Genomic DNA, 72089 nt, shown 5'->3' with positions numbered 1-72089 from the left:
AATACAGCACTCTACATCATATCCTGTGGGGTGGGCTGGAAAAACAAAAGTATCCAGACTCTATCTCATAGTTTTTGACATTTTTATTTCAATGGAAAAATACTCCCAGTGAAAAATACAGTCCCAAGCACTACTCCAGAGAGGATGAGCGCAGGTGTTCCATTTCTCACTCCGGTGAGAGAACAGGACACAAATAATATTCTCCCTTTTACAAGAGGATTGTTTGTTCCTACTTTTTTGCCATTGCAAACCTGGAAGACTGACCTGTTTTCTTCGAGAATTTTTCATTTAAGAATTTTAATTATTGTTTAGAACATACTGTATTTTGCCAGGTAAGATTATAATAAGAAATTTATACCCTATTTCCAGGAGCATCTTGGAAACTAAAGCAATTATTTCTCTAAATAGACTTCAGCTCTCAGCTGCGAATCGGCAGCAGCTGCTCACTGTTCAATACAATAGATGCTCTAGCCAAAGATCCATGCTTATACAGTTCAAAAGGGGCAAGAGGCGTTCTTTTATTCAGGTCTCCTCTGTTCCTATCATTGCACCAGGCTGGTGTACTTTTATGGGGGAAAGCGTAGTAGCTAGAGACCTTCTCCTCTGCCTCCTTATTGCCATAGTATTTCCCACCCACTGAAGCACTAGATGTTCCAGATGAGACAGAAAACTCCAAAGGACAGAAATTTCTTGTTCTTCAGTCTCTGCTCTTAGACCAGGTCATCCCAAACTCACACTCGCTGCTTTAGGAACCAACAGTGGATTCACACATGAAAGCTGCCCTGGTTGCAAGGGCTGGATGTACTTAGACATTTCTATCACCCATGCCCTCTTGACATTACTCTCCCTCAGTTAAGGCCCATGCCTTGAACCACTGCGAATGTCACACGCAGTAAGATTATGAGCGGAATCCTACAAACTTTACAACCATAAGGCAGGAAAACTGTTTATTTATGTTGAAGATGGTGCTTAATTAAAAAAAAAAACATAGCTAAGGAAGGCACTTTAAAGAGTGGTTTGGTAGTTAAACTGACATGTGATGTGATATTTTTATATGATGTCATCTATGGAATATAACTTTTTTTTTCGCCAGGATTCTGTTCAGAAGAACTGTCAAGATTCTAAGTCATTCTTCACATTCCCACACAAGTGTTTCTCAGATCTATTCACTCCCTTTGATAAGAAACATAAGGGACAAGGTATGTCTTAATATATACATAAGCAAAACAAAAATACGGACTTATCCTAGCAAGTCCTCAGCTTCTTCCTGAAAGTAACTTAAAAGAGGGAGAATTTGGGGGATGTAGTAGAATACTGTATATGAAATTATATTTAACTTCCACATACTAGCAATTCAGGAACTGCTGCTGATTAATATATACTCTATACATTACAGATGAAATATAGTTTTTCTCTGGCTATGGGTACATCAGCTTCTTGCTCAGCATAGTAATATCTAATATCTACATATTAATTCTTTAAGACATTTTTACACAAAGTGTGGTCTTTGGCAGCTCAGGCCCTACTGGAAGTTAAATAACTAATGTAGCAGTTCTGCAGTGAATGTTGCTAGGATTGGTGCCTGAAAACCAGGATATCCTGTAACTGTGTTTGACCACTGCAGTGACCACTTGTAGAATAAGACATCTGAGAAATTCAGGATTTTTGGTTCATTATTTTAAGCTGAAACCCAAAGTTAAAAAAGCAGACTAGATTCTTCTGTTAGATACCTGAGCATTCACATGGATCCCTACTCAGCATTGTTGGAGGCACCAAAAAGACTTCTCTAAAAATAAAGTCATAGAAGAAACAAGCCTTACTCTGCAGAAAATCCAGGTAATAATTTCATCTTTACAGGTCAAGAAATTGTAAAACAAGCCCTAAAAGCCACTAGTTCAGTCCAGACAAAAAAACAAGCATTGGTAATAAGGCAAATGGATGCCATCAAAGAACACATGCGCAACAATCCCAATTCAATGTATTCGTTGTGGAACAAATAATGAAAAATGGGGGGAAAATGCTTGAACATAAGGCAGGAGTGGAAGTGGCAAAGCAAACCTAACCACTTCACAGTCTGCACTGGAGTCCCAGATGAATGAACTGTCAAACCTGACAAGAAATGCATCACTGAACTCAGAAAAGTTTCATCAGTCAGAAAATGTTGACATTGACTGTGGACCTGCATTGACCAGAACCCATTAATTATTGAAAAGAAGTCATTGATTGTTCCCATTGTAAGGTACTTACTGGTCTCTTCTCTCTTACCTCAAAGAAGATGACAAGTTGAGATGGGAGGATGAGATACTGAGTGTCTGCTGGGTGACTGAACAAAAAATGGGGAAGGGATAGATTCAGGTAATAGTTCTGGAGGTCCTGCCCTTGACCTCATAAGTGATGATGCCATCAGGTTGGTGGAAATAAAAACCAGAAAGCTGTAAAGTCTCTGTGGTGTGGATCTCAACATCTACTACCCACACATTTGAAACAAAAAGGTTAAGATGCAGAGTAAGGCTGGGTCAAGCCAAGCCAGCAGTGTTGACACGCACTCTGAGGAGGGTAGGTTTTCCCAGCAGAGGAACAGAGGGCTGTGGAAAAGGAGAGTGGGTGTGCTGTCTTGCGAAAATGTATCTTTGTCACTCGCTGAGGGCCTAGGATAGACACTATGACCAAGCACCAGGTGGGCGAGTCAGAGCAGTTCAGAGCTGGTGACGTTTCCAAGATCCATGACTGCCGTGTGCTGTATGGCAGGGGAGGAGCCATACTTGGAAGGTAGTAATTGAGTCTCCAGGGTGAAGAGGAACCTTTCTCAGCAAGTTTAAGAGCCGATGTCAGCTTGGCTTTATATTTACATATGGAAATACACCTGACACAAGCAAGGGAACCTGTCTCTTGGTCTCACATAAAGAACGGGTTTAGACTGCTCACAAAGCAGCGAGACACCCACCATGATTACAGAAGATCTTACAGCTCCTCTAAATCTGCGGTTCAAAACCCACCCTGGGAAGAAATTGAAACAGTTTTTTCCTCGTAACATCTAGTAAGGCATAGGCTGCCCCATGCCCCCAAGACCACCAGGAGCACCCCTGACTTCCAAAAGGTAATATTCAAGAATGGTAGCTCAGTCCAAATGCACACAAATGGATCTGTAGCCTTAAAACCTATTGCAGGAAACATTTGCTGCTCTTCAGTGGGTAACACAGCAACGGGAAGGGGGAGATGTATTCTACTGATGAGGGAGGGAGTATTTTGAAAAAGAATTGATGTCAAGTCATGTAAAAAGAAGCTGTGAATGTCAAATTGTCCATGATTGCCAACAGGCATGCAACACATGTTCTGCAAAGTGCTTGGGTAACAGGAAAAGAGAGGACATTATTTTATCATCAGGAAATAGGAGATAATGAAATAGATGCCAAATAAAGAATGCAAGTTGCAGCCTAATAAAACAGTTCCTCTTTTCTACCCCACTTTTTCCTTTCTAATTCTGAAACATAGTGTTTTGTCCAATATAAAAGTCCTTTCTCATTTCATTGGGTTTGAAAGAAAAAACTACCCAATGAGTATACCAGTCACATGTATTCTATTGAAATATGAATGATATGTAAACTTTGCTTATTTGACATCATAAAGCTGCATAAGATTCCTTGAGCTGGAAATGGGTACTGCCCAGCCCAGTGGAGCTTGATTCATATACAGACTCACAAATTTTCCTTGAATTCTAAAGCCACCAAAGGAAGGTTTTTCACCTAAGAAAATTTGTGTCCAATTCCTCACTTAGCTCTACTTCTGTGAACAAAAGCATTTTCCCTTTGCAAAATTAGATGATGAACATTCCTTCCTCACAGAAGGAATCTCTGCCTGAGGAAAAAACTTTTGAAAAGTGCATGCCAAGTTACATAGAAGCTGCTCTAGTCCTTGTTCAGTGGTCATGGTTAGCCATCAGACTTAACATATCATCTAAGGGGAAAATAAATTGTAGGTCCCATTCAAAGCTGTGTGAGATTTCCCCTGCAATTTCTCTGTTTAATGTCTTTAATTTAAACTCCCTATCTAAAAAAAATATTAACACACCACTCATTTTCCCCCAAAATAGATAATTTTTCCCTGAGCTTCCAAGGCTGAGAGATGCTTGGAGCAGGCTCTCCTTCTTTGCACCTCTTTATGGAACACTCAGCCCTACAAGCTAGATCTCAGCGCAAGTAAGAGTCAATCATTAGTGCAGATAGACACTTCCAATTAAAAAAACCCCAACTTTGTTAAAAAAACCCCAAACCCCCAAAAACCAATCCACCAAACTGTTAAAAAAAAAAAAAGGTCACTTGAAATTTGTGTCTTTCTCCATTACCAGATTTCAATTTGAGGGGAGGAAAGTTCTGAGTGTTGAGGAATATTGTCTGGTTCACTATATAGATTATAACAACAATACCTACTACGAGAGACAGACAAATCCAGTAATGACAAAGTTTTCAGCCATGGGAAATTTCCTATCATAAATCACTGGAATATATGACTCTTCCTGCATCATTTCTGCGCAGCCTATTTGGAGATTGTCCCAGTACACACTCTGCCAGCTCACAAACGGGATCTGCAAACATATTCACAATTTCCTCTATCTGGCATCTTTCAGTCCCACCTTTCCCCTCAGCTTCATTTAGACAGCTCAAGCTTCTCATTTAAAGCAAAAGCCCCACTCCACCTCCACACGAGTATTAACAACACTTATTTTTGCACCAACTCTTTCCCTTGCGCCACCACTGAGACGTTTGCTGGATGTGACGGCCGAAGCCGACCCATCTCTTCCCAGTGCCTCCCAGGTTCAGGATGCACCAGCTCACTCCCACACAGCTCATTTCCTCCCCCATCACAGTTTCAGCACCTCCCACTGACCTCGGCAGGAGAGTAAGAAGCCTTGACTATATATAGTAAGGTGCTGAAACGTTTCTCACATAATCTGTGTGGGCAGGAGGTGGGAGAAGAGAACATTGAGAATTGCACCCTGCTTGGAAGGAAGCACATTCAGACTTGCCTCAAAAGAGTTGCTCTTCCTAAACATCAACAGTTTTAATGTAAATACTTTGGAATATACCCTCATTTACTGGGTGACTTGTAAACTTGAGCCATTATGCATCTCTGAATGGTCTTTTCGCTATGGACACAATGTTTTAGTATCTCCACAGGGAAAAGGCAGTAAAAACAAAAACTACATATTACTCTAAATTTGAAGTTGACCTTAAACATCAATTACTGTAAGTGTCATAAAACTAATGCCAATTCTCATTGTACCACTCATCTTCAAACCTTACTGAGAAACTGTTTTCCTTCTGAGGAACTAACAAAAAAAATCCAAAACAACCAGCCAATAAATGCCCACCACAAAGTAAAAGGTTTTTAATAACATTTCAAAACTTGAAATTTTTCATCTGTCTTGTGTTTCCTTTTTCAGCCATTCTCTCTCACCTACTCCATGCTCCAAATATTCACCAGACATGAACAATTTGCATATAATTATAATTCTTAATAATTCAGCAACAGAAATCCATGGGGTTTTTTCTTTTTTTAAACTACTTTCTCCAAAATGACTTTTATCATTTTTGTAAATCCTCCAGCTGCACTGGAAACAGCCTTGGCTGACAGAGACCACTCCTAAACTGCCTTTCTCATACACCGCATACATTACCAAAAAATGGACTTCAGTGGTTGTTTGCAGCACCCTGGCACATATATGTGGCAGTGCTGGAGTTAGTTTCTCACCCTTAGCTAATGCAGCAATAGTGGTAATTTTGGAAGTGACGGCTTCCTCAGCTCAAAAATGCTCCCATTGAAGCAGACTTCTGCACTAACTTGGCTGAGTCTTTTCCCATTTTAGAGTCTTGCTCTCTGCATTACACATGGATCTTTAAGCCCCCTACTTCATCCATACAGACTTAAGTGAGGTGACACTAAGGAATAAGCAGCCTTAGGCTTGGATTCTGAGAGTACCCAACCACTGGTCCTATGTAGCTTGAGACTACACCTTTGCCTCTGAATTCCACCCTCTTTCCTGAAAGCAAAAGCCTATAAAGTGTCCTGCAGACCGGAGGCATTCAGGCACAGACTTTGTCTGGGGCACAGCTACAGTCTGAGTATGAGAACAAGCACCTTGGCAGCATCACCTCAGTGAGCTGTGTGACAAAGGTGAGCTAATACATAGGTTATGAAGACTCATCCTTTAAAATCCAACCCTTCCACTGTGACTGCAATAGCATTCTGGCTTCTCTAGGGAAATAATGGAAGCTATAAAATAGCACTCTGGGTCAAAAATAAACTTTTAAAGAAATAAAAGAAAAAAAATCTAATCAGAAATCATGATCAGCTATCCTCTCATAAGCTGATCTTATTAGGGTTGAGTCACACCAACTATAAACTAATCTCCAGGAAACAAGCACCCCCTTTACTCTTGCTCTGGAAAGTCTTTGCAAACAACACCTATTTTTCGCTTGTGTAAGTGCCACACAGAGACCATGTGAAACAGTAAGAAAAGCAAAAAACAACAGTGAGGCATCAGCCAAAGTGATGTTCTGAATTACTACCACATTATTCTTCAAACAGATATTCCTCCAACAAGATAAAATTTGCTTGAGTTCCCCATCAATCCTTTAATTCTGCTAGTGCAGCACAGGTGGAGCCACGAGAGCTCCATCTCCCATTTTTTCCCTCAGAGAATTCCCCTCCTCGTGAGGATCCTCCACAGCTGGGGAACTGGCATCAGCTTTTCCTGTTTCCTGTTTCTACAGCAGCTTTAGTACCTCCTGCACTGGATTGAATGCTACAAGGCATAGTGGGAAATCATGGATGAGAGAGGTGGGGAGGAAGCACCTTTAGGAGGAAGCAGAAGCAGAAGCTTTTCAAAGGATGAGAGAATGAAAAGGCCAGGTAGCAGACCACTAGAGGAGAAAATACACTCTATCTTTAGGCCTTTAGATGATAAAAACAATGTGCAGAAGCCACACAGCTGTAACTAACAGTTTTCAAGGCACAGACACACAAGAAAAAAAAGAAATTAAAAAACTTCAGGCTTTAGCTGATGTTCAGAGCGGTTCCTGGCAGCTAGCAGAATTAGAAGCACTGCAAGAACCTCAACAGACTCACATATTTAAAGAGATAATACTGAAATGCTACATGATGGGCAAAGAACTAAATAAAAAAGTAAATGTGCCATAAGACGAGAAGACCAAGGGCGTGATGCAATAAACTCCATTATAGACATACACCTGAGGAATTAGCTACAGGTCAGATTTGAAAATCAGTGCTTATTAAGTTTTCTCAAAATAAATTATGGTAAGAGAACATGGATGTACCTACAAATCAATCTTACTCCCCTCCTGACAGAAAACCCCAAATATTAAATCACTATGATACAGATTTAATACTAGATTAATATTTCTGTGTTTCTCCTGAGTATGGAGAGGAGGGCTATGATTCCCTATTGTCTTGTTGTAGACCCCATGAAAACCAAATGCAGAGGAGACTGGGTGCACTGCTGTATCTGTATTACCAAATATCCAAGTGTGAAATATTTCCAGTGGAGACTGTCCTCTGTGTATTTCCTGATGGGGATTATGTATAGTATCCTGCAGTTCTCTAGTGTCATAAGGATATACTACAATTATATATTGTACACACACTCATGGGAAAGTATGCATTTTTTATTTTGGATTAAAACCCTGCTCCAATGAATTTTCTGTCCAAGTTTCTTCCAGTTTCAATGGAGATATTTTTTAATGCAATATATTGTGGCCCTTGTCATTTCTAGCGAGTACAAGTCTTCAGGAATGTGCAGTATAGGCTAATTTTAATTCTTGAGTTCCAAAGTCAGACTTTGGGCGCATGTGCAAAGAAAAGTCAATACACAAAACTAAGCTGCTTAGATGTGTGAATTTGGGCAAATATCTTCTTTTTTGCCTTAGTTTCCCTAATGTAAAACTAATGCTGGGCTCTACTGATGAAAAGTCCTGTAAAAAGAACAAGGAGTTATTATCGCTATATACTAATTAACCCTGCAGGGAACTGTAAGAAAAAGCATAAAAAGTGGCCTAGCTTCTGATCTCCCAGCTGGACTGACCTGAGGCACTTTGGCAGGGCAACATAGGAAAGCTTTGGATAGATTCACAGGAAGCACTGGGGTACACAAATCCAGCATGTATGTGCTACTGGTATCCATTCCATTCAACACCAAACTAACCCTACTGATACTTTTGTTTCTTCCAGGCAAACCCCTGATCTCCAGGCACATCTTACAACTGCTAGAGTCCAAATCCCTCTGAGCATCTATGCACTTCATTCCTGCCAGTCCATGGTGGGATTCATATTACTTTATGTCAGCAGTGTTTAGTACAGCCAGTCCTATACAAAAGGACAAATGGCAGTAGTAGGCTCAATTTACACACTGAATTTTTTAAATAAATTAAATAAATTACTCAGCTAGAATACAGAAAATACAAGTTTAGATCCTACCCTGAGAGTTGCAGAGCAAGCACTTTGAATCCATTGCCCCGGTCTGCTGAGGAGACAGTTTCCCTGGGTGTGATCTAGAGGAAGATTGAGAGTGACATTTGCAAATTGATCGTTGCTCATGGTTTCCATACCTGCCCTGCCATGGTTTAACTTACAAGAAGAGAAGTGATTTTGAGGTAAATATTATTTAACTCTTGAAGAAGGAGCAGGGGGTAGTTTCACCATCTGTTTCCATCTGACAGATTTGAGAAGTTTAACCTGTGTTTTCTTTGCTACAGTGCTGCTCTGGCATCCATTTCAGTAAATTCCCTAGTAAAAGACATGGAGACTACAGGAGAGCTTCAAAATGACTGAAAAGCTATTTAATGTATGAGGAGGTGTGAGGAGGTGTGAAATCAGGAAGCAAGGCACAGGTGATGGAGGACTCCATAGCACTGCCTTTCAACTTGGACACAGCTCAAAACTTCTAGGCACATTGTGTGTTCATTCAATGCAGTATTTTTCCATATGACATCTCACATTACTGAAGCTGGAGTCAATTTGGACATGTGTGGAAGCAACTGGAAGTTTGCAGTATGGGTGGTCATATGCTGTTATCACTTCTGTTGGATAAAGTCTGAGAGCAGTGTTGAATGCCACATCAACCAGGATTGACTATCCAGGTATTAATGACTTTAATGGCATTTCTTAGATTTTTAGTGCATTCACTGTTAGGAAATCTGAAAGAAATTAACTTTCAGTTAGCATGTTATTTCTTATAAAAAAAGCTTCACAATAAAAACCTTACCAAATAAATTGTTATAGACATTTACCAAATTCTTTGCAGGGATAGTCTTTATCTCTTTGCTGCTGTGAAGAATTAAAGAAGAAAAAAAAAAGACCTGGTCATTGACCTAACCTGCCAGTTTGCCTTAAAAAGCATGAAACTGCCTCTATTGGTTCCTTTGACAATATTCAATGTTTGATCAATCCCTTTCCTTCCTCATGCCACCACGAGAGAATAAGTTTCTAGAAACAGAGATGAACAAGTACCCCTCTTGTGACCAGTGATCAGATTTGGTCCTGAAATTTGTCAATAATAACAACAAATAGACATGGGCTGATCAGCTTTGGCAAGTATAGAATCATTTGCCTCCCCAAAAGGCCGTCCTTTGCTCATGATTGTAATTGATGGCAGTCCTCTGCCACGTGTTCTGGGATGACCCTGCTAGGGCAGGGAGGCTGGACCAGATGATCCACTGTGGTCCATTCCAACCTGACCCACTCTGTGATTCTGTGATTGCTGCTGATAGTAATGTCTAAATTTTTCTGGAGAAAAAGAGTGGCACTTCTAGATTGTTTTGCATACAGTTAGTAAATGAGTCAGCACCTTCTTGTAAAACAGTAGTAACTTCAAGTGTGCTGAATCACAGTTTCAAAGATACTCTAAGGTTCTCTTATCTGCACAGGCAATACATTTTCTGTTTGCTTCAGCAGGGAGGCTATTATTCTGAGACTGAAATAAAAGGGGTTGTGGTCTCATGTCTTATTCTGAGATCAGCATTTAACTCTTTCAGTGCATTGCATCTGCATCTTCTCTTGAGAGTTTTAATATATTCTTCTAAGTGATGACTAAAATCTTCCAGAGGCAAATGTACAGCCCACCCAAACTGCAAACTACATGTTGTCTCAGGCTTTGTTAATGAGTGTGGGCAGGGAAAAAAAGAAATTGTGAAAAAGAAACTGAATATTTAGTATAGATTAAAAAAAAAAAAAAAATCTTTTAACACGAAGCATTATTTCTTCTGGAATGAAATTTCCCATTCTTCAAATGTTCTAGTCCTACAAAAGCCAGCCCCTCCTATGCCACCTTGACCTTCCCGTGTGTCTCTCTGACATTGTCCCCTCCTCTTGCTCTCTTTCCACATTCCTTGCACACTTAGCTGAGACAGAGGCAGTGTGCTCAGTGGCTGCTGCTGGGTGACGCAGCCTGGCAATAAGCACATGTTGCCTGGTCAGCTCTGCCACTGGTTTGGACTCTTTTCTATGTACAGGCAAGTATTCCCTAAAATGGCTGGTAGGAACTTAATATATCTTGTGATCCCTACATCACATCAACTTTAGCTGAAAGTCACCAACCAGTTTGCCTGCTGCCTAAGGTGGTGTAGGAGCACAGCCCCATAACCATCATGCTTTTAAGAAAGAGGCCAAGAATAAAGGAAGATAACTATAAACTCACTGCAGATGAGGAACATGGTAAACTTAGGTACTATAAAAATGAGATTAAAATTCAGCAAATGTGTTAATCCTACGTTGGCTAAACCTTCACTTCACAATCTTTCTTCATTTCCCTGATTTTCCTGACAAGATAGGGGCAGCATAGTTCTAGAGGAACCAAGAGCAGTAAGTGCTTTGGCTGTTTTTTTCTCCCTCTCTACAAACTATCCTGTTCCAGATGAAAACAAATCCAGGGTTTTTTTCACCCCATGGTGGGACTTCATTATATCACAATTTGTCCTTTATGAACCAAACCCTCTTTGTGTTGTAACCACTGGCAGGAGTGACTTCACTGGGAGAAAGAGGTTCCTACATCCATGCTGCCAAGTGAGTTCACAGCTGGGGCTGTGAAGTTGTTCTCAACACCAGGGCTCTTTTCCAAACTTGGGAAATCAATCCCATGCAATTTTCCCACACGTGTGGAAAGCACAAACGTATTTCCCTAGAGAGGTAAAAGTATGCAATCACCCTATCTACTTCAAAGATGTGATAAAGTCTGCACTTTAGCATTCATTCTATAGTCCAGTGCTTTGGTATTAATCATTTTGTTGCTTGCTTTTTACTCAGGGATTACTTTGGTAAAATCTTTCCTTCATATCCTCAAAGGAAATCAGAATAAACGATTGCCAAATGCCACATTTCCCATTGGGAAACAGCATTCTCAGCCATCTGAACACTCGGTGTACCACTGAACAGCAAGGCTGTCCTGCAGATAGTATTTATAGTACATTTTATGAGACCAAAAGTTGTCAGTTAAACCACTAGAAACTAATAAATGGGCCTAGTGTCATTTGAGTTGTCAACAGGATATAAGCTGATGTAAGAGGAACACCTACATTTTGTAGGCTTCTTTTCATGAATAAATGTACCGTTGATAGTCATGCTTGACTTTGTAGGAATGTTTTGAGTAAGGAATATAGTAATTTCCTCCATTGCAAAAATAATGATCATCAGACCACTAAAAGACACTCACTCTATAGGCATGCCTAATTCTAGAATATGATCTTGCTCAGAAAGCTCTGTTTTACCGTAAGAGTTCTCACATACTCTAGGGTTTTTTTCAGTGAGAGAGCTAGCAATAGAGGAATCAAAACATCAAAAACTGTGTCCGTGGTGGAAAGGGTGAATGCTAAAACACACAGAAGAGGGAAATATTATTTCATTTAAATAAACAGAAAACACCTTTGAATTAACTCACATTTTTTCAATGCATTAAAGCCAATGAACACATTGTCTAAAGTGTTGTGAAATTGCATTTTTGTATACATATATATATATACATATTTGTATATAATGTATATATATGTATGACAATAGCAAATCCTTCTTTCAATAAAATAAATCAAATTCTCAATTTATGTGATTCCATTCTTTGTCCCTTCACCCCTCCCTAAATCATGTGCTGTGACTTTATGCAGCTGCTTTGAAGAGGCAGGTAAGTGTCCAGAGGCAGAGGTTCTCATCTCCCTTCTATCATAAATACAGAGCACCAAGAAACAATGGATGAAATAAAAGTCCACAAGGTTTGAATCTGCCAGTTTCAAATCAAGTACTCTGAGAATAGATATGAATCTATTTCTTTGTTGGTTCTACTTCTGGTTATCATTAATACTTATCTGCATGATCAAAGAAAATCAAACTGATTACAGATCCCTAGGATAAAATGCAGTTGAGTCAGTTTCTGTAAGTTGAAAAATTTCAAAATTTCACTGGCAGAACAGCCTGATGCTCTTATAAGTTAGTTTTGAAAGTTTAACACAAACATTTAAGTGTACTTCATCCCATCCTAGAATTACAAGATAAAGTGCAGATGGCATCCTGAAAATGTAAATTACTATCTGCTCAGAGAACATGTGCTTTTAAACAAAGGCAGAGATTTCCCTGAAAGGGGAGGGTAAGGAACTTGCCTGTGCACACACTTATCAAAAAGAAATCTGTGCCGTGTTCTTTTCTGTTTGGAATAGGAAGTATATGTGAAAAATATGGTGGGAAAGATTTTTCTAGAAATATATCAGCCTGTTTGAAAAAAGGAAGTAGTGAGACTTTCAATAAGTAGCAGAATTTTTAATGATTTCTGCTATTAAAATTTAGATAGGTTTCCGATAAAAGTTCCAGTGAGCCTTTTAGCTATGCTTTTCCTCATTAATTCTCTCTTCTTCAACAGAGAGAAAACATTGCACTGTTCAGTATGCACTCTGAACTTATGTTAAGTTGATCTTAAAAAAGACAGGCATTTTGAAGAAACTTATGTTTAGAGCTAGGAAGGACGAGTTCATCGTCAAGAGCCTCTATTCCTATGATTTGCCAAAATAAAACACACTGACAAAGAAGAAAGACAAATCTCAGACATAAAACAGAAATTTTAGATTTCTTCCACACTGGACTTGAGATATTAAAGAAAATAATAAAAAAAGAAAACGTGAAGAGTACACTTCTTTCTGATATGGCAGTGTTTCCAGCATACCTGAGATTTCTCAATGGTATTTATCAAATCATGAGAGAGTATGGCTGGGAGCAACAGCTGACATTAAGTCAGAATTCCTGGTAGGATAGAGCTCCTCTAAAAATTCACAGGTCGTGTTTGCATTTGCATAGGGAGATAGAGCCCTCCAGCATGGACTGACTTAGCCAAGACAGCTTCAGCCCAGCAGTGCTGCAACAACAGCAGAGACTCCAGCACAGGCTTGCCCTGGCTGCCCTTGGGGCTCCAGGCAGATTGGTACAGCCCACGGCGATGGATGTTTTGCTGACTTAGTTACAGTGGGCAGAGCTGGAGCTGTGATCATGCACAGCACGCTCCAGCTGCTGTGCACAGAGTCCATACAGCTTGTTCTGGGCTCGATGGATTCTGCTGGTAGGGAGAATCTTCTTTATAAAGAACATCTCTGGCCAAGGCGCCTCTTTGACCAGACAGACAGCACAACACAGCTACTATGCTGGCTTCAATCCAATCTAGGACTCCTCTGATGTGACGGGAACTGCTGAGTTTCAGGCTTTCTTTGGTAGTCTGGTTTGCAGGGATGCAAACTCGATTCCATGTGATGTCTTCCTCCATCCCATGTTAAGGCAAGGTGCTTATTAAACACCTTTATGGAAAGCCCTGCCAGTTTAGGTCTGTGAAGCTGGGTGGCCCATCTGTGCTTTGCATAAATATGTAATTTTTTCACAGGCAAATGTACACAATGAGTCATCACTAAATATATTTTTTCTTGTCCTTTTATATTTCTGGGATTCTCTTTGCAATAAAATGAAACACAGATGCCTTTATGATAGTAATCTTGAAACTGGAAATGCTCATTTCTAGACACAAATGACTGATATTTAAAACTGCGTGCTATTCCTCATTGTGTACCAAACTGGAATGAGTCACTATCTGGGACATTTATCCTACATCGACAGTCTAGTTCCCACTTGAAAGCACGTAGCAGGAATCAGGATCTGCAAAAAGTACCTGATACCAGAAGGTACTTCTGTCCCTAGATGAGGAATTAGGATATACAGGCAGAAAGCTACATTTGCAGAACAAAGGGACTGACACGTTTCCCTTGTTACCTAGCAGAGCTCACCGCTCTGACTGGGGCACTCACATCCTTACGCCATGCATGCAGAGAAGCCCGTGCATAGCACAGCACCCCACAGGAATCGCTGGCTCTCCAGAGCGCACAAAAACTGCCAAGGAGGGGAGTGCAGCTGCATGCCCAGCTAGGAGAGCAGGAGGCGTTTTTCCTACAAGGAGAAACCTCTCCCCCTGCCCCAAGAACACACTGCGGAGATGTGGGCTGGGGATTTGAGACAAGCACCTCGTCATTAGGTGTGCAACCTCACTTGTAACTAAATGCTTACAGGGCTCTTTCAGAATGCAAGTTTTCTTCATCTGTGAGGACTCAGAATGGGTAAGGGAAAAGGACTACAGTGAGTAATCCTGTCCAACCTCCCTCCTTAAGCAGGGTCATCCTACGGCACATTTCACAGGATCCCATCCAGACAGTTCTTGAAATATCTCCAGATATTCAACTCAAACCTGCTTCTCTGGAGAAAGTCCCTTGCTGGTCAGACATATGTCAATTTGTATCTAAAGCTGTCTTAATTCCATGTTCTATTTTCAATGGGCTAGGGAAATATTTGTGGGTCAGAAGATGTCTCCCTAACTTGGAGCCTCTGTCTCCCAGCTGGAGAGAAATCTCAGTGGCTATTCAATATTAAATGTGTAAACATACATCTACTAGATCTTCGCTTATCAAGCTTTAAACTATCCACTTGACTTCACAACAGAAACATTTTCATGTGCTTTTAGATATCTTCAAACTGAAGACTACGATGATTCATTTTTATTTCTTCACTTGTGGGAAATTTCTTTGAAATTTAGGCATAGAAGAACAGGTCACTGGTACATCAAATTGCTGCCGTAAGAGGAAGAAAGTGAATCTAATTGTGAGTGAATTGCCATATAAAAGGGAAGTAGTAGGAAAAATAGAAAGCAAAGACGATTTCAGCAATTTTTAAAGTATTTTCCTTTATTTGGTTACAAGGTTGGATTTACTTTAAAAATAAGTAAGTTTTCAATGAAATAACTATCCTAAGCAGTTATCTATCTACTCTCTAGCATCTAGCTACCAATCCATTAGTTTGATTCTTTTTCACTTACTTGCACAGCTTGCAGCAGACTGACTGCTCCAGGGATTTCACTGCCTAAATTCTGTGACTTTAGTGAGAAACTAGCTCGGCAGTCTTCTTTATCAATTGATATCACAGTGTGATACTACACCCTTGGCTCTGCTTTCAGTGCAGACATGGTTCAAGTACATGATCTATCTGCCAGCAAAAGGGCATGTTCCAAGCCCACAGAAGTCAGGAACAGCTTTTCTGCTGGTTGGCCGCATCACAATTAAATAAAATTCTAATGCAAATAAATCAGAATATTTAACAGGATGTAAGAACGCTAAATTAAGACAGAACTCTCTTGAGGAGGCTTTTTTTGTCATCATTTTAAAGTCATGTCTTTGGAAGAAGAGGTCAGGCTTTTAGGCCATGGCATTGTAAGTCTACCTTGCATCCAAGTAAGTTATACATTAGTCACACGGTTTATCTGAACAATTATTTTTCCAGCTCCTAACTACAGTACACATCTGAAAGAAAAGACTACTCAGTTCATTATAGAATTTCATGAAAAAGAATACTTAGAAATACCAAGGTGGTACTCAACCCACTGCTCATTCCAGCTGTCAGAGTTCAGAACACAGTAAGCATGCAAGTTACTCCAGATGTTCACACTAAACAGTATGGTTGTTACTGGGCCAGATGTATTCTCTTCCAGTTTTAGTTCTTATATGTATGATACCCTTTTCCTCCACCTCTTGAAGCTAATGTCCAAAGTACAAACAAAAACCAAAACTCCAAACCAGTTCCTGTGTTTTGCCTCATAGCATTTCAGACAGCTTAGCGAGGTTGAGTTTTCCTTTTCTTCCTTCTCTGTTTCAGTTTGTGGAACGGGGGTGATGGGCAACACATCTTAAATTTTTCAGTAGAGCTGTCTCTAGATAATGTGTGGGGGATTTTCAGGTGGTCAGTACTTGCTTGACTCTGCAATCAAAGGTTGTCAATGAATTCAGCAGTAGCAAAATTTCTCCAGAGATTTTCTTGGTTTTCTGACAACCCAAGACCATCTCTTTATAAAGGCATGGGAATTTTGCCTTTGCCCTTAGCAGAAAGAAACTTTTACATAATATGCCTATACACCTATCCTTTTCTAGCTGTTTACACACCCAGGCACTTGCCTCTTCTCTTTGACAAAGTGATATTTGTGGTCTGCCCTTTAACTCACATTCACCTCTACACCCCTTCCCTTTACCTTCCTCTGCTGTCACCAGTCATTTTACCCTCATCTTCACTTCTTCCCCCAGTCATTGTATTTTCCAACCACATCTCCCTCTTTCTCAAAGTTGTCAAGGTTCACCACTTTGGTTGCAGTCTTTCCCACACTGTCACCATGCTCATTTCCTGTCCTTCAAACCTTGATCATCCCTTACTGCTTCTTCCTTGAGTAAGGAATTTACAGATAAGTAGTTATGATTCATGGCTGTGTCAAATGTGGGCCCTGATGAATATTCCGCTTTGACAGGTTTTGTTGGAGTGACTGTGTGGCATGGAAAGGCTTGTCAGCCTGGCTGTGGTGATAATGTCATGAAGGAAAGCAACAATACGTGCCAGTCTTGAGCTTCCCCAGCACTTGGGAAAGCTCCCTTTCCTCAGGCAACCCTGCAGCCTCACTGAGGCAACCCCTCTCTCTTACTTCTTCCTCTCCAGCAAAGTCAAAATATCTGGAAAAGAGATAGCCATTTGGTAGGCCTGCTTATGTGCATATTTAGTGGGATAAGCAATTAACAGAAACTTCTAGTGTGATGAAGTTAAGTGCATGTGTAATTATTCACAGAATGAGGCCCAGCGACTGCTGCCACGCTGGAAAATGGCGGCGCTGCCTGACACTTCCTGGTCAAGACTACCATGGGAGGCTCCAGGGAACACACGGGGTTCACAGCCAAAGAGAAAAACTCAACCCATCCTCTACTATATTAGATATCCTCAGTTGTAACAAAACATAATTATTAAATCAAACTTGTTTACTTAATGACAAGAAAACCAGAATTGAAATGAATTTAACTTGGAGAAAGCCTTAAGGAAGAATCCGTTATGTGGTAATTTTTTTAAGACTAACTTAATATAAATTTTCAAGCAAGCTTTCCACAAGCCCATACTTTAAAAAAAACCCACTGAACCAAATCAATATAAAGGACATACCTTCGGGCACCTGGGAGAGCTGTGTTGCTTGGGACAAAGCCTCTGGCCCGCTGCTTTCCAGAGGCACCGCGCCTCAGCACAGACCAGCCGGGGCTCACCTGCTGCCCCTCAGGGCCTGCTGGCAGCTGGGGCTGCCTGGGTGCCTGCAGCGGAGCCCTGGCCTGTGGGTGCAGGGGTGAACAAATCCCATAAAGACCCGTCAGTGGTCTGACATCATTTTATGGGAGCTCCCTGAGGGAGGAAAAGAATTACCAGCGCAGGGTTTGTCAGCGCTGCAAAATGGCTGCCCCCAGGACAACGGGAGAGCCCAGGCAGGGCTGCAGTGCCCGGTCGGGTACTGCCCCCGAGGTGGAGAAATGTCACTGTCAGGGCTGTGTGCTTGTCCCAACACCTTACCAGGAGCCATAGCCCTGTGGGGTTGGATGTGTGCCTACGGCATGGCAGACAGGCAGGGAGGCCCGCCATTTCCAGGCGCTTTTCCTAGAGTCAGTGTATTTGCTGTCTCCTCATAAAGAAGCAAGATGAGACGCTGTCTGCCCTTCTCTCCTGAGTGAGAGGCAACTTTGTCGTAGTTTCCAAATCTGCTTTAAAATCCATTTTCCATGCAAAATGGTGCTTCCTTCAGACATGTTCATGGCTGCCCGCAGTGTGCAGTGACAGTCATGTGGAGCTCTAGCCAAAGAGCATCCTGAACCACATGTTTTTATTTTGTGGGGTTGTTTTGTGAACTATATCCTGATGTCTTCTAAACACTTCAGATCTTCAAAGACCTCAGGCAGAGAGGTGAGGCTCAGGTCTTCCAGGGAAATCTCTGCTGGTCTGGTCCCAGCCCTGCAGAGGTGTAGGGGATGTCATCTTTCCTTCTCTGACTAAAAAGAGTGACATCAAACTGCTCGCTCTTTAAGAAAAACAAAAACAAAAACAAATACAAAGGAAGAAAAGAGACAAGAGCATCTACCACTTTAAAAAATTGTCTCTGATGGTGTTTCAATGGAAGTTAGGTTTTTTGCTAGATGACAAAAGGATACAGCATAGCCTGCTACATGCTCTCATTAATAAACTAGTCTATGACAGAAGTGGTATCCCCCTACGTGTCTCTGTCAATGTTGTGCAATAATTTCCACTCTAACCCACTTTTCTCGGTCACCCACCTAAACTGATCATGAAAATTTTACCCTTCAGGGTAAAAATTTCCATGCCTGACCTCTGCATGAAGCTACAATTTTTTGGAATTTTGAGGTAAAACTGTCTTCTGAGAATAAGAGAAAAGGAAAACACACTCCTCTGCATGAAGAAACCGAACGAACCCCACTTCAAAACAGAATAAAAAAAATTTCACTGCTTTTTCACAGCTCTGGGGATGGTGTAAAACAATCATTATGAAAAGAATCTTGTAAAAGAGAATAATATTGCCTATGCTTGATGGCTGCTGTGTTGGATTTCACAGCAACATGAATGTATCTGCATGCTTTGGTAAACAGCTGAAGTGTGGGTTTATATGCTCGTGTATATATGTAGTGTACAAAGTACATACTTTAGACACTAAGTATCCTTTTAAATATCTGTTTATACATGCATACATACAGTAAAAATGTGCATGATTATGCACAAGAGTGTGTTCTCCGTACAGATACTGTATATGTAAGTTTGCAAGGTACCTACTGAGAATCAGGTTTTTTGAGGGAAGGCAATGCAGTGCCTGGCAAAGGCACAGCTGGCATGTCTGTCACACACCAGCCAAATTCCTGTCTAGACTGCCTAAAGTAGGCAATGGTTCAGAAAGTACAGTCAGGGTCACTGACTGAAGGCCCATTGAATTTTATAATTTTTCCTCTACTTATTTTGAAAGTTTTAGGACTGTGATTTTTTAAAGACTGCAAACACCTATGGGAGGAAGGCCTTGTTATTTTGGCACAGATGATGAATGTAGCTTGCCCAGCTGCTCATCTACTCAGACGCCAAGGCCCCGCCCTAATCACAGACAAGCCAAGCTCAGGCAAATATCTAGCAGGCAAGATCTTTTCTTTCTTTTCTCAGAGCAAGGAATTTTTATGCAAGGTGGTGAATCTTTGGCAAGCTTCAGAAAGAGAAATAATTCCTTTTAAACTACCGTTTTTCTTATTTCCTAAGAATTTCTGTAGAAAGATTTTGCTAGCAGAAGATTGATTATGGTTAAAAACTCAGAAAATATTTTCCATTGTAAGTGGACCTAATCACTTGGAATAGAAATTGCTCAAGACAGCCTGCCAGCAGGCAATGTCTGCTATAGCCACTGCTACTCCCTCTTACTTCCTTCCTGTCATCCCCAGGTAAGCTATGACCTGGGAGAGATGTTGGCTTCAGTGACATGCAGTCCCTTCAGATTCATCATATCCGCTTACTTCCAGTGTTATTGACTGGCTCTTCTCTGCATTTTGGGGCATTCTTATGAGCACAGTTCTTCTTAAAAACAACTAATTTGGAGTTAGCACTGATGTCATTACTGACGTAGTGCTCTTTCCATTTTACGTCGTGTATCTCTGGTTTTAACTAAAAATGGCACAGTTTTACATTTAATTTTAGAAATAATACTGAGTCACATAATTCCCTCCTTCTATTTGCAGTCTCTTAGCTTCTCTTCTGCAAATACAAAAAACATGCCTTTTACAGAGCTGTTTCAAGAAAAGACAGAGAAGTTATTTTCGAGTAGATTATCTGAAGCACCAATAGTTGGTCTTATTCTATCCATACTAAAATAATTCTTTCTTTGGCTTTAGTGTCTTTTATTTAAATAATAAAGAATAAGAGAAAATGCTATCTGAGCAGAAGTCCTCTGTACCATGCCATCAGACCATGGATGGTTAGTAGCCCGTGAATTTTCTCCAGTTTCCGGCTGAAGCGAAGATCTGCTGTCCTGACTGTGCCCCTAGTGGGTATCAGTCAAGGTTCTGACCAGCATAATTCCTAGAACATGATGTGATAGGAGCTTCCCATCTTTGGAGAGGGCACTTCAATCCAGAATGAAAAGTGAGTCATAAGAGAATATTTTAAATCAGCATTAGCTCTGTTTGTACAACAGTTGGGCACATGCTATTCAAATTCTATTGACAGATCTGGCATCTTACAAGTTTTTGTCACACACTCTTGACAGTTTTGTATTTTTTGTTCTCTGACTGTACAAACCTCATGAAAAAATGAAACATGGAAAAGTTGTCTTAAAATATTTAGCAAAACTTCAAACAAACAAATGAGAAAAAAGAGAAGGCTTATAAAATTCCATTGCTCTAGTTCTCTGGTTCAACTATTACTAATAAGGAAGTTTAGTGAACAAGCAAAGCTTCTGGACTTTATATGAGAAGGCTTTTCAAGATTAAAAAATTTTATTTTTCGGAAGACCCAGTCTTTTGGGCCTTCCTGGTTGTGCTTTGTGTGTTCTGCTTGCAAGGTACACATGCTGTATGTTAGAAATAATGCCTTCTCATGGAGGGTAAACAGTTTTATAGAGATTAATTAAATTAATCCAATTCTAAATCACAAAGATTTCAATTAAAGTAATCAAATGGACCAAATTAAACATAAATTAATCACCTTGTTTAATTGGGATATCCACAACTCTTTCATTGTTCTATCATTTTGAAACATTATAGGCAATTTGTATTTGTGAATAGGACTAAAGAGTTTCCTGACCGCTGGAGTTGAGGTGGAATGGGCTGATAACAAAGTATCTATTAAAACATCATTGGAAAAAGCTCTATAGTTCGTACATTGGCTCAGTTAATCTCTATAGATTTTTTAATGCTGTTGCTGGAAGGCTGGTGTTGGAGAGGGAGAGAGAAAGAATGCAACCTTTTCTGTACTTCATGGATCCTTAACCCTTATTTAAAGATGACTTTGGATTTTAGACCAAATAACTGTTCTTGTAATTATATCAAACAGTTAAAAAAAAAGCTAGTTAATGATGTTCAACATAAGTAATCATGTTAAATAGTGAAATTTAATTTCTTAAAAACTTAAATCCTCATATCTTTTGGAATGCATTGTACTGTAGGATGTCTGAGTAAATTAAATTCTCCCCTGCACACTAAAACATCAATTTCCTTATGGTAATTATCTGCTAGATTGGATCTGTCAGTCGCAGGGAAGCATGCCTGACATTATACCCTTTTTACAAAAAATGATTACAAAAAATTAAGACGAATGAGTAAAATTAAGGCTGCGGCTGGTAAGCCTATATAAAGCTCTCATAGATCACTTTACATAAGCTACCATTGTACTGGATACTAAGCTTTTAATGACTAGTTGCATAATGAGGTGAAGGCCATTAAAGAACAGCAGGGGTAACCGATCACAGAGATAAGAGCTAAAAATGATTTTCAGCCAACTAGAAGCAATTTATTATACACAAAAACACAGGTCTAAATGAAATGTCTGGATAGATGAGGAACTTTTGAAAATTGACAGGATTTCCTTCCTAGGAAAGTTTTACAAATATGATGGGAGCCTGTCTCTGTCATATTAGGTTCTTTTTCTCTGCTATTCTGTACTGCAGAATTGGGGTAGTGGGTTGGGTTTTTATTTTTAAAGACAGACGGACTGTAGCAATGCATTTCATTAGCCCACTTGAAAGGTAAATTAGAGTGAGGAGTAGTTGATATAAAAGCAATTCACAGCACTCTGCCAGCAAGTGTTATATGGAGGCAGGTTAGTTGTTGCAAGTCAACTCACACCCTGTCTGGGATAAAAAATCTCATCCATGCTACCGAGCTGCCTCTAAGAAAGGAGGGTTAGGGTTGTAAAGTACCATATTGCTCTCAGAGCAGGGCAAAAACAAGTATGTAAGTAAATTCTCTTATAACAAGCAGTCGCTTGGGGGCAAAACAGAAAAAGCCTAAGTACCTTGAAGGTAGCGCAAGGTCAAATTTTGAGGTAACCTTCTCTCATAGGGAAAGCCACATCCCTAATTTAAACAGAGGGAATGTGGGGAAGGGTGCCTAAACAGAGGCAGGAACAGCAGGTGCAGGTGAAAACCTGAAGCTGGGCTGTCTGAAGCACTTGGTGTGTAGCCACTTTAACCCAGACAGTGGGAGATAAACACACACACATCTGTACATAAGCACACACATGCATATATATATGTGCACTAGCAGATTTACCATGTCTGTATAAAACCCTATTTATACTAGGAGCACATACTTCACAACAACAACAACAAAAAAAAACATCTACAAGAGTCTTTCTAATCAAAAAGAACTTGGGAAACTACTTCCCCTTCTTTCCTCCCGCTTCCCACGTCTCCTTTATGTGGTATGGAAGTTCATTAATCTCCTGGCTTAAAGGATTCAGCTAGGTTGGATAAACCATACGATGCCTGGAGATAGGGGAGGTTACTACTGACAACCAGGGGTGTCCAGAGGAGGGCCACAGAGGTGGTTGTGGGGCTGGATCACATCATCTAAGAACTTGGGAACTGGGTTACTTTACCCTGAAGGAAAGGAGTCAGATGGGAGGGTGTAGTAGGTTACAGAATAGACAGCGCCAGATGTTTCTGTGAGATGTTTCAATGCCAAGTGACAGGAGGCAATGGTCACAAACTGTAACAAAGGCACTAAGAGGAAAATGCACTCAAAAGTAGAGTTGGGAAGAATTGGGGCATGTTGCCCAGACAGGTTGTGGAGTATCCATTCTTGGAGAATTTTCATAATCCAGCTGGGCAAGGCCCTGAGCAAAATGCTTTGTCTTCACCATTGGCCTCATTGCAAATTTGGGGTTTATGCAGATGACCTCCAGAGTTCCTCTCCAAACTACATGTTTTTATGATGCCATGATTCTTTTCTGAGACTTATGGCCATCTTATTCCCGTTGCACTTTTGAGTCCTATCCATATCTCTTCTTTCCAAGGACATATCCTAGTCCTCAGGGGACAGGCTCCTTGGGAAAACAGCTTCTTTATCATTGTTCATTTCTGGAACTTCATCTGGCTTATGTATGCACATTATCAGGTAACTGTGCAAGATCTGAAGCAAATTTCTGCAATTTTGTCTATGTGAGCTAATTAAACACCACTGGAGACTGTTCCTGGCTATACAACAGGACCAGCTCTACCATTCGATTTTTAGCCTTCATGCTATATTTGCTTCATGCTAAACAGCATTCTTCACACACTGAAAAATATCTCAGACATAAATTTCAAAATTGGCAGAAACTATCAGTTCTTCTTATCTGTGGCACCCTTGCTTTGGAGTCTTGTCAACAGTATGGATATTTGCCATTCTTGACCCAAGTGCCATCAAATGGCTCTTGATGTATTTTAATTCAGCAGTATGGTCACAGCCTCAGTGTCTAGGCAACTTTCAGGCCAAAGTAGCAGCCTCAGGATGTGCTGGAAGTTGTGCAGCTTCATGCATATCGTGGGGAGGAGAATTAACCTCAGGCTTTTATCTGAATAATTAAATCCCATCTGATTTCTGGTTTAGGCGTATATTGCCTTCCTTGCACTGAATCTTTAGCCATTGGAAAGCTGCAGCCTGATTTACATAGCACTGAAGTCATTGGACATTGTCATTAAAGCTTTTCTTTTTAATCACTTGCATTTGTGTTGTGGCTTGCCTTCTACAAAATCTTCAGTAATTTTAATCATTTCTCCTTTATTCTTTAATTATTTTAAGTGTAAATTAATTTGATCTACAGCCTGCTGGTTTTGTCATTATCTGAGATGTGTACATACTAGAATATTTACTCTTTCAAACTGATAGTGGCTAATACAATTATATGCTTTTTTTCACTGATATCTAATCTGTTAATTAACTGGAAAATATTTTGATTGGGGTGACTGCTTACCCAAATTATTTAATTGTTTCATGCAAGGCTGTCAGAAAAAAAAATGTAAATGAGCCTAGGAAGTTCTATGAGATTTCACAGTAATAGCTCTTCAGGTTAGTGTTAGAATTAGACAGAGAAATAGCAAGAGCAACTTGGAGCCTGTGGGAAAAGAAACTAGCTCACATTTTAATTTCAATAAAAATAATAGGAGGCGCACTTAGGTTTTGTCTATCCCTTTTCCTCCTTGATATTATTACTTTTTTTACAAAGCAAGGATCTCTTATCCTGTACTAAAGGAGTGTGTGTGTAGCAGACAAAGGTTAAGAGAACTGAGAGCATGATGTAGGTAAATTGGAAATTAGGTCTGTACCTGGTTAACTGAACAGGACTTTTTTCTGATCTTGGGTAGGCTTTTTATCTTGAATTGACTGGCTGTGACTGGTGAACTGAACATGACAGAAAGCTGTAAGGAGTGTTTTCAGCTGAGAGCTTTACTTTTACTTCGTGCAGAATACACTGGACATTCTTTCTTTGAAAATATAGAGGTCCTGTAAGAAACTTGGTTCAGTTTTTAAGGAGAAAGTCTAAGAATAATTTTTCAACTTAAAGTAGTGGATTCACTGAATACTCAAAGGCTCTTGTTGAAGGAAATTAATGGATTTAATAAATGCATTCTTACTTTATTGAAATACTGCAATATTTATTGAATAAGTGCAGTATTTGCACATTAGATTTCATACCAGAAATGAAACAGTTAACTAGCTTAAGTGATGTTGAGGGAGTGCTCTACGGGGTTTTTAGAGGACATAAATATCAATGAGAAGGTTTATACTACAGGATTCAGCAAGGCTATGCTGTTCTAAAACTGAGAGCCAGCAATAAGCTGAGAGACATTCATTGTTTATTCCAGTTCTGAGAATGCTGGAGTTCATGACAAAATCCTAAGGTAATGAGTGTACATGTAATTTACACATACAGGTTTGTTTCATGCAGGATGACAACAAGGAGCCATACAATGCCTTTTTTCTGAAGATGGAACCTGATTATTATCTTTTTAATGGCAGCAGATATCTCTATCTATAAATAAGATAGATATGGATACGTACTGCCAGAGGCTTGCAGCATAAACAGGAGCACCTCTCATGACATTCCAGTGTGACCAGCTGCTGAATCAGTGATGCTCCAAAGTTGCCCTTGCAGGCTAGCAAAACTACCAGTCAGTGGAATGTGGATGCCTAAAGGCCTTCGACTTTTAGGGCCTATATGTGATAAACTTACTATGTATGCTCATTTCTAGACTAAGTAATTAGGACAGAGCAGCTGCAATGGTTTTGTCTGGTTCCATAAGCAACTACACTTAGGTTTGCTTCCTATTTCTCTGAGAAGCCCCCAGTGAAAATCACATTTTGTAAATGAGAGATGATTTGGGCACTTACTTCCCTTCTCAGCCTTTACAGACTATTTCCTAAGGCTGCTCTCAGAGCTGGTGTTTTTCAGAGAAGATATGAGGCAAGGTCTTGACTTACCACCATTAAATGTCACACGCTGGTATTTGCACAAGAAGGGGTGAAGGAGTGTCCTCAATCCTTACTGCAAAGCCAGCAATTACATGTTCTAAGTGCAAATGGACATGGAGGAGGTGATAAGCAGCCATCCTGTCTCAGTGCTCAGGTCAGTGTTGTGGGAGTAATCTCCTCTGGGAGGGCTTGATACATACTTTGAAGGGCTGCTTTGTGTTTCTGCACACTGAGGAAAACATAGACTCCTGTTCTAAAGTGTAAGTCAGGCCTCTTGAGTCCCACATTGCTGGGGAGGCAGAAAAGACAGCAAGGGCTAAGAGATGCTGAGACCCAAAACAAGGAGATTTTAGCCACCAGTGAAGGGGAATACTCCAATTAAACGTTGTTTTCTCCTCTGCTTTGCCAGGCATCGCCATGTAAATCATACTTAATGTCTCAATTTCTAAAAGCAACACGAATTCTCTACTTGCTTATGATATTTTTCTGGTTTTAATTGCACTTTATCAAATAAAAGAGGCTCCCATCTACAGTAAAACAAAACAAAGTTTCCAGTTATCAAATGCATTTGGTTTCTGACTTCTCTATAAGCATCATATTTTCTCCAGTCATTTTCAAGATTTCAGGGTAGGATCACCACTGCCTCTTATATTATTTTCCTACCATGAAGTTGTTTATGTGTATTGTTTATCCAACAGACATTTCTCTTTCACTTGGTATATTCATTACTAAATAATTCTGTGAGAAGATACAGGCCACTGATTTTTTGCAATTTGCATCCCCATACTCTAAGCTATGTTGAAAGCAAAGCTTTTTGGTCCTCTTGCTTTGGAAGTACATTAATATTTCTATGACCTTTACTAGATGGCAGATGAGAAGCATTAGGAATAAAATAACAAACAAACCAAAGGAAACCAATTTTTTAAAATGTGTATTTCTGAAAGAAGCAAGAGGAAAAAGAATCTAGTCTAAAAAATATGAACTTTAGCTGGAGTCATGATAATTGCTCTATTGTACCTATTTTTCCATATCAAAATTCTTCTTTATGATCAATCCACTCAGCATAATGCATAAATGTATTTGAAAGGGTTTAGTAGCTATGCATACAAAAGTATATAGATACTATTTAGAGATATTTAGAAAGAAATAGAATAGTTTAAGTCATGATTATTTACAGTGCACATCAAATTAAAAGCATGGTCACTATACCAACGACTACTTTACACAAAACAACTTCAAGTCATTTAACTTCCAAAGCCTCCTGGTTATAAAGAGAAATTCTGTGAAACAAGATGCAAATGTAGTGACTTGTGCATGGTGTAAATTCTCTGCTTTAGAGGACTATGCTTTCAGAAAGCTTTAGACAACTGTAGGAGGAAAACCAACTAAATTCTACCCAGGAAACCATTTCTCTCACAGCAGCATTGTTTTTCAGTGGTTTGACTACACACCGGAAGCCAACTCTGTTCCTGTTCGTCTAGCTGTCGATTTTTGGATCTGTTCTCAAAGGAACAGTTCCAAAAATCATTGCTAGTGACTTGAAATTTGACTGCTTTATGAACCCCACGAGCAGATTAACACCACCTATTCAGCAAGGCATTTAACAGATGGAAAGCAAAAGTTGCCCATGAACTAAAGTATTTCTTCACTGGTTTCCACTTGAGGGAAAACAGGTTATTTAATAACAACTGTCTTTCATAAAATTTCTAACATATACTTTATATCATATGCTATTGCATCAAGTGAAAGGATATTCGGGGCAGGGGAGGAGGTGTGGGTTAATTCTCTTTAGGGTAGTGCGGAAGAGTCAGAAAATTTTGAAATAGCAGTAACCAGATCATCATACCATCAATCACATGAATCTAGAAGGGTTCAGATTAAATCAACTGGTACTAGTTACAGGATGGACATGGCGGCAGGAATCCCCTTCCATCCTTACTATCAAGAGTAATGCCATTGCATCCAGTAGAATTGGGCCAGACCTTATTTTGAGTGTGTCGCATACCTATTTTTTAATTACTACTTTTTAAGTTCTTCTACATGAAAATTTTCCCTCCTTGAGATTTCATTTTAGGGAAAAAAAATAGATTTTTATAATCATAAGAACTTCTTAATGGGAAGCAAGTGTTTGAAAATATGATTATTGTTGTTTTAGTTTATTTTAGGTGAAATGAGGGACTTCTTTATAATTTGGATACCCATTTCCCTTGCACTTGGTCTTTAAGTCCTAGAGATTGTTATTCTTTACTCAAACTTTCAAGAGAAATGGAAAGTAACTAGAAACCAACTTTAAAAATGCTTTTCCTCCTCATTGTTAAGTTCTGTTTTTTTCTTAATAAATGTTATCAGATTGATCCACCAGTATGAAGAAGTGTACAACATCCTTATATTTTTTCACAATTTGGATTTATCTAGAGGATTTCTAAGACACAACCATCCCTCATTAGAGCCAGAGATTCTGGCTCTTAAGCAATCTGTAAAGTTAGAGGAAACTATGCTGAGTTATCCCACTGAGAACCCACCTATTTAAAATATAGCTCCCATATTCTTAGATTACCATGCATTAATTATGCCATGTGTTAAATATTTTTATACATAAAGCAACCAATCTGAACTTACTTGAGCAATGGCATCTGTCTTTGCAGTCAACGTTCTCAGCCCGCTGCTGGTTTAAAATGTAATCTGTTTTCATCTGCTAGTTTGAATGGAATTTAAGCTTCTGTTCAAGATATAGCAGTGATACTGCATTGCACTGCACAAAGAGAACTTCTACCTTTGTACCTAATGTCACATCTCTCTTTGCACTACACAACTGGGGCTCTGAAAGATTTCATTGGAATCTTTCTCAAGCATAGAACAACATAGCCTTTGTAACCAGTAGCAAATCTGCAAATATTTTTACATGGTGCATAATAATTTGGTAGGACATAATAAGCCAAATTTGCAGAAGTGGCTGTTTTCATCTGAAATATTCACTGGCTTGTATACGTGTGTAGCTCCAAGTAGACAAGAAAAAAAAGCAAAAGCCAGTTGCAACCTTCCTCTACATCTACATATGATTTCATTTTGCACATGTATAGGTATAAATTTAATGTATACAGAGAAAGTGATTGCATGAAAGCTTCTCAAAAAAACTGGGACTGCTGATTTGTGCACATGGAAAATACTGAAAGCTAGAAGTGTAGTAGTTTCTGTGTAGGTGAGACATTTCAAGAATTGGTATCTTTCTGCCCCACTTTGGGAAAAACAGCCTGCTACAGTCTTATTAGGAGAAATGGTATACCCTAGTGTCTTGCTTAGCTGTCATCTTTACATTCCCTAGGGGCTTGTATATCCTCTGTGACTGAGATTTGCACAGCAATGACAGGGATTTGGAGGCTTAGTTCCCATTATTGTTGCTGAGGATCTAATCCCTTTGTTAAGGGATGTTAGTTTTTTCTGAGGATTTTGTGTCTTTTGGCTCTGTGGTTTATTTTCCCTACCTTTCAATATTTCCAATAAGTCTTCAGTCTACTCTTGAAAGGGTCTTTCACCATTGGTGCACTTTGTAATCCTTCACAGAAAGCCCTTAAGTGGCTGCGAAAAAGCTACTTCTTACAAACATTTTGACACATATACATGCCTTAAAAGCCTGGAGAGGGCTATACTGGAGAAAAGGAAGCATTAGAGGTAACAGAGTAGGAATATAGAGTATTCAGATAATACCAGAGACCTCAGGACAAAATTCTGAGGAATCTGCAAGGCTGTCCAAATTAGAATAACTATTTGGACTATTTTGGCCCCTGGAGCACAGTAGAACTTCCTGACTGACAAATTTGCATTTGATCTTCTCTTTCTCTGGCATTCTCCTTCCTCATATTGTCTACACCAACACCAGAAAATAAACAGTAGAGGTCCTCTATTTGCTCTGTCTAGATTTTCCCTATTCAGATTAAGCATAAAATAATTTAAGCATGGGTGTAAGGCACACAGTCTTAATTAGCCTCCAAAGCAGGGAACGTAACATGGCTCCTTTTATTCACTACACACATAAAGCCAGTAGAGGTAAAGGTTAAAATCTCATTCTGTGACATTTAAGCACCTTTGAAAGGCACAATCAGAATAGCTTGAGAAGGGCTGCTGCCCTGTAATGATTTCATAGTTGATAATACATTCACATATGTGTGTCCAGGTTTGTGTGTCTGTGTACACAAAATGTTTTTGTCAATGTATGGAACAGCTACAGCATCATTATCAACCTTACTTAACAAAGCAATCTAGTACAGACAAGTTTCAAGACTTTGAATTATGTCTCTTCTTGTTCTTAATATGGTTTTAACTGTCAGTGTTGGTAAGTCATAAATATGAGAATAATGCAATAAGGACTACCACAAACACCTACTTCTGTATTATTTTTTGTTCCGTATTTAAAGTGTCTGCACATCTTCATACATTTCCTTCCTCCTCACTGTCAGACAGCGAGGCTCGCAGTTATCCAGGTAAAAAGGACTGACGTTTTCTAAATTATAATAGTTTTTTATTCTGCCTTGAAAGAAATCTGAGGACCAACTGGAGTTGAGAAGAAAGTCCTTGGTGCTTATACGAGTCAAATTCCATGTTTTTCTATGTATCTGCAGTCACATGAAGACAGTAAAAAGACTTCTAAAACAAGTTCTCATATTCCTAAACATTATTTTTCCCTCTCACTGCTTTCTTCACAAACATGCCCATTTGCCACAGAGAATATTAACCATTTGCAATATTCCATAGTATTAGAATCAGCCCCCTTAAGAACAGTGGGGTAAATCTTCCTGAAGAGCTTCTTCAGCCTTTCTTGAGCACGCACACACACACACACACACACAGAGCTGTTTCACACCTAACCTGCACAGTACACGTGCAGAACTGTCATGACTATGCCAATTGTTTTCAAGCATGTAAGGCCCTGTGGTGCCTGAAGATCATGCTGGAGATTTGGCTTTCAAGCCTTCTAAAAAGACTTTGTTAGCACTGTCACATGTCTGCTTTAGATGCCCAGTTCTCATGGTTGACACAGAACTGACCACAGAGATTTATGTTCCCTCACTCCCCACATAAAAAATATTTTTTGACCTAGAGATACCTTTTGAAATCTTCAAAGCAACTTGCTGAAGAGTGAAACTCTTCTCTCAATAATCAAACGAAATCTAGCACTATCTTAGATTAACTCTGGTGAAACCAGTAGGTTTTCATGCAACCTGAGGCACAATTGGATTTGTATTTTCTGGGTAGCAATGGACACAAGACAAAACAACACATAAAACATTCCTTCTTATGCAAAAGCTAAGCAAATTTGCCAGAATTCAATTTCTCTAGGGGACTTTAAACATAATTTTCTGTCTTCACCTTGAGATTACCTGGAAATAAAAATACAGTAAAAATGTATCAATAAAGCTTGACATATAAAAACGCTACTCATATTCAAAGATGAAAAAAACCTTATTTCTACTGTTTCATGTCCTATACAATCCTGTTGACTTCAGAGTGCTTGACACTGGTGTACAGGATTTTGCCGCATGTCCTGTGGGAGCACTGTGCAATAGAAATACAGTGCAGAAGTGGTTGCATGCTGCCTGGTCTATCTGACATTGCTGATACTTTTGACAGGAATATTTATTAGATCAGGTTAGCAGTAGACAAGAGACTCCCTTTGATACCTGTAGTTGTCTTCAGGACACTGACCATATGATGTAGACAGCAGCTATAAACATCCACCACATGCAATCGCTACTTTCTGAGAAATTATTACAATCATTGCTTGAGAATGAGCAAAGAGACAAAAAAAGGGGCCACCATTGCAAAAATGGTGAGGATGGGATCACGTCCTACATCAAAAGCACATGGAGGCAAATGTCTGACTCCAAATTACAGGAATAATTTCTCTTCTCTTCACCCCTCCACTATAGTCTAGCTTGACCTGTGACCCCTGAAATCAGTGGGAATTTTTATAATTTATTTTATAAAGGGAAGGAATCAAATGTTAAGCATCTCTCTTTTATGGGCATCAGTAACTAATGTTGAGGGGAGATTCTCAGCATCCATCATAGTTTTATATAGCAGTTTCATGAAGGACTAGAACTTTCCATCTTAGCTCAGTGAACACTAACAAGTAAGACCATAGAACTATTATAGTTTTGCTATCAGAGATACACCTCCTCAGGGAAATGTACCATACACCTCAGGCAAAGGGTGGCAAAACCTGCTCTGCAATCTCTGGATATGATTATGCTTGCTAGTTTATTCCTACACAACCTTCTTCGAAAATGTCAGGAGATTCTGTCCTAGTTCTGGAAAGTGTCCATTAGCACAGCATGAGGACCCTGTTCTTGCTATCCACTAAAAATGAAGAAAATTCCTCCACTGTGAACTACACCCAGAGTGATATCTGTGTAAAGTAAAAGGAAGTAACTGATGTGTTTTCTTCATATCACAGTGGCACCTGTCATTTTTGCTCTTGAATTTTGGTACCTGAATGAAGTGTCTCAATGATTTTTGCTAAGATGCCTTTGCCTGTTTTATTTGTCTGTGACATTTCCAAGCATATTAGTGTTGCATCAGGTTGCTTTGAGTTCAGCTTTATTAGACTGTGGGGACTCAGGACTTTGTTGCATCTTTCCATTCCCTGTCAACAGCAGCCCATGACTACAGGCGACTGCCTATTTTCCAAGTATAACCACAAGAGAAAAAGAGCAGAGGTGATTGGATGGAGGGCAGCAGAAAAGTAAGTCAGTCAGGGCATTCATCAGAATGGTGAAACTCTTGACAAGGTGAATTCTTTAAAAGCCATGCAGCTCCTTAAATCTCCTCGAGCCTTTTCTTCATACTTTTCACTGACAGTACTGAAAAAGAATATGTTGTGTTGTGAACAGAATGCTAAGGCCAATTAAAAGTTCAATGAGAAGATAAATTTCTAAGAAAAACATGGAAACTCAGGATAGTGTCACCATATCCTAGATCATTACAGATAACAAGAAAGCAGAATCTAAAGCACAAAATCCTAAAGGAGAGAGGCGAAACAAAGTTACTAAGCTGTTTTGAAGCTACTGTGAGAAAGGCTAGGTTAGTCCTTTGCCAGCATCAGAAGCTCTTCATGCTAACAAAAGGAAAAGGATTTTTCAGCAGTCTTGAAGTGTCCAGGTCTTTTGAAATCAACAAGTTAGACATCTAAATACTTATATTGGCCCACAGTTTTAACCAGCCTTGTATGGAAGAGCAAGAGAGAATAAAGATGACTAATTCACTTCATGAGGCAGCCATGACAGTGATGGGGAGCTATGATGATTTCATGGTCACAGGGTCCCAGGCTGCACCAGTCTGCTGGCATGGCATGACTTTGCTTCTCACTGCCTTTTAAGTCAACTCAGCCATTTTTAACAACCATTTTTTCATAGCAAATACCTGTTTCATAAGTCTGCCAAGACTAACTGAGAAACTCCGCATAGCTTTCTTTTGGGAATTGATAACTTTGACATTCATGGGCCTTTTTGAAAAAACAGAGAGATTTGCCATTAAAAAAAAAAGGTCACCTCCCCAACACATAACTTACCACGTTCTAGAAAAATTCTAAAACCTCAAAAGGACTTCAGATATGCATGATAATAATGTGGTGGGATCCAACCCCAACTGTTCTGTATTTTTTAAGCCAATAAAATGTCATGTCTTACATTTAATTGTTCTTTAACTAAATAAATGCAATTACAATTTTTCCTGTAATTTTTCTGAACAAGCTGAGAAATATAACTCATACCTACCCATGCATTCCTGCAATTACTGGTGGGCCTGTTGATGGAAGATTAGAATTTGCCGGGTGAGTTGCTAACCAATGAACCTTGCCAGTGTATCTAGGAATATTTGGAGTGCTAAAGGAAACAGTTAAAAGGTGGATGGGGGTGGAGAAAGGGTAAACTAAATGACTACAGGATTGAAATTTGACTTATAGGTAAGTACTAGAAAGAATAGGGTTTTTCAAAGATGGATGGAGTAAAATCTCTTCATAATAAAATGAGAAGTTCTTAGAATGTATAAACTGTCATAGCTTCTTTAAGGTCAGGGAAACAACTTTATGATGATCTAGCTGATGATTTGGGCCAAAATCTCTGGTTAGACATTGTAAAGGTGAGCTCTTTAGAGACTTTTTTTTCAATTTGTTTAGGTTTAGTATCTGTATGATATTCATGATTAGAAGCAACATTTAATCACAAAGAAGAAATGAAGTCAAAGAGTTTGCATAGAGAGCAAAATCAAGGAAGTATTCTTTTAAAATGTTATACAGATTTAGCTCATATTTAGTTTCCAGCTTCAAATATAGAATTTACATAACAGACTTTAGGGCAACAGGTGTAATTTCTCATGGGCTAAAACATAAGTGATTTCCCAAATTATTCTAAGGTGCTCTAAATTTCCCCTAGAATATATTAAGGGGTAGTATTAACAACGCTGCTTAGACACACCAACTTAAATTCTAGTGTGAGTGCACCAGGGAACTGAGACAGTATGTGCCACATCTTGGAAAACTAAAGCCTTTTGTTAATTCCAATGCTGTTTTAATGTGAAAATGAAAAACAGAGTTCCTTAAAGAGATGGAGTAAAAAAACTACTTATCTGAAGCAGCACAAAGAAAATTTTGATGACAGTTGCTGCAAGAGGAAGCAGAGATGGACAAAATTAAAGGAAAAAATAGGTACTAATATGAATTCAGATAATCCATGAGTATTAGAAATAAAACAATATAAACCCCCAATATAGTACCTTTTTTTTGCAACTCAAAGTTTTTCAGAGAATATCATCAATATTGTTCTGTATTGACATCTCAAAGTAGAACACTGTTGAATTATACAATTATACATAAGACACACATGAATTATACATAAACATCCAGACTGCCCATACACATGGAAATAAAGGCTCACAACAAGCTGTTTCATCTGCTGAATCAACTAAATATTTGGGATTATACACCTTGCCTCCATTAGCCCTTTGTGGGTCTTCACACCATGTAACTGATAAAAGTGCCTCTTTTCAAACAATTTCTGGGGTACTCTTTGTTTCCCCTGTATTCTGTGTAAAATAAACAGTTTCTTCAATTATAAAGTGCATAAATTTACTAGTATCATGCAGCTGATGAGCTCCTTCTCCACAACTAAGTTCAGCACAGGATGCAAAAATGGACACATGTGAGACATGCAGTTTATCAGACTTTGTGTATCTCTGACTTTTGTAGTGGGAAACTTGGCTCTGAAATTCCTCACCAGAATAGCAGAGGTAATGACAAAATGCTGTATCTACCTACCAGAGTTATAACACAGGACCCTGAGTAAACTGTATTTGCCATGGGAGCATTGTACCCACAGTTAGCAGAAGGACCATCTAATTCTCTTAGTTTGGAGTAACCTTGCACTTACCTGTACATTCATCCACTGCTACACTCCCTGGGCCATGCTCCAGTCTACAACTCTCCAGAGAAGATGGCTTTGTAGAGCCAGTACAGAGATTTTATAGCACTTGGGAAGCTGTTGCCTATAGAGAATCACTAAGTAGTTGGTTGGGCAAGGAACAAATTTGCTCTCTGTCCTGACAGCAGCTGTGCAGGGGCAACAAGTAGGCTTGAAAATCTTTTACGGTTATAGAACATGTTTTCAGAATTGGCCAAAATGGCTTGCATTCAAATTTGCTTTTTCATGTCAAAGTAGACAACTGTTAGGTTACGTGCACATTAGGTGACTGTAGAAAATTCTATCTGTATCTCAAGATCCCACCAAGGATCCACCAATGGATATTGGGTGGTTGTGACTGTAAGCACATGCATTCATCCAAAACTGAAAATATACATGATGCCACTTTGAAGGACTCAGTAAAACTGTGAACCAGTTTTATTACCCTGGTGATAGGCTACATACCAAGATACATCTCTCACATGTCGTGAAATTCCAGTGATTTGCTTGGAAGTGTACAGGCATCACAAAGAGAAGTAGATGACAACAAGAAGTACAATATTAGCTTGCAACATTTTATAAGTCTATTTGAAGTTAAATTGCTCAATAACTATACAACTGTGAGGTGTCTCATTGATAAAATCTCCTAACCTTTAAAACTTGCAAAAGTAGAAGAAAAGACAAAAGCATCATAAATGGGCAAACATGACCCAAAAGTCTATCTGAGAGATGACCCAAGATGAAGACTTATTCTAGACTGTTTGTTAGAAACGACTGACAGAAGTTGTTACATTCATAATATGTGGGGTGGAAGTGGATCTGAAAAAGAAGAGAGGTGAGCAGAGAGAAGCTAAAGGTACCAGGAAAGTAAGCAAGGTTACACTACAGTAATGCAGCTGCTCTCCTGGGAACCGGCAGAGAAGATGCAAAACTGTGCTGCGGTTATGTAGGTGATAAAGCAGAAGAAGCTGAGGTTAAAAAAGTACCCCTTTGTGTTTTTGTTTTTTTGGATCATGCTGTCTAGCTCTTGTGTGCTTTCTCTGACGAGCTGCTAACCCGTGTTGAAGAAGAAAACAACTAAGTGCCAGCCTACCACTGGGCAACACACAAAACTACAAAACTCCTCAGTGGTTATGCTGCCGTCATCAAGCTTTCTTTCTGTAACCATGACATCTTTCTTGTTCTTACACTTCCTTGTTATCATCCTAGCAGCTCTTAGGCCCAACAGTAACAAACATATAGTGCTGATAGTTTAATCTGTGCAGACACTAAGATTTTTCGAGTGAATTGTACTGATTCTGAGTGCCTCTGCTTTGTATGTCCAAAGAATCGCTAAGGTTGGAAAGGACCTCTAAGAATCATCAAGTTCATTGTTAACCCAGGACTTCCAAGCCCACCACTAAACCGTGTCCCCATGTGCCACATCTACACATCTTTCAAATGCCTCCAGGGATGGTGACTCCACCACTTCCCTGGGTGGCCATGTTGTCTTGTCCTATTGCTTGTTACCTGGGAGAAGAGACTGACCCCCATGTGGCTTTTGGGTAGCTGTAGAGAGTCATAAGGTCCCCCCTGAGCCTCGTTTTCTCCAGGCTAAACAACTCCACCTCCCTCAGCTGCTCCTCATTAGACTTGGTGCTCCAGACCATTCACCAGCTCCGTTGCCCTTCTCTGGACATGCTCCAGCACCTCAATGTCCTCATGTAGTGAGGGGTACAGAACTGGACAGTGGATTTGCGGTGCAGCCTCACAATATTGAGATATCTTTGTAGATTTTTATTTCCTGGTAATGTTCAGGAAGATCAGTGTGGACTTAATTTAGGAGGCCCTCCATACTGATATTTAGATCTATTTGAGATGCCTTAAGGTATCTGAGATATTGGCTATAATATATTGTTCAAAAGCAGCAGCTGGAAGGGATGATCTAGAGTGCTTCCAGGGTATTGGATGCCCAGGTTTGCCATGTAAATTCCACATCACCTGTTTATATGGGAGTGAAATCTAGATTCCCCCAAGTAATCTGTAATTATTGAAAACTTGGATCTAGCACTTCAGCTTGAGCAATGGAGGTATCCAAGATTTTTGTGCAAAAATTCTGTCTAGTGAAAGCTACCTGGTAGATTCTTACCTTGCATTTACAAGCAAAGAGTTCCAAACATCTTACTTTCTTATAAACACTCCTGTATAAATGCAATAGAACTAAATCACCATATGAAGTCATTCTCTAGCTCTTTTCATTATTGCAATTATAAAATAGGCCTCTCATATCTCACTCACAGCATAAAAGGTTTGCAACCAGCTTCCACCTCAAAATCCCTTCCAGGAAGACTGACATGTAACACGTTTGTGGCCTTCTACATCCCTTTTGCCTCCATGATCCTATTAGTCAAACAGAACAACCTGTGGTAAAAATGCCTAAGGAATGATCCTATGCCAGGCAATTCATGCATACACTCCCTTGTGCTGTAAAAGAATATACTTAAGAATACTTATGAAGACAAAACAACATGCTTTATGCAGAGCAGAGAATGGGACTGACAGCATTCTGAGTTTCATTTCATACCCATCTCCCTCAGCCATCAAAGCAGGATAGGGAATGGGTACTTATAAATGGATTCAGGGTTCCTGAAAGGATAAAACCATCAAAATGGCAAGTCCCCAAAATATTTTGAATCATGTTGAACTGGAAAATTTTGTTTCTACCATTTCCAACAATTCTTTTCTTCTTTCAAATTTTTCAGTCCCCCTTTGTAGTATGGGGTAATATTTTTCAGACACAATGAAGCATTTCAAGCCAGCAATAAAACCTCATTTGGAAAATGTCAAAGTAGGATATTTCAACACACACTTCCCTCCACAACCCCATGAATGAGTCAAACTGGAGAACCACTAAACAGGCATACATGGTAGACAAGCTGTCAGTTTCTGAAGAAAGAATACTTCGTGAGAAAGCTCTTTGGCAGCCCATGGAAATGACTGTGTAAGGTGAAAGACAGCAGAGGGTCCTGTTCCCAGTTATTTGTGGCCTGTGAGGTTTCTGTTAACTTGAATTTACAAGGGAATCATGCACGCAGTCAGTTGGAAAATGACTACACTGAAGAAATATGCGAAGTCACTACAGATATACTGTGATAGTAGCATTTTGCTCAACGTGCTTGAGAAACCATGAATAAAGGGTGGTTTCAGAGAATAGCTCTGTGCAAGAACTGCAGGACTTGAAGCAGTTAGGACTTTGTCTTCCTAGAAACTGCATGTTCCCCATTTCAATTAAGTGTTTTTGATCAGATCCTGTTGTCTTCCTCACACACACAACCCCTCTGGCCTTGGACAGGTCACTGTAGCCTTGTCAGTATGAATCTGTCAAAAACCAATATTGTAACTTATATTACCAGTGTTCTGGCAATGCATTAGTTGATGTTTCAAAAGTGCTACTGAGTAACTCTTCGCAAGAATGCACATACATTGTGTAAGCACTGCCCTCTACTGTGGACTAGGAACGCTGAGGAATGAGTAGCAAGTTTTGAAAAGCCGACGACTGTCAAATTTTTTACACAATTGTTGAGGAAGAGGCTTTTATTGTGGAACAAGAAAACATAATCACTGTCCTAACTGCTTTTGTCAAGTGTCAGGAGGCAGGTTACAATAAGCACCACAGTGAAATCAGGACGCTTTTCTGCTGTAATACAAAAGACACGCTAAAGAGAAAAGCACAAGTCAGACATAGGAAATGAACCTGGATTGGTATGAACTGTTGCTTTGTAGTCTGCAATGCACTAAGTGTGCTACTGTTACTGCACTAAGTTCTGCCAGCTCACTAAAGGTGTAAGCAAGCTCTAACAATACCAGGGAGAAGAGTTATTTGTGCCTATCAGACCAGAGCCCTGCCCATGAATGCTACAGAGGAAATCCCCATCACCAGCGTGGGAGGCTTTTTTCCATTGACCCTTAAAACACCTGCAGAATCTAAAATACCACATAGAACATAACCTTTTTTCAGTAGCTTATTGGGGAAGAAGTCAACAACAGAAAAAACTTGGTGGCCATGGGTGAAGTAGAATTATACAAAATAAAATATACAAATAAAGATTTTAAAGAAAAAAAGAACAGAGGATGATTATGTTGGAAATCCATATGATCCAGTAAAAACATTTTATCTACAGTTTTCAGAATTGTTGAGTTCAAAATGCACTTCTGAATAAGAAAGACAATTTTTCAAAGCAGTTGTTAATAACAAGAAACAATGATTTGGGTCATTACTTATTTTCACTTTTTAATAACATGGAACCTCTCAAAAGTACCCAGAGAATTTATCAGTCTGAGCCTTCCTGGAAGTCACTGTAGCTCTGCTGCAAAATTTCCTCTCCTGTGTAACTTACCCAAGGGAGATGAAAACACAATGTTTTTCCAGAATTTGGACTGTCCTCCTCTTTCTTGGTACATATTTGACTTGGAGCAGCAGTTAGACACAGGAGATCAGATTGTGGTGTTTGTGGCCAGATTTTCGCAGGAGCTTAGCGATCAACGTGCACCCAGAATGCGAGTTCTTTCAGAATTCTGGTTTTCATGTGTGGTTGCTGAGCTATTTTTGAAAGCCTGGCTGGCTGCACAAAACATACTCGTTAGCACTCTGTTGCTTACCTACCTAATATATGGGTAGTTATGTGACATATAAAGCCAAATGCTGTATTAATCTCCCACAAATAAACAAATATTACAAGGAAATAATTAATAATCAAACCACTAAGAACAAAGAAAAAATAACCAAGAAAAACAGACACAACCAATTCAGAGTTTAAAGTCTTGTAAAAGAAATCCCAGAGGTCTCAGTTCTGCAAAATATGTGAACAGATTCTCAATCCTATCCCTGTTCAGGAAATCTTGTTAAGCAGATACCTTTAACTCACTGATTCCAATGGAATTTACACTTTGTGGGTTTGAAAAACAAGAATGCAAATACAAGAGAGTTTACAGTCGGCAGACAAGTAGAGAAGGTAGGAAAACAAAACTGAAGAAAAAGAAAATATGCACAAAAAATCGGTACATTTCAAAATACCACAAAAGCCATTAGAGCCACTGGGCAAATGTTATCCATTAAACCTAAAACAATCACACAAGCAACACACATTGAAAATTTAAAAAAAGCATCAATACATTCAACTTGGAATCTCATTCATTAGTGGTGTAAAAAGAAAAGATTCAAGCCTACACCATGTGTGTTCTGACAATGTAGTCCACTCAGCGAAGCACTGAGCTGTAAATTGAGGTCATAAGTTTTATAAAAAAATTTATAAGATCTGTTGGTGAAAGAGGACTGCATCAGAGAGAGATTTTCACAGTGCTCTTTCACAACAGCTTCCTAATTTTTTGACTATCACTTTCTAAAAAAAAGTTATTTCTATGTTACCCTTGGCAAAGAAATGGTAGAAGATTCCAGCCTTTAGGCATACATTGCAACATATCTGGGGATGAAAGAGAGCAACAAGCTCATTCTAAAGCAAACTCAGGAGTGCATATACAAACCATGGATATTAAGAATGATCCTACATTCCAGGGATGCAACAGACCTCAAGAGATTATGCCATTCATGACCTTCTCCAAAGACAGGTTTTAACGAAAGCCTGGAAGAAAATGAGAAAAACTGAATTATGATCCAGGATTTTTGGTCAAGTGCAAAGATGAAGAGTCTGACCTGAATAGTACATCCATAGCTCTCTTTGGGCAATTCTCACTGATCATCCTAGACTGCCACCAGATTACAAACATAGTTATTAAAAAATTCATATTAATAAATTTAGCACTTCTAGGTGAATCACAACATTTATGACATGGCTTTTTACATGTGCTGAAGGCTCCCATACATATTCCATGTCTGAACCACTGAGAAAAATGGGATAACACATGACTAAGATTCCTAATTTTTCACTTGCCTTTCAGCCAAATTTTTAAGAACTATGACCACCACTGTGTCCTAATTAATATTATATGAAACCGAGTTTGAGCACAGCACCGTTTTAAAGACAAGAGTCGAGTTAAAAAAATAACACATGTTTTGGCTCAGGATATATGAAGTTTCATTCCTAACTATGCTACAGATTCCCAATGGGAATTTGGTGAATGACCTTATCACACTGCACCTGGATTTATGTCTGTAAAGCTTCCAAATTGTATGGTAAGAACTCCAGAATACTATCTAGAGTGCTGGATATATGCACAGCAGCTCTTCACAATGCTGATCTTATATTAGGGGCTTTTAGGCTCAACTACAGCACAGGTCAAGACTTTTATCTTTTTTCTAATTCCTTAAGAAAAAAAGAAGAAAAACAGAAGATGGTTTCCTGTTCTGCCAAAAGGAAGAGAGGGTGGGTGCAAGGCTAACATACAAAACATGCCCAGGTTCACCACTCTTCCTGTTTGTCTCTGCAGCTACATGACAGATGACTCTTAGTTACTTTCACCTTTGCTAATAATTTGAATGGCAACCACTTTCTTGCATGCTTTGGGGAAGAGCAGTGTCTCACTCTGGAGTAATGCCCGGGCACTGATGCTGTTGCCCAAGTGCTACAGGCAGGAAGTGCAGCTGCTGCTCCATGAGAGTGAAAGTAACTATTTACAAAGAGATTTTTACACTTTATAGTTACAAATCATATTTAGGCTTCTCAATCCAAAGTATGTATCTGACTTTTCAAGGATTTTGGTGTGAGTTTAAAGGCCATTATACCTTTACATATCTTTCCGAAACTACTGTCAAACACACAAAGTGAGAAAAACAAATTATAGGCCAAGTTTTATGCCTTCTGACTTTCTTCTTTCTTCTTCTCAAAATCATAGCAACCTTGATGCCTGACAGTCATGGACAGACAATAAGTGTGAAAAACTTAATAAAATTTTCCAGATGGAATTGAGTTTTTCACAATTGACTTTTTGAGCTTTGAGATGTAAGAATCTTTTAAATCTCAGAGATCTGGATCTCCTTGTTGCCAGAAATCAATGAAACCCATAGCCTCACTCACTAAAACCCAGAAAAATGAGATGCAGCATTCCAGAGAAGGCAGTACAGAAGCAGTTGCTCAAACTTATAAATCCTCCACATGATGCAAATAGTCCCAGATAAGATGTCTGCCTGCAGCAGAGTGCACACATCTGCATCTCTTCTTCGAAGCTCCACCATAACAGCAGTATAACCTAGCAGAACTAAGGGTTAACAACTCTCTAATTTCACTGCAACTCAGACATCTCTGTTCAGCACTATGTTGTATTTTGTATGTGCTGTATTTTGAAAGCACATTCATTTCTCAATAACCATTTTATAATATTTTATGTTATTATTCAAGCAGAAAAGTTAGATGCAGACTCTGAGAAACCAGATCACTTATGCAGAAGGTGGAATAAAACAATCAGAATGGTGCATTATGTCATAAAAGCTTGGCATTAATAGGCTCAGCTGCAGTAATATGAGTCAAATGTGATGACCTTACAATCCTTATTAGCACCTTACTTTGCCTGTGAACCTGCTGCTGTGTGAAGAATGATGTGCTGTTCCCCATACATGTGACAGCATGTGATGCACTGCAAAAGGATATACATTCACCCTAGAATGGAAGTAAGAAACATAAATTAACAGATCGAAGCTGTAGCTCAGAAATTCCAGCTACTCACAAGGCAGCTCCCAACAACCAGGAATGTTTAGCACATACTCCAACGTAAGTGAGTAAGGCCCAGCATCACGTTTTTTCTTTAGAACAGAGAGGACAATATTTCTACAGCTTCTGACCCTCCTCTTTACTCAGTGAAATATCCTTTCTATAGTTTCCTCACAAATGCAAACTGAGCAAGACCATTCCAAGGACACACAGGAAAGGCTGATGCAAAGAGAAATTCTGGTTTAAATAAACAGAACTTTTTTTCCTCTTTTGTTTTATTATTTTAATTTTTACTATTAACCTGTTACTTTTACCATTTTCCTTTCTCAAAAGTTTGCAAATAAACACTTAATATCAGCTCAAGCTACTAAAGACTGGTTTAGGAAAGGCTTAAAGTGAAAACCTTCAAATTTCAAAGTTAGTGATCTAGCTAAAAGTATAGTGTTCCTAATAGCATTCAGGGAACTTTTGCATGCACACTCAAAGGCCATCTAGTGACAAATGTTAACAATCACACCCTTTTAACATGGAAATATTCAAGTCATACTACCCATCAAACATGCAACAGACCTGTTCATTAATACTTAAGAACAGGAAGCATTTGAAGAATGGAAGTATGGTATAGTTTGAAAATAAACACATTTCCATTCTTTTCACCCAAGATCAGATTTTTAACTGTTTTGTCCCCTTTTCGAGAAACAAGAACTCAAGAGGCAGTACCACAACCATGCTAATAAGTGAAACACTCTGCCATGCTTGTGTAGTGAGGCTTTGAAGTTAGCACATGGTTAAGTGGGACTAAGTCTACACTGGCACTGTCTTCAAAATTTACTGTACCAACACAGCAGATAGAAAGTAAATCAAAGATATGTACATTATTCATAAGACAGCTGGTGGAGGCAGCTGAACCGTACACTGCACGCTCCAAAGTTCTAGTTATTTATTAAAATGGTTCACAAGAAAAAACCAGAGATGAATGGCCCTGTGTGCTTGGCATGTCCCAAGATGAAAACAATCATCTGCTGAACTTGCAGCACATAGCAAATGACAGCTCTAATACATATGTGCTGAGAGGAGGCTTGGGAAAAAAGGGAAATAAGATAGAAATGTGTCATCTCTCATCCTTTTGGCTATACTTATGATCAGACTGGGATACTCTTACAAAGAGGACATAATAGATTCTGATTTTTAGTTTACAGGTAAAAAGTTGAAGATACCCACAAGCAAAGGAGACTCAGCATATGCTCTCCTTTGGCACCAGAATATGCCTTAATATTAGATACCATAGTCCAGCTACAATTCTTGTTTCAGAAAATGAGAGAGGAACTGCTTGAGCTTAATCAAAAATGCAGAAAGTTGAAACAACCCAGGGACATCGTACTTACATGTACAAAGGGATATGACAGGTTTGAGAGATTTGTCTTACACTGTTAAAGCCAAAATGGATCAATAATTTTTTTTTTTTTTTTGGCCAGACAGAACAGACTGATAGAATATTTATGAGGTCCCAAAAGACAGGTGGTGATAGGTCAAAGTTTTGCTCTTGCAATAATGCAGTGCTCATTTGAATTTGGTAAAAGACCATGGCAAATGATTAGTTTGGCATATATGCTAAATGAACCAGCTCAGCAAGCAGAATCCTATCTTTTAATCTCTTCTGATACTAGGACTTCAGTAAATTTCATAGGACAGTATAAGCAAGCCTTCTTTAAAAATTAACTACTTCCCTTCTTGCAATACTTATTTAATTCAGTTCTTGAGAACTCAGGAAAATTTAACATCAGGTCTGAGTTTCTCTCTTGGTCTGTCCCTGCAAGCAACTCTCACCATCTGCAACTGTATATTCCCTTGAAAGAGCGTCATTCAAGAAACCATGATAGCATTTTCTATCTATCTATCTATCTATCTATCTATCTATCTATCTATCTTGCTTTTCTTCCACCCTGCTGAGGTACCTGTCTCTCCCACTGTATGCCTGACTGTGCCCAGTAACTCACCTACCCACTGAGTTTGCCTGAGAAAACCTTCTGGCTCATGATCTGGAAAGAAGACATGTTCTTATTTCTCTATCCTACTTTAACCAACTTTTCTTTTCTTGTCTCAACTTGGCTCTTGTTTGACCCCTTTTAACACTTCTGTGGCCCTTTACTGGACTCATCCAAAATGCTCCACTCTGAGATAGATTTGAACAGGTGAAATACAGAGTAAATAAAAGACACCAATGCAGAAGTGATTGTTTTGGACAGGCAGCAAAAAACCCCTTGAGTTTGTGCGTGGGTATGATTACTGTGGTGTTTTCATAAATGTCATGTCTTAACACAAACATCAGATGTACGGAATCATGACAGTCATTCCCTTTACAGGTTTCTTCTGTTCTGCTTTTTATATTTAACTCTCTCACAGGAGAAGCATGCAGAACATATTTTTCATGTATGTATTAACTGAATATCTTAACTTCTATAGTTATAGAATGCTACCAAATTTAGTATTTTGAAATATTTAACTGTACACAGACTTCATAAAGGAAACGTTCAGACAACTCCAGTATTCACAAAACCTGAAATTTACAAATCACCAGATCTCCGGGGAGAGGTAAAAGATCCTGTCTGAAATCTGTCCCAGAAGCCTCCAACAACCTAAAATCATAATTACATGCTCCTTGTAGGAAACATTGGCTAATTAATCTGACTTAATAGTTTTTTCATGCAGCAATCAAAACCAATTGCAGGACTGAATTTTAGTTTATTAAAAATAATAATTATTACAGTTAATAATCACAAGTAAACTAACTTAATGTGAGCGCAGCAGCTGTTTATGCCAAATACAAGATTTTCAGATAACTCTTCCAGATGCTTTCACTTGATTCCTTGGTTACTTATTCAATTTCTCTTTGTATGTGGAAGTTAAACATAACCTATTACCATTATTTCTTGTTTCTCTTTTAGTCTTTTGAAAGAAAAGGCTACTAATGACCCCCTGAAAACTACTTGTAACTAAGCATAAACCCCACCAGTTTGTGTTGGAGAGGACATGCATAATAAGCAACAGAAAAAAACCTAAGTTGTTGAATAAAGAAAGAATCACTCTGCTGTTGGGCAAGTGAAAAGCAAATGCAAAGTGAAATATAACTGTAGGGATGATGAATAATCTAACCCTTAGTGAAACCACCGTTGTTTTGTTCAATGGCACTCAACCTTAACGGGATTATTTCAAGTTTTTTACATTATTTCCAGATAACCTATTAGCTTATTAGGCAGATTGCTATTTCACATGTCATTGTTTTATGAGTATTTAATAGCACAGATATTTTTGAGCACACTGTAGGCTATTTTTTCACAGAATCACAGAATAATCAGAGTTGGAAGGGACCCACAAGGATCACTGAGTCCAACTCCTGGCCCTGCACAGGACCATCCTCAGGAGTCACACCCTGTGCCTGAGAGCATTGTCCAAACACTTCTTGAACTGTGTCAGACTGGTGCTGTGACCACTTCCCTGGGGAGCTGTTCCAGTGCCCAAACACCCTCTGGGTGAAGAACCTTTATCTAATTATCCAACCTAAACCACCCCTGATGCAACTTCCCTGAGGTCCTGTCCCTGGTCACCACAGAGAAGAGATCAGTGTCTGCCACTCCTCTTCCCCTCACACTTTGTAGACTACAATGAGGTCTACCCTCAGTCTCCTCCAGGCTGAATAGACCAAGTGACCTCAGCTACTCTTCATACATCTTCCCCTCCAGGCTCTTCACCATCTTTGGATGCTCTCCAATAGTTTAATGTCTTTTTTATATTGTGGCACCCAAAACTGCCCCCAGCACTCGAGGTGAGGCTGCCCCAGTGCAGAGCAGAGCAGGACAATCCCCTCCCTTGCCCGGCTGGTGATGCTGTGCCTGATGCCCCCAGGACACACTTGGCCCTCCTGGCTGCCAGGGCACTGCTGACTCATGTTCAACTTGCCATTGACCAGGACCCCCATGTCACTTTCCATGGCACTGCTTTCCAGCATCTCATTCCCCAGGCTGTCCGTACAACCAGAGGGCAGAATCCATCACTTCCCCCTTTTGAACTTCATATGGCTGGTGATTGTCCAGCCCTCTAATTTGTCAAGGTCTGAATGTCCTTAAATAGTTCATTTGTTGTTGTTCAAGTTGCACTTTTTTTTTGTTTTGCTTTATATGTTGTTGCCTCTGATTAAACTTTCTTCTTTCTCTTTCTACACGCAGGTCAAAAGTTTTAACTCACTAAGTACCTAAGCACTGCCTACGGTAATTTTCTATCATTATTTGAAATGTAGAAGAAGCTGAAATCCTTCCTTGATATACCTCTCACTCAATGTGCTGCTTAACACTGCATTACTCCTCGATGATTACTTCTCCAGAGTAGTGATTACTCCGGAGAAAAATGCTACTGCTTCAGCCTTTCAGCAGGAACTCTTCCTGCACAGAGGCTACAGGGAAATTAGTATAATCTGACCACAATTATTTCAGTAAATTCTGCATAAAATTCTTCAACTAAGCCTCTTAAAGAAACAGTAGAAGAAAGATAAGACCTTCACATGGATAAATAATTAGTTAGATGATCAGAGATCGAAGGAAGGGACAAATTATCAGATTTCCAGGTGGATAGAGATCACTGGTAGTGAGACCTTCAGATAACCCATCTGGGCCTAGGACATTTTTGCCTAACATATTCACAAATTATCTGGAAGTAGAGAGTTGGAGTGTAAGTGATGTGCTCAAAGAGCAAATGTATATATTCATAAAGGCAAATCTGTGAATCCATGACTATTAATTAGAAACACATCATCTCCTGGACACGAATCCCTGATCAACAAATCATCACATGATAGGAAAATATTTGGAGGAAGGATGATGACGTTATTAACTATCCACAGTCTTGGATGAAATACTGGACTAGGTGGGCTTTTGGAGAAATCCAAAAATCTAGTACTAGCATGAGTTAACTACTTATTTATTTAAAAAATGGTTACAAGAAGTCTATAAGTAAACTCTATAGTATTCCCCATTTTCCAGCTTTGGAGAAAACTGTGTCTACAGATGTATTAGCTCCCAGCAGGGACAAGAAGTCATCTCTGTTCCTTATCAGACTTGTCAGACAACCTGGTTAGTTCTGCAATCCCCATAAACTTTGTGTTAAGGCCTACGAATAGAATAATATCTACAAACTGGACAGGGGGACTTCATCACCAGGTCCCCAGTACAAATACACCTGTATGGTCAAATTCTGAGGTCCTCCTCCTCCTAACCACTGCAAAGAAAACTTGAGACCACAGAGAAAAGGGTAGAAAATTCTGTTGTCATGTGAGTGAGAGAAGCGGACTCCACAGGCAAACATTGTCAAGGCCTGGTCTTGTAGCACAGAGCACCTCCCCTATACAGACTGAGAACACATGGAGAATAGCTCCTCAGCTGTCATCCTTTCTCTGGCAGGCTCTGATTCTCCAGTCTTAGAACGACCTTCATCATCAGCTCCTCACATTTGCTTTGCTATTACAGAGCTTCACTGAGTTTGCTTCGGTCAGCAGATGCAAAGGACTGCTAGAGAAGTTCAAAGTTGTGGACTGCCAAAGCCATGGTGTTATATCTTCTCACAATAGAGAAGTTCCTGTCTGCTGCAGATTTTTATACACCACAGCTCATCTGTCTCAAAGGCTGCTTCTGTCTCTTTTTTTTTACATTCATCCCAGACACAGTGGAGAAAGTGACTGTAGAATTTGCTTGCAAAATGCTTGACTGATGTCTCTTTCAGCACAGCTTCCCCAAACAACTTAGCTGTGGAATGTCTTGGGACTGGTATCTAGAAAGGTTAGCAACTTACATCACATGCCTGCGGGCTGGTGGCTGGGCTCTGAATCATACAGCTAAAATCTGGAATTTGTTTATGCAGTCTCATTAAAAATAGTACCTAAAAACTCATCTGCTTTTTATATTGATATTTACACATTTGTAGTTAATACCTCAGCATCATAGGAAAACTTGTAAATGCATTCTAGGTTTGGAAGAGCACTTACACCACTTCCTTAAGAAATTTATGCTGAACTATATCTGTTTCAAGGTTTGTCCCTAGATTCAGTTTGACTTTCCCTGACAACTTCAGTGGAGTCAGCATTTGAGTCTAACAGTGAACCTTCCCCAACAGAATAACACCAGAAAGCCATCAGACAGTTTCTATCTGCCTCTTGGAACTACTGTCCATTTCAGATCACTTTCTTCACTGTAACACAGATTACTGACTTGATGGCATTCAGTTTCAGATTTTGTCTGTGTTCTTTTCAAGTGTGTCTCTATGTGCCAGAGTATCTCTGTCTCTGCCTGCTTTTCTTTGCATTGGGAAAATTAATGGCAGATAGAATTGCTTATCTCAAATCTTCTTTCTCCTTCACTTTCCCAGAGGCTTGCAGAAAAAACCAGCTGAACAGTTCTGACTGATGTCTGGGGTCTAATTTTCATATGTAAATGAAGAACACAGTAAATGAGAAAGAAGAGTGAAAATTACATGGTATGGGCAAGAAAAAAAAAGGAAAAATATGTATTCTATTAGTCTATATTTATTCCTTGTGGTTTCTTGGGTTCTTTAGGGTTCTATCACATGGCTGCAGTAAGCAGAAAGTGATTTAAAATGCAAAGTTTGAAGACAGAAACTGGGAACTAAAACCACTGCCAGAATTTATGGCTCTTAGAGACTTTTTGGTGACAATAACATGTAAAATATTGCTAACTGTGCAGTAACTGCTCTACTTAATAGCAAAATGGAACTAGGAGTTTATTTACATTTCTCTGTCATCTTCTAAGAAATGCCTCCCCTCATCTATGAGTGTGTAGCATGAGATACCATAAAATTTCGTTCTAGCTGTAATCAGCATTTCTCTATGAAAATCATTGAAATTAACATCAAACATATTGCTTATTGCTAATTATGTCTATCCTTAGAAGCCCTGGGCAGGTATTTCTGCTTTCCACAATTTTTATGAGAAAATTTTGAAACAATCAAGCCAATTTTACTTCATGTTATAAGGAGTGAATTTCCATTTTAACGCTACAATCATAACAAAATGATCAGACTTAAATTTATGTGTAAGACATTGATATAAAATAAGAGGGTAATATGGTACTTTGACCAATATGTGATGGCAGTATTGAAGAATTTCTGTTCTCTGATCAACTAGACACTGGAACAGGTGTCTAAATGTGCTGCACCACAACTTGTCAGGAAATGCTAAAATACACAGAAATATCCAGGGGATTTCCTGACTTTGGAGTGATTTGGGTTTCTTGGTTTGCATTAAAGTAGGTGTGCATTAGAACTATGATAAATAACTTCACAATTTACATAAATAAAATTTTAAAAAACATTTAGTACCTTCACAGTTGTTTTGGGGTTTTTTTAGCATTAGAATTCTCATTGGAATCTTATGACTGGTACCTCTTTGCTACAGCAGGGACAATGACTCATACAAACACTCTACTGCAGTTGTTATTTTCAGTTCAAATATCTGGGACAAATATACTTTAAAAGGTCGTTCCTTTAGGACCCTGGGGAATGGAGTTCAGAAACTCATTTTATTTATTTGTTAAGCACCACCAATTTCTTTGGTGATTAAAAAAAAACTAATTTGCTTTATGTCTGAGTCATACCCTGGACTTCCACTTTCTGTCCTGGCTGGTTTCCTCCAGGAGGTCTCCCGTGGCCAGGCTGGGCTCTCTCTCCTGTGATGGGGACACTGGTGAGGCTTCCTATCGCTGTAGTCTACCTGAGATTCAGTAGCTCTTCCAACACTTGGCTGCTGTTCAGCATCTGCTGCTGGACTCACAAAACCTGAGCAGGGATCTACTAAAGACACAACATCCTGGTGTGGAAATAAAGGGTAATTTGCCACTACTGGAGGAGTGAATAGATAGAATTTAAGGAAATATTTACTGTTTTCTCTTCAAAGCTGACAAAACCATGATTGCTCTCAAGACCCCTCAAAACAGGCATGCATATCTTCTTCAACAGGCTTGGGTGCTGTTGGTGATCATGTTGTAAACTGGTTCAACTGACAAGGCAGACTTTTCAAAGGCACTTGCCTGCCTTTCAGGTCCATCAGTCATTCTCTTCTATTGTCCTTTTTGCGGCAGTAAACTTAAAAGATGCAACTTGCTTCTGTTTTTCCAAGATTCTGAAGTTCCAGCCAATAAATCACAGTAAAACTAGAGGTCATTCTCCAGAAAAAACAGTGCATAGCACTGCATTGCAGCTGTTTATCTGCTGAATTCTTTCCTGAAAAAAGACATATCAAGTATGGTACAAAAAGAAGAGGGCCACTGAATGCTCAGATTTTTTCTGTTGCTTGGTAATGATGGGAAACACCTCATAATGAAATTTCTCCTGATATGAAACTTAGTTCATGCCTACCACTGTAATGTAGTCCTTCGAGTGGACACACATAACAAATTGTAGTGACAGCTGAGAATGTCTTATATGCAGTATGGGCACTGCAAGGCTAAGGCAACACACTGAAAACACAGAATCCAGTCTGATACATCCTGTGCCTGCTTTCTATCATAACTGTACATTCATCTGAGTGAAAAGAAACTTCCAAAATTTGACTCCTACCAGTAACAAGCCTTTAAAATGACATACTGGTGTCTAAGTCTATTGACACTCAGTAATTTCCCTACCAAATATAATCAGTTTAACACTAGAAATTACATTCAGTGGTGCAGATTGACTTTTTCCTGCATGCCTTCTTACCTCCTCCTGGAAAGCTTTAGAAAGAGATGACAGGAGAGGTAAAGACATGGGACCCAGGTAAGGCACAGGATGGAAGACATCACAAGAATGAGTCATGTTTTGTTGCATTCATTTTGTAAAGTGAAATGCAATTTAAACTGTCTTGGATTTTGTTGACAGGGTTCTATCCAGTTTATCCTGGTAAGTGAATCTGCCAAGGAAGGCTGAATTATTTCTACTGTCAACATTCTGAAGCGATCTGTGCCTAAAGAAGCACACGGATGAGTTGGTCATGTGTCCAAGCTAGTCCTCTCTGCTACCTCTGCCTTTTAATTTGCTTCAGGATTCCTGTGGATCATTCTTCTTGATTCTTTTGACATAAACAGCTGCTTTCATTCTCTGGAAAAGCAACAATATCCCAAATCTTCCAATAAAGTGATATTTTTCTGTCAGACTTTATTTGCTTCCCAGCTAACTGCTCATGTCTCACCCCTCTTCCCCCTCCCTCCACCTTTCAAAAAAACCCCTTCTCTTCTCCACTACAGATTCTAAATACTCGAATGCCACAGGAACATACAAATGTCCTCGGATTCCAGGCATCAATTGCCTTTTTTTTTTGTAGCAGCGCAATGAGAACGGAGCAGCAGAGCTGTGGGTGCCCACGGCAGTGTCTGGTCCAGCACAGCTCTTTAGCTCTGCAGCCGAAACTTCCTTGGTCGCTTGTTTTTTTTCGGAACAGCTGCAGGGAGCACGAGGCCGGCTCCCCGTGCCTCCGGCCGGGTGCAGTCGGCGCTGCCGCAAGCCCGGCTGCTTCAGAGGAGCTGCCCCTGGAGCGGGCGGGGATTGGGATTAAACCCAGCCGCGGGACGATTTCGGATGGCGCCGCGGCAGCAGCAGCAGCAGATGTTTCCCTGGGGTTTGAGGATGTGAAAGCCTCTTCTCCCCTCCCCTCCCTTCCCTGCTTTCACCAGAGATGCAAGCGCAGGGCTGGGCACGGCGGCCGGGAAAGCCCCACCGCCGCCTCCGCCTCGGCAGCTCCAGGACAGGGAACCACGACGTGCCCCGAGGTGCCGCCTCTCGGCCCACCGCCGCCTCCTCCTCCTCCTTCTCCTCCCCTCCTCCTCCTCCTCCTCGTCCTCCTCCTCCTCGTCGTCCTCCTCCTTCGCCTCCCCACCCTCCTGCAAACAGCCCAAGCAACCTGTTGCAATGCCTGACCGCCCCTTAATGAAGACATTCTTCCTGGCATCCGATCTAAACCTCCCTGGCGCCGCTTGAGGCCGTTTCCTCTGCTCCTGTCGCTGGTTCCTTGGGAGCGCCCTCTCTGCAGCCCGGCAGTTTTGTGCTGCTGTCTGGGACATGCTGTTCCACAGAGCGGGAGCTTTCCCCCTGGAGGTTTTGTGTTACACCTGCCAGTGCTTTCTTTACCCATCTACGCTCACCCAGTGGGATCAGACTTCCTTTCCATGTGTGAATTTGCAGATAGATGCAGGAAAAGGAAAGGATTATATAATTTGACTCTTTTTTCCCCCCCAAAAAATGAGCAGTGAGTGCTAGAGAGAGGGGTGTTTCTCGTTCCCATGTGCCAAGGAAGCTTCATGCTGGGGGTAGGGGGAAGAGTCTCTGCCTCCTAGTGAGGTTTTGAAATTTGAACATAGCAAGTTGCTTAGGCTGTCTGGTAGTATTAAGTTAGGTTATTTAATTTGTACATTAGTGTACATATGTGCTGGATTTATTCTATGGTCTGGTTGTGATCAAAGAGGAAGTTCAAAGTTCTGCTCTCTGACGAAAAAGGGAAACCCATATGCAGTATTTTAGTACATAGTCACTAAAACATCAGAGTATTTCTTCTGTCTTTGCATAATAGACATTGTCTGCTCCAAAAAGACACTTCAATTTTATTGCACTGGAGTGTTATTAATATAATCTGAGTTTCAGACTGATGTAAAGAAGATGACACTTTTTAATTTTGTTTGGTTGGTTTGTTTAGTTGTTGGTTTAGTTAGTTAGTTAGTTTGTTTTTTGTTGTTGTTATTTATTTACCAATGCTGACAGTTGTAGCATATATATTTTACCTTAAGTGATTAATTAAACTTTTTGAGGACAATGTGGAGCATATTTCCTGAAGTGTCTTAATTACATTTGAGTTTTCTGAGCCATCTGAAGGAAGTTTCCATCGTGCTGAAAAGACATTACATTTTTAAGTTCTGCATGCTATATGATAAGGAAAAGTTTCTTTTTGAACTTATGAAACACGAGTGGCATAATTGTCAGAAAGAAAATATAAAGAGCCACTTGCAAAACATAATATAGTTCGTATCTTGCAGGCTTTTTGTCTAAAGTATTGCACTTTAATGAGACAGATTAGAAACTGGAGTTGTTTCTCCTGTATGACTTTAACAAAACAAGTAATAGAAATGGTAATATTTCTGCACAGTACTTACCCTGAATAGGCAGTTTAGAAATGCTAGATGTAATTAAAATACTTGGATCTAGAAAACCACTTGACTATTAGCATGACTGAGAAAAGTAATTTAACTAAGTAGAATTGCTATTTACATAATCTTTTGGTACAGAAATCTCTTTACAAAAACTCTCTCTATAATTACTATAATTACTTTGAAAAAACTTTTAGCAGTTAACATAACTTACATCTTTTTCTATCACTTCATAGATTTTTCATTTCTAAATAAGTGAATTGAAACTATGCCAATTGAACATTATAATAATACAGTATTTTATTAATTAATAAATTGACTGTTTAATTATTTAAGGCTCATCCTAAACTGTTTCCTGCCAATGCAAGATTCAGATTAGATTTAATTTTCTGATAAATTACGGTGAAGATGCTTGATTTTGCAACTCTAATGCTGATTTTAAGGCTAAAAGGTCAGAATAAAATATTTTATGGAACAGTAGAATGTACTTGATGTGAGACTTTAAGGGGGTGAATGGCATTTCCTTTCAACTCAATGGGCATAGGAATAATGTTAATTTGGTCTAATGTACCCTGATTCCTCCTTTGGACAAGAAGTGGGAAGAGACCCCTCTTTACCTGAGGCTGTTGTAACTTCCTCCTCAGGTTTGTTTTTCTGTGAGGGTACAATCCACCTACTATTTCTTATCTTGAATTCAGACTATTCTCCGATATGCAGAACCCCTTAGAAATACAAGAGTTCAATTTCCCTGTGTTTTCTGTACTGCTGCCCAAGTCGATTTTAAATGCATTGAACAGGATGTTAGCATTTTACACTCGAATTTAACTCTTTTGGCTCTGTTGGCCTGTTTCTGTGTCATAAATTAGTAGTAAAGCTTTTGAATTAACTCAGTCTGATTTTAAAGCTGCACAAGGAATCATCAAACAGCAGACATTTTATATGTCAAATGTCCCTTTTGGGGGCATGTTCATATAAAACTGGGAGGTTTGAGCTTACCCTGGACATGGGAGGGGAATTGCCCCAAAGTTCTATGTGTCTGATAGTGACGTAAACTATATTTCTTCCCTTGTGTTCTTCTGCAAAAAGAACTGTTGTTCAGCCTTTGTATAATATCTGTAAGAAGTGCAAGCCAATGAGGAATCAGACCCTATGTATTTCTGTGTATTTGGCTGATTAAAAAACTTAATTAGGGAATTAATTCAGAAATTCATTCTTTTTTTTTCTCAGAAAGTACTGAAACAAAGGATTCTTCCCACTGCTTGTTAAGTACAGGTTCAGACAGAAGAGATGGAATAGCATATTTAATGACTTTAAAATGTGGTTTAAGCAGTTCCCTTGTATTTTATTTTCTGTGGCTCTTTCTGTGGGACTTACTGACTTCTTGATACTTTTTTTTTTTCCCTATGGAAAGGGTGTCTTTAACCTGGTCATATGTACTCTTTAAGCAGAGAGGAGGAATGGGAAAATCATTTATACTAGACAATTCTGCAGGAAGTACCATTTCAATTCCAAAGGAGTTCCAGTAAGAAATCTAAAAGAAAGTTTTGAAAAAATTTTGAAAGACTGCCTCAAATGTGAGGAAAGGAGTGTTTGAGAGTTGGGATTCGTATGTGGACAGGAAGATTTGCCAGGTGAAATGGCTGCTTTGCAAGTGAAATGTGTATGCACATGAAAGACCATTTAGCCCGACTTTCTCACAATCCAGCACGCAATGCCATTGAAGATACTAAGAAAGTAAATCCAGAAGTTCTACAGTATCTTCCTCTGGTAACTGTATTGCTTTCACTTTTTCTAGTTCTTTTAAAATAAACAGTTCAAGAGCTCCATCTTCGGGTTTAAGGTGTTACTGTAAAAAAATATTTCTTCTTCCATTAAGTAGTACCTAAACATCCTGCAAGTTATGTACATCTGCTCATACCTTGTCAGTTTGCAGTGCTTAACATTTCTAGATACATTTATTCCATTGCCTTTTGGTGAACTTCGAATACTCTCTTTTTAATATAGTTGTTTTCAGTTCTTCTTTCATTAACTTACTTGGTTTTGGTGGATTATGTTTTTCCCTTTCAATTATGATACATAAATCAATTTGACAGTTCATAAAATATTTATGGACCATGACAGAAAATAATGGCAGATGGAATTTTAAAACGAGCTGTTTTTCAGGTAGGCTTTGTTATTTGTTAGAAATTACTATGCTTTTATTAAAATCAGAACATATGCTGATTTTTGTCCATGGGGAATCTGTTCATTTTCTTTTGGGAGCATCATTTTAGTGAAAAATTGTGTTTGTGCCAGTGCAGCAGAGTTCTAAAAGACTTAAATATTACAGTGAAAAGATTTTAATCCATTTTATTTTTCAATTAAAAGCCTCTAATTATTCCAGGAAGTATTTGGGGGAAATAAAACATTTGAAAAATTTTGCTCCTCAAACACAGTTGAGAAAGTGGTACATAACAAAAAAATATTATGAAGTAAATTAAACTGTTAATCACAGAAATCCACCATCTATGAGATACTCTTATGAATATCTTCTGTCTCCTTTTTTTTTTCCCTTCTCAAGTAAAGTTTTATTTCTTCCTCCTTTCTAAGTATTTTCAGTGGCATACTCTGTTGACATTCTGAAATCACAAGTACAGGCAGTCCTTTTACCCCAATTTTCTTGTCCTTGGAGCTGGAGAATTTGCCTTGCTTCTGCTTTCCATAACAACACTGTAGAGAGGTACAACTGCAATTTTTATAATAGAAGAGGTGACTTGATGATTACCCATTATTGCTTAAATTATTGCTTCAATCAAGATAAATCAAACTCAAGTTGTGACTCAACACCATCTTTCTTGTTGTCCCCAGAAAATATCTCAATTTATAATCAGTTCATGTGACTATTGTTGCTTTTAGTTTTTGCCCACTGAATCTGAATTAGCAACAAGCACCAATCTGGTGCCACATAATTATTTAGCCTGTCTTCACAAAATAATTGCTACTGATGGTACGTTCAGTATTTTATTGTTGCCTCTTGCATTTGAGACTTTTTCCTCCATTATTATTTACTTTCTTTCTCAGATTTCTTCAAATGAATTAGAAATAACAATGCCTTAATTCCATATAACTCACATTCTTTCCAAGCAGAAGGTGGAGACAAAGAACACAAAATGCTCAGAGGCTAAAAGCTGTCCTCATCTTCCTGCTGGCTTCAGTTCTGTGCCCCTGAAAAGTCTGTCAGAGAACCTCAGATCTGACTTGAACATGAATGCCACCTGAATGAGACTTTGGTTTTCTTCCAGAAATCTTGAATGTCTCACAAAGCTTTGCAATCTTTATACATGTTTTTAATTTCTATTTAAAATAAATGAAATGCAAACTAAAATAGAAAATACCTTATACTTTATTTAATGAAGAAATTAAGAAGGTCACAGTAATGACAGAACCCAAGTTTATTGCTTCATTGATGGTTTATGCATATATTGATTGACATAGGATATTGTAACAAGGCAGCTAAATTGTATCTGCATTTTAGACAGTGCCTATTCCCATTTTTCCCAATACGAACACTCTTAATGTAAAATCTGACAGATCTTTAGTAAAACATTACTATATTTAAAACTAAATCTAAAATTAAATGCTATTTAGAATAAGGTTGTTCTTCAATATCAGACCGTTGGCGTTTTTTGTTGCCATAGTGACTCATAGTTGTAAAGATATTAAGCAGATATTAACTGAATACCTACTAAAAAAACCCAATTATTAAAGAGTGTAGCTTAACCTAAAGTTTGCTGATTGCTTTTTCTTATAAATTAAGTAGTTGTATTAATATCGTTGTTCTATCTTCCAAGTTCAACTCGCAAAGAGTTTTTAAGTGTGGCACCAAGACAAAACAACTTAAAAATAGTGGGATGCGTTGTATTCCCACTGTTCTTCTTTAAGTATAAAGTAACAAATTCAGTAAAAATATTTTTCAAAGAAAAGGCCCTTCTTTATCAAATCCCTTGTTGCTGAATGGTTTTAAATGGTTTTAAGTGTTTTGATTAATTACAGTTCTGTACTGACTGACGTATGCTTAACAAGTCATCCCACAGCATTTTTAAGGGTTTTTTTTTGTATTTTGTTGGATTCTTGCTCATAATTTTCATGAAACCAAGATAATTCTTTTCTGTGATTGTTGTAACAATAACAACATTCTGTGTACTCTTCCACCTGTTTATTTTAAAATATTGCTTTTTTCCACTGTAGGTATTCCAACTCCATCTAACTTGTTATGCTCACAGAACCTGAAGCTTAAAGTTTATGCTATATTCTACAAAAAACAAAAAAAAACCAAAAAAGGAAGAGTTAAGAATGTATTGCTTCCTAAGTTGCATGTATCTAACTTTAGAATATAAAGTTATCACTTTATTTTCTCATTAAACAAAACAATTGCTGGAAAATCTGACAGTTAAGTTTTTCTCTAAAGGTGAAACAATTATGGGAAATAATTTAAAGATTTCTTTTAGTATTTTATAACATTATTTAACATTCAATTATGGCTCTGAATGGTATAAAGCTTCATCCTACTGGTGTATTTTTTCTCTCTTCTGACTCTGGTGCCTATAAATGTGACTACTACTTGAATGGCTCAGCACAATTTGAAAGTTAAAAGGTAAGATTTAAATGTTTTATCCCAACTCTGTTTCTAAACAATTTAGTACTAAGAAAGAATATTTTCACTATCTCTGGGACAGACCATTGTGAGTATACTAGGCTTGGGTCCAGTGTTCTTTTGAGATGCAGGGCAACGTCTTTATTTTCAGGTGTGTTTTAATTTTTTCCCCACCAAAATTTGGTTAAATTCAATCCTGCACTTTTTAAATCCTGCAGTTTTAAAATACCTGACATAAATGCTCTTTTTTTTGAACAGTATCTAATCTAAGGTAAATATTTTTATGATGGAGAAAATATGAAAAAATAAGAACAATAGCAAAGAACTTTAATTAAAGAGTAAGATTTTATTTTGAAAGGAGGAAGAAAAGGTTGTACATATTTTTTTCAGCCTTCATTTTCTATCAGATGCCCTTCTGCATCCTATGATACATGCTTACAAAACAGTCATGGAAATTTACAGTGGTATGATAGAATTTACCACCTTGGCAGGTTATGGTGATAATGACACAATAATCTTGTTACTTATGGATACATAGGGTTTTATTTCCTATTGCTCTAAGAAAGAACAAAGAGGGCTTGATGAAATAAAAAGAGAGGTGCAACATATAAAATTTTATGCCAATAAACTACTAATTAACCTGCTGGTTAGTAAACTTTGAGAACAAGTATTAAAGATTTGCAATGGAAAATGACTGGGTAAATGCATTAAAATGTAGAATTCATAATTTTCATGCTTCATGGTTAAAAACTGAAACCTGTAAATGGCATTTATTTCCATAGTATAGTACTGTACAATTGAAAATGTAGTTTGCTGTTTTCTGCATTATATAGTGCTGTAAAAAATCTGACTACTAGATGGGATGGACATACCTGTTGATCTTAAGGGTATCAAAATTCTTTTTCAGAAAGATGCCTCTAATGATGTCATTGTCTGTATATGCTAGCACGGCATGAAAACCCGTGTCTGCTTTTGTTTGATTGCTCATTTTTAGTAGTTGCATAATTATTATGTCAGAAGGATAGAATGGATGCAGATGAGCTGAGTCACTGTTTTAGAGTCACCAGCAACCACATCCTGGTAAATCTGGTAAAAGTCATGTTTCTTCATGGAGTATGTTGGGTTACTTGTACATACGTTGTTTTTCTCAAATAATAAGGAGTGCTTAGAGATAATGACTGGGTCACCAACAGTATTTTTTGAAGTCTGAACATGGAACCCAAGTTCTGCTTTTTTGTTTCCTTCTATGTCTCACCCTTTAGTGTAATTTCAATTTTAAAAAGAATAACAAGAGTTATGATTGAATTATAAGCCTGTTTAAACTCATTAATTTTACAATTTAGACTGTGAACCATTCATCCTTTTACAAGGCAAATCCTATTCTATTTGCTTTCCTCATAGTCTATACTAGTGTCCATCAGAACTCTGTCCTTGATCTGATATTTTCCTACTACACAATCTGAAATACCATTTATATCATAGTGATTCTTCATTCTTAATCCTCTACGTGCTGACCTTCATGGTAGAGCATCTCTCATTTATGTGGTTTCTGTCTAACACTGCCCTGTGTTTTTGCTCTCAATCTGATAATGGACTTTGCCCTTTGAAGTTTTAGCATTCTTTGCCTCAAAGTGGTTTCATTTGTATTTAAGGCTGCAGGCGATGTTGTAGTTCAAGCTGTTAATCTCCCTTTGGATTAATGTATTCTGGTTATCTGAGCACCCTGCACTGTAACTGAGATATTTTGATGCCCAGTCTGTGATGCATGACAGACACAGTACCAGGAGTATTGTCATGTGTCTAAGTACTGAGCCTAATCTGATCTGACAGAAGAAAACCTCTGATTCACAATTAACAAAAATTGCCTGTTTCACTCCTCTGGCTTCTGTTTACTCAAACTGCAGTTTCATCTGCGTAGAACAGAAAACCATGGCGACCTCAGACTTCTTCCAGGGTTAAATCCCTTAGGGCAGATTGCTTGAGTAGTATCCCAAGTTGCTATGCCAACCTTGGTTCACTAGCAAAAAAAACATGGTGGCAAGGATTCTTGGCTCTGTGGCAACTTCAGGTGTACTGCAATCAGCAGCAGGAGGGCAAAAACCTCTTCAGTAAGAGAACTTATGATTTCCTGATTGTATTCCTTTGTACAGGGATGAGATAGGTTTGGGAAAAAATATTTTTGAAAAGTGTTAATCAAAGGACTTCAGCTTCAGCCACCACAATTTGGTAAATACCACTGAGACACTCCTTATTTTAGAGCTGTGATACTTTTTTTTTTTTAATTCAAAGAAAAATAAACAGACAAAAAACCATTTAAAGTTTCTAGCTCATTAAATATTTGCTGTGTAAAAAGAAGAATTTGATCACTTTGCCTCCTTTTAGAATGGGTGTAATCCTCTGCAGGTGGTAAAATATCTGGGGTTTTGTGTGACTACTGAGTCTTCTAATATCTGTCATAGCAAATCTCCATAGCAGTGGGAAACTAAGATTCATAACCCTTGCTTGATTCATAATTTCATACTTTTTCAGTATGGTTGTAGGAAAGAAAAAATGGAAATGTTGAATTGTGAATCAAGTTTTAGGAAAGACTAATAAAATACCTCTTCTTGTGATGTTTTAAAATAAATAAATGCAATTGTTTAAGCATAAAATCTGCAGGAAGAGAGCCTATCTTTCATTGCACTGTCAGAGTTAGAAAAAGCAGATTCTCTTTCAGACACACTAGCTCTTGACACATAAACAGCCTAAGAAGCTGTTTTGTGCCCCAAAAGTCCTTCTAGCTAAATGCATTCAAACATCATGACTACAATAAAAGCCCACAAAGTGCAGTAAGAACTTTCCTTTCTGTAGCGTTAAAACCCAGTTGCTTTTAAGCAAGCTGCTTTGTTCACAGATTGTTCCAGTCCACATATAGAGTAATGAAAAATTAAATACTGCATAAAATTTAATTTAAAATCACTACAACTTTAAAATTAGCAAGTAATTTTTCTTCAGTTGGCATAGTGGCTCTTTTGTACTGAGATCTGGAAATTGAAGTTTTTGAGCAGCTGTTGGGCTGGCTGAGAATAAGAGGTTTTTAAAATATACTTTGAATGGAGGAAAAAACTCTTCAAAATAATTGCTTCTTAAGTTCAGAATTTTAGAGTTTTACTGCATAAACCAGAATTTTTGATGTTCTTCTAAGCAGCCAAATAGAACAAATAAAAAGATAGTGTTTCAATTTTTATTTCCAAATGCAAACATTGGAATAGGCCTGTTCTAGTTGGGTGAAAATGAACATAGGAATTTGGATTTACAGGAAAGTAACTGCTTTTCAGACATACCACCCTCTAATATATGCATGGAAGAGGGGCAGAAGATATATGCATATATGTGTGGCAAAATTGTGACTGTCCTTTCATAGGACTGAACAAAGATCATCCTAGAATTTTGTAAAACAAAGCAACTGAGAAATTAGATACCTGCACTCAGCCTCTCAAGTACAAGCTAAACCCCAGATATTCTAAAACCTTCTATTGGTATATCAAGCAGTTCTTCTGTGTATAGGAAAGAAAAAAGAATCAGAAGAAATATGTGGAAGAAGCTTTTAGTGGATATGCCTGTCTGTATACTAACTTTATCTTTATAACTGATACATGAGTTATTTCCTGATAAGACTGTCAGAGTCCTACAAAACAGAGCATGTGCCATTCCTAAGAAGCTTTTCAGTGAACTCAAGTTTATTATATAAGCACACATGTACATATATATACACACTTATGTGTTTTATATGTACACATATAACTATTATATATGTTAGCTTTTGCTTCTGTGCATGAATAATCACTGAATTTCCCTATTCATTATTATTCATTATAATATTCCCTACTCCCTTTATATGTTGCTTATTTAAATTTGAGCATGCCCAGTAGTTTCATCCGAATTTATGGTTTGGACTGATAGCTGTTTCTAAACCTGTTTCTGAAAAGCCCATTGGCATGATTCTGCTGTCATTTAATTTTGTTCTTATGGTATAATTTCAAAATACAAAAGTTGATCTGCTGTAAAACTGGTCCGAATAAGAGATGGGGTGAAAGGATGGGGAGTAACTTCATTTTTTACACTGAAAGAACTGGAAGAAGAATCAATCTGTTGGTTCTAAGTTTAATAAACAGAGAAACTAAAATACAGGAACATTAGCTTTAAATACAATTATACAAAATTAAGGGATACATAAACCTTGCTTGATACATGATTTCATACTTTTTCAGTGGGATTTAGAATCTGTAACATAGTTCTCACAGAAATAGCTCTGCTTTGCATCCTTCTAATTCCAGAGGGTCCTAGAAAATGGTCTAGCTTCCTCTCTTATCATTAATTTTAAAGTACACTTCAGTTTTAAAACACGCCAATTTCCACTGACTCCAAGGAACCTCTGAATTTGCTTTTGTGAAAAGCATCCTGTATAATAGAGACATATTCACAGAATCACAGAATCACAGAATAAACTGAGTTGGAAGGGACCCACAAGGATCACTGAGTCCTGCACAGGACCATCCTCAGGAGTCACACCATGTACCTGAGAGCATTGTCCAAACACTTCCTGAACTCTGTCAGGCTGGTGCTGTGACCACTTTCCTGGGGAGCTGTTCCAGTGCCCAACCAGCCTCTGGGTGAAGAACCTTTTCCTGATACCTACAGCAAATGAGAGGCTACATGTAATCCCAAAGACAGGTTTACCTAAGAGGTCCATTTTTAGTTTTGTTTTTCTGTCTCTTACAGTAACATATAAAGAAAGGATTGCTAGGGGAAAAATATAAAAACAGGCCAAAAATGGAATAAAGATTTCATGGTGTTGACTTTTGCTCTTGGCAGTCTGCAGGTTAGAGACACCCTGAACCAGAGGTTGCATCAGGACCATCCCATTTAATAGTCTCTGACATTACTTCTATAATTTTTAACTGTCCTTTAAAAACAAAACTCTGACCCCAAAAAAAAAAAAAACCCCCAAAAAAAAACCAACCAAAAAACCCAAAAAACCAACAAAACAAAACCCCCACCATTTAAATACGTCTAATATTAAAAACAGGGACCTTGGTTTGGTCTACAATTTTTTACTTTTCAATGGGTACCCCTACTTTCTATATCACACCAAATGCTGAAAATTTGTTCCCTTAACTCCCTTCCTCATTTAGTTTTGCAGTTGACAGTATCACAGAATCACAGAATAAGCTCAGCTGGAACTGACCCACAAGGATCATTGAGTCCAGCTCCTGGCCTTGCACAGGACACCCCAAGAGTCACACCATATGCCTGAGAGCATTGTCCAAACACTTCCTGAACTCTGTCAGGCTGGTGCTGTGACCCCTTCCCTGGGGAGCTGTTCCAGTGCCCAAACACCCTCTGGGTGAAGAACCTTTCTCTACCATCCAACCTAAACCTCCCCTGACACAACTTCAGGCCGTTCCTTCGGGTCCTGTCATGGTCACCACAGAGAAGAAATCAGTGCCTGCCCCTCCTCTTCCCCTCATGAGGAAGTTGTAACTGCAATGAGGTCTCCCCTCAGTCTCCTCTTCTCCAGGCTGAACAGAACAAGTGATCTCAGCCATTCTTCATACAACTTCTCCTCGAGGCTCTTCACTGTCCTCATGGCCCTCCTTTGGACACTCTCCAATAGTTTAATGTCTTTTTTATATTGCGGCACCCAGACCTGCCCCCAGCACTCGAGGTGAGGCTGCCCCAGTGCAGAGCAGAGCAGGACAATCCCCTCCCTTGCCCGGCTGGCGATGCTGTGCCTGATGCCCCCCAGGACACACTTGGCCCTCCTGGCTGCCAGGGCACTGCTGACTCATGTTCAACTTGCCATCAAACATGTTGAATAATATATAATGTGATTCACATCACAAACCTGCTCACTTGTCTTACTGAACCTGCTGCAGAGAAGTAACATGGAAAAAATGTTAGATTTCAGGGAAGGGTGGATATTTTAGCCACTTTAAAAATTTTTCTTTAAAAATAACGCTGTATGTGAACCCAAATTAAGCTGAGTAGGCAGTATTCATTTAGATAATCCCATGGAACAAGGCATTTTAAGTTTGGTTTCTTTTATACAACTTTTTCTTTTTTAGAAACCAACAGTATAACAGGCTCATGATTACATGATTGGAAAGGAGATTCCTTACACACAGACATACCATTAAAATAATTAATTGTTCCCATGTAGAAATTCTGATCTTTTCTGGTATATGAAGCATTCACCCTTACAGGTAGGATAAAAAATCTATAATAAAGTCAGTGACTTTATCAGAAGAACACTTTACTTTTCCACTGCTGCTAATGTACTTTGAAAAAAAAATATTTCTGGTCAGATCTCTTCACTGGATTTCCAAGCTTTGTCTTTTGCAGATACTTGTCATTTTTGTAGTTCAGTAACATATAAGTATAGCAAAACTGTCCTTGATACATCTTAAAGGTGTTTCAGCCATCAGTCAACTAACAGTGTTGTTGCTTTTGGCCCACACCAGACAGTCGCATATATCAAAGCTCAGAACCCCAGGTCTCAAATCTCTGAAGTTTTTCTGACAATGTTAATCTGTTAGCTATTGCAGTGTACAGGAGAAAATGACATCTAGTTCATAGACTGAAAACCTTTTCATCATCCAAAAAATGAAGGACAGTGTACCATTATTGTAAGAGCCTAGGCAAATATGGAATCCCAAACCATTCTTGTCAAAGAAATTGCATTTTCTTTTTAATATTGCTCCTTTTTACTAGCACTTAATTTTTTTTTTTAAAATACTGTCATGTATACAACAAAACTAATTAAAAGCTTAAATAGTTTCTTGTGGAAAAAAGTTGTCCTATATCCTCCTGCAAAGTAGGATTGTGTTATTTTTATTCCTCAATGTCTTTCTTAAAATCACAAATCAAGAAAACCAGCATGTGTCTACAGTAAGTAACATGTTTTTTTGAATAGGAGTGTGACTTTGAAGTGAATTGCTTGATCATACCCACTTACCACATTTTTTTTGGATCATTGTCTGGTTTCTTGAGTGCACAAACTGAGTTCATTTTGGATTAAGCTTATTGGAGAGGTTTGCTTCAGGAAATATGTGCTCTGCCTGTAAAACCAGATTAGGACTGGTCTGAAGTAAAAGACCTAAGATGTGTGTAATACAGATATTTCATTGATTTTTTTCAGTCTGAAAATATGCTGCTTTTGCACCACACTGTCTAACCTTGCATTGTCTACATAGAAGGCCTGAATTATGTAAATGAATGTTAAAAGTTAAGAATGTTAAAAGTCTTGGGGGCTTTTTGGTCTGAAAATGGAAACAAAAAATATTTTCTAAAAATATTTTATCAAAGTGAGAATTTTACCTTGAATTCTATTACAATTGACTCTAATATAGAGGTTCCCAAGGCTTTTTTTGACAGCAAGATAAGCTGCATGTCATTATTATTAAACCCGTACCTTTATCGTTACTGCGTGAAGACCTTTGAGAGAAGGACTCAACAACTGGCACCAAGTGACCCTGATGCAGAATTCCTGGGACGACTCTGACTCATGCTCAGTGCCCAACCCAGACCTTGAGCAGCGCTTCCCTTTCAGTTTAAGAACTTAGTTTAAGAGCTGTGCTCATGACCTGTCCTTTCAAGCAGGACCCTACTTCCACTCTGCCTTGAACTAAGGAGTTGTGTTAAGACTTTGGCCACCATAATAACACATATCTTCCCATGCAGAAGGATTATTTTATGGTATTAAACACATTTCTCATGTTGGCATAGAAATATAATTTTTGAAGGTCCATTGTGCAGTACTTGCTTAACATAAACTTCCTGTCTTGCTTACTTTGAGGTTTACTGCAGGTTAAACTCTACCAGCAGCTAGCTCATGAAGTAGCTCTGAAGACTGAAAGGTTGTTAGTCTGTTTGACTATATAGAGGTATAAAAAGAGATTGCTTACCCACTTTGTGTAGATACAAAAATGCTGCTAGAAAGGATTTTCTTGCTATTTTCTAAGTCAGTGAGAGACTTTTCTCTCTCACAGAAGAGGTAGCAGAGTTATGTAAACAACTACACCTGCAGCCTTGAAAAGTCTTGTTTATGGTATAGTAGAAAATATTTTGACAATGGATGTTTTAGGATTTTAGCCAATCACCCCAAGGGGTGGCTGATCCCTTGTCCAATTAGACTATGAAGAAAAAAGTCTATAAAAGAGTTTGTAAAATAATTAAATAAATCAATCTTGCTGCACAATTCCTGCCTGCTGGATCTTCTCTCCTCCTCCCTACTGCTGCAGGACACGGTGATATACCCTACGGCCTAGGGCTGCAGTAATACCTTGGTCCTTTTTTTCTGGGAAGTTTTTTGAGTGGAATCTCCATTTTCCCCCGTTATTTATAAACTAACAGCAGCGAAACCTGATAGAACCCTCATAATAAGGTACTTTGCTTATTTTGAGTTATCAGTTCAGGTAAGTGTGGTGCTATTGCCTGGAAGAAGTTTTACTTTTTAAAATATATCTTGCCAATTTTAAATAAATAAGTTTATTTAGAATTTAATATGCAGAGATAAGAATATTCTGTTTCTCTGGGAAATAGTTTTTAATATTATTTACTACCAGGCAGTTCATTTAATATAATTTACAGAGCCTTAAGTGAAGCTCAGTGGCTAACTGAGAAACTTATGATACAGTTCTTGACTAAAAAAAGAAAAATAACCCACTAAATGTAATAACTTGAATAGGTAGTAATCCTTAATCACATTAAAGTACTATAATTTTAAACTGAATTATTCTTTAGATTAATTTTAGTACAGCCATATGAATTTATTTTACACATGTTAATGCCTTGGTTGTCTTGATTGTGTTTTTAAAGAACATGTAATTTAATGATGTAATACTTGTAGCTTATTTTTTCCTGCTCTGATTACATTTTCTTCTGTCAGCAGGTAAAAAGTCTTTGACAAAGTGAAAGATTGTAAAGGCAACATTATTCATTAATAACTAGCTCTTCTTTTCTTCTTTAAAGGGTATTTTTTTCTTGGAGAGATGCAGGCCGGAGCTCCTATTGCCCTCAGCAGGAACTACCTCTGTTCTCAAATTTACAATGCATACCAGTGCTCATTTAGAAACAAGGTACAGCCCAATAGCTGAAGTTAACCTCGGACAGTTTAAAAATTGGTAGTGTAGCCTTCATTCAGAATAACCATGACTTTTAGCACCTCTCTTCCCTGATAGAATAGGAAAGAAAAAGGTTTCTTTGAAACAGTTTTGACAGAAAAGTTACAGTTTACATATACACAAAAATTTTCGAAATACACAGCAGCACATTTCAGATACAGTTTCTCATGAGCTGCCTTGATTTGGTACTATATTTTTGGGGTTCTGCTTCTCCTCTCAGCTGGTTTGGTTTCTATTGCTTCTTTTTTCCTTGCCACCCCTTCTAATTTTTGTGATTGTACCCACACCATGGCACCTCCTCTTCATTTCTTTATTCCTATTTCCTATTTAACATTGTGCTCTGTTGATTTTCAGCTTTGGATAAGTAGAGTGATTATCATGAAAGAACTAGAAACACATACATGGTACATTGGATTGTTTGTAAAAGATGCTCAGGTGTGCACTTAGCTTCACAGTAAATGTGAAATAGCCGACCCATCCATAGAAGTAAATTTCTTACCTATACAGAAACTTTTTTCACTTGCCTCTGCTGACAGAGAAGGAATGCCTGTTCATCTATTAGTTCATCTTGTAGTTCATCTTCTTGATCCCTGGGGAAGAGGGTTCAGTTTTTATGCCCTTGAAAACACTTTTGTGATAGTTGACTAAAATATGTACTGTAACTGGCCAAAATATGTGAGATGAAATATTGTGCCACATACTAAAGGGTATTTTGTATGCTTCTTAATCTTAGAGTTCATATTCCTGATTCCCTTACTGTAATCTTCTGTTAGTTTAAAAGCTATAAAAAAAATTACAGTAAGAAAGAGTAAGACTTACTTCTGGATGCAAATAAGAATGTTGAATTGTAAAAATCTCTTTAGTGTTTCCAACTGGCCCAGCATATGCTATTTTATCATTTAAAATTCTGTATGGGGGCAAAATGAGTTTTGTTTATACACTGAGGACTTAAATTGGAAATTTTATTTTCAAACATGCAAATACTTTTCTTCTTTTGATTTCATATATGTTCCCCATTATCTTCCACATTTTTTCCCACAGCTTATTCTCATTCTAAAAATTACCATGAGTTCATAGCCTAGTATCAAACAGCCCCCCGCAACAGTTCCCGAAACACTTCTGAGGAAGTATTGCTTCTGATACTAAGGAGAGTAGTTTCTGACCTTTGTGAGTGTCCATTAATTAAGTCAACTTGCCATCATGTAAAAACGCAGAGAGGAGGTCTACAGAATTTTATCTTTTCAGGTAAAAATCTGCCTTGCTTTAAAAGCCCAATTGGAATTTTTATATTTAACGGTATTTACTGCTTACATGCAGAAAGTATTGCAAGGGTTCAGTAATAACGTTTCTTGATTTTAAAAGTGCGTCCAAGTATTGAATGTGAAATTCATATCAATAGCAAAAGGATAGTTGATCTGCTCAAAAATGCATATTTGACATTACTTCAAATAGCTTTAGAACATTTTATAGCTGTGGATAGATCAAGATGTTTTTAATTTTGTATCATCCACCATTATAATGTCCCTTGTTGCACAGTATCATAGGAAGGAAAGTGATACGGGGCATTCTTTGACTGCCCCAATAACCTTCATCCAGCCATGCACAACAGGCGTATAAATCACTCCATGGATGTGCCTCGGTCTTTATAAACAGCTTCCAAATGACAGTCTAAGGGTGGATGTCTGATTTTCAAGAACTGAAGCTGAATGAGATGAACCTAAATACCTTTCCTTCTTTAAGTGGCAGCAGTCAAAGAGAGAGATTTTGTAATTTTTCATTCCTTTAAAACAGAAGGAGCCTAAAGGAGACTTGGATAAAACTGAGTTGCCAGAAATATTGAGTTGGCTTGATTTATAGCAAGTGATTATGTGTCTTGGGAAGATGTCACCAAATTACAGGATATTTAAGGATTCTTACTGAGTGTGATTGTGTATTGTAATAGTTTATACACAAATGAAGACCATTTAGTGTCTTAGTTACTCATTTTCCTTTGATAAAGTTGTTAAAAATACATTTTTGCTTCAACATGAATTTGTTTTTATAAAATATTTTCGCTACCAGATTTTCACTAAAGGCATTAAGTGTGGAAGTCAGAAATCTTGTGGATACTAAAAAGCTAGGAGCAGAGGAATTTTCCAGCTGCTGCAGCATCCTGTGAAGTTTTTCTTTCTCATGCAAGCTAGCTGAGAAACAGTTTGAGATTTTTGTAAACAGAGACTTTATCTCACAGCTGCAAACTTGTTTTCCAACTATTGTTTTTAGTACACTGGAGAAAATATTTTGAATGGGCGTTGTGGAACCTCCACCTGTCATTCTAGAGGGTGGTTGATGAAGGGACCAATCATATCATGCTCTCTTGCAGACCATATATAACCCACCTTGTAATCAATAAAATAATTCCATTTCTCCTTGGACCTCTGTTGTGATTCTTGCCGTTTCTTGGTACAACAGCAACAAAATCTCAGTGTCATGTCAATCCAAAAGAGATTTTTTTTTACCTGAGATCTGTTCTTAAAACCTTCATTCTGAACACTGAAGCCACATGAAAAAAAAGTCTCATTTACGCTGTGAGTTCAGAATGAGCCTATAAAAGAGTCCCAATATACAATCAGTTCACTTGAAGTGTTTTGTTATTAAAAGAGGTGTCTAAACACCAAAGAGGTGCTACTCATAATTGTCGAGCTGAATGTACACAAGAATATCTGCAGTATTTTATTGGACTTACTGTTTCTAATTATTTCATTTCTAAAAAGGCCATTGTTTCTCTATGTTGTATTAGATTAGTCACCACGTATCAAGATATGTAATTTGAAAAGGTCCCTTTCTGAACAAAGTATATCAATTATGCTTCATTTTTTTTCATAAAAGCAATGGAATCTTTAGTCAGTTGTGTTTCTCTGAAAACTGTATTTGTAGTGGATGGCACTGACGTACCCGAAAAGTCTCTTTCCTCGCAAATGTAGTTAGTTAAGGTTAATTCTAAGGTTATTGAGACTACATAAATGAGATTTGGCCAATGTGCAGGCTTTATAGAATACTGGAACGTTAGTAGGAGAAATTCTTCAGTGAGAGATTTAGATGAACATAAACTTTGATATGAGCCAGTCGTAAAATATGTGGTCTTAAGTAGCTTCAAGTCTTGGAAAGTACTTTTTGATTTCTATGTAGCATCTGGTGTTTCAGAACAACTTCCACGACAGAGGCAGGTAAAGCTTGTAATATAAAGAGTTAAAATCAAATGCTAACAGTTTATTTCATGCTTAATATGGCAGATTACTCTAATGTCAGTCCTGGAGAGAAGTCCAGCAGCTTAGTTAATAATTCCCCAGTCTTGACCACAACATGTTGGTACTAGTCAGCTGATAAGGAGTGTGGACCCATGCAAATAGATTACTAAAACATAATTATGCTTCTTCTTCAGTCTGTACTTGAAATCTCCCTTTGTTCCTATGTGTCAGAGACATTCCAGGGAAAATGCAAAGGGTTGACCGCACGAGGCTCAAGAACTGATATGTTTGTGTAGGGGGCTGGAGTAGTGAAAGTTTTTAAAAGCACTAGATGTTAACGTGATTAATTGTTCTTGAGGTAGAAGTGGAGTCCATAACAGAAACAGCCAGGAGCTTGAACTGTTATGGTTCCTGTACAACTGTATTATAAAGCTGAATCCTCATAAAACCACAACAGCAGGGAAGTTGAGAGGGAGTAGCTTATTTTGTTTAAGTGATTCTGATTACGTAAATCTGGGAAGAGTCCAGAATTATACATTTCCTTGCCATTAGAATTTGCAAATAAATGACAGTTCCCATGAAATATTTAAGTATACTGAAAATTAGGTGTAGCTGTGTGGTATCTATTAGAGGGATAAATTTCCTAAATATTTGCATCAAGGCTGACTCAAATCTTAAACAAGTAAATTAAAAAATAAATTATTTCATTGGCTTTGTTCTTCTATAATCAGATTATGTTTTGTTACAGTTGCTTCCTTAGACAGAGACAAAAAATCACCTTATGTTAGCAAAGTGCTTGTGATGCACCTCAGAGACTGAACAAGGTATGGTAGATGGAAGAATAAAAAGGCACCTAACAAAATAAGCTACTCTCACAATAAAGAATAACAGCACTAAAAAATGAAACTTACTTTGTTTAGTAAATTAATAAATCGATAGAAAAGTCCTAGTG

At 38.5% G+C, this 72089-nt stretch overlaps 1 protein-coding gene across 1 annotated transcript; it reads right to left on the bottom strand.

Moving 5' to 3' along the window:
- Positions 1-33621: 33621 nt before the first annotated feature.
- SPATA48 (spermatogenesis associated 48) lies at positions 33622-51056 on the bottom strand. Its single transcript, XM_048321470.1, is given in 6 exon segments — positions 33622-33733; positions 43692-43796; positions 44334-44372; positions 50601-50877; positions 50880-50984; positions 50987-51056. Coding segments are annotated over 6 exon segments (708 nt in total).
- Between the last annotated feature and the right edge of the window lie 21033 nt (positions 51057-72089).

The sequence above is a fragment of the Corvus hawaiiensis genome, chromosome 1 (assembly GCF_020740725.1).
Source record: "Corvus hawaiiensis isolate bCorHaw1 chromosome 1, bCorHaw1.pri.cur, whole genome shotgun sequence".
In the NCBI taxonomy this organism is placed as follows: Eukaryota; Metazoa; Chordata; class Aves; order Passeriformes; family Corvidae; genus Corvus; species Corvus hawaiiensis.
Note: the sequence above shows the minus strand (reverse complement) of the source record. Positions and strands in the feature narration are given on the sequence as shown.